Source organism: Eulemur rufifrons, chromosome 21 (assembly GCF_041146395.1).
Source record: "Eulemur rufifrons isolate Redbay chromosome 21, OSU_ERuf_1, whole genome shotgun sequence".
NCBI lineage: Eukaryota > Metazoa > Chordata > Mammalia > Primates > Lemuridae > Eulemur > Eulemur rufifrons.
The window spans coordinates 24,805,157-24,877,245 of NC_091003.1; the positions used below are offsets into that span (position 1 = coordinate 24,805,157).

Here is a 72,089-nt window from a genome sequence, read left to right on the forward strand (position 1 = left end):
GTAGAGCAGACAAAGACGGTCAGTTTCAGAAACTGGCTCTGTCCCCTTAGTCCTGGAACTTCAGCCCCCATCTGGTGACAGTGGGGTCTGGACTCACAGTTTAGCCCCCACAGCAAGCAGACAGGGCACCACATCGAAAAGCTACAAACTAAGAGTCTCATCCCTCACGTCCCCCAGTGACCTGGCTTCTTGCATACCTACGCTCTTCTAATTTTAATAGGCAATATACTTATGTGGCTCAAATTCAAAGCTCCTTCCTGCCACCTCCCTCCACAGGGTAATTAATCCTTTCTCAAGTCCCCCCCGAGATATTTTATGCATACACAAGCAAATATGTGTAACACCACGCCCAGCCCTGGCTTTTCCCCCAGCCCCAAATGGTAGCATATTCTACCTATGTTCTGCACCTTGCTTTGGTAACTTGAAAGTGTCCATCCGTACCTGAAGAGTCTCTGGCATTGTGTGGGACTAGCAGGATTCCAGCCCCTGTTCGTGGACATTTAAGGCTGTTCCCAGCCTCTGCCATGTGGAATCCTTCATGCGTGTAAGTGTGTCTGTAGGGTGAGGCCCAGAGGTAGAATCACTTGGGAATACAGCCATAGATCCCACTTAGAGAAGGGGACTATGGTGCCACCCAGCTGGGCATGGGAGGCCCTCCCAACCCAAGACCACTGTTAGGCTGTATGAGGGGGGAGGTGCTTTTCTCTCAAGCCAAAACGTTTTAATTCGTGTTTCCTTTACTCAGAAGCTGAGCACCTTTTCATATGCTGAATGGCCACTTCTTTCTCCTTTTCTGGGAACCAAATCAAATTCTCAAAGCCATTTTTTCTCCCACTGGATTTGTTTGTTTGTTTGTTTGTTTAAGAGTGCTTTCTACATTAGAGAAATTAGCACTTGGCCAGGAGCTGCAAATGTTTCTCCCACTTGCCTTCTGGCTTCTGACTTCGTGGGTGGGGTCCCGAGACACATGTCACCCTGTTTTTCAGGGTCTGTGTCGTCCTTAGGCTTCCTCTCCTCCACGATTCTCAAACTCTTTTCCCTGGTTCTTCCAGGGCTTAATGTGAGTTTGTTTTTCCACTTACATTCTTGCTGCGTCAGGCATGAGACATGACTCATCTTTTCTTGATGCCACCCACTCATCCCTCGCCATCTGTTAAATCACCCATCCGGCCCTATTCATGAAATGCCACTTGTATTCCAAATTCAGTCCCCTTTTATACCTGATCAGTCCACCCTGATGTCCTTCGTAACAGGCAGAGCTTGGCTGCAGGCTGCCCAGCCCCCCCGGCCCCTTGGTGCCACGCTGCATGTGGGAAGCTGGGAAGTGCGGGGAGTTAGCTACGCTCCCCGCAAAGAGGCTTTTTCTCTTCGGATCAGGTCTCTCAGGCAGGGGTCATCGCAAAGGATGAAAAAATAGTAGGAAACAGAAATAAAAATAAAATAATGATAGTAATGCACACAGCCAAAGATATAGTTTATAAAGCAAAGGTTTATGAAAATAGATGAAAGGAGGGTGTCCGGATGGATATATTTCTCTCCCGCAAAAAAATATATTCCCGACTGAAACTCCACACAGGTATTTTATAGGGTAGACGCAGGCTCCCGTTGCCAAGGGCAACAGGATTTTCATACTAACAGGCAGTTTGCTTTAGTGTCAAAGTCTCCTAAAAGGCTACTACAGATCGTTTAACTAACTCTATCTAGGGGAACAATGAGTTACAAAATCTTCTTGGGGCAAACTTCTAAGTTTTCTCATAAGGCTATTACTTTAGCAAAAAACAGAGACATCTTGGCTCCGGTGATTGTGTTCTTGGAGACAGAGAGGATCTCAGAAGTCAACATGAGCTGTGCTTTGTGTTAATTACTCAGGGTTGGGCATTAGCATATCTATTTGATCAGCTCTCATCTCCGGGGGTCTTTGTCGGTCAGCTCCAGCAACCTTTTCGTCCTAGGTGAGGCCTGTCTTGTCTTTCAAAACAGGTGAGAACCATAGGCCCAGTTTACAGCTGTCTCTTTGAAGTGCAGCTGTTACTGACCAACTAGACGCCCTCCTGAGGCGAGGCAGCTTTTGAACTAACACATTTATTTTTTCTTTAAGGCAAAGCCTTATTTGACTTCTGAAATCAAATCTTGTCTCCAGAAATACAGGGGGCATTTCTATAACTCAGTATTCTTAGGCTCAACAGGGAAGGTCTCCCCACACCTCTTTGGAGGCCTTGCCAGTCAGGCCTTGTCCTGATGCTGTCCCAGGCCCTCCCTCCCACCACCCCCTACTGCTCTCAGTTTCCCCCCTGCGCCTGCCTCCACACCTGCCAAATGCCCACCCTTCTAGTTCTGTCCTAAAGGCATTTTGCCAACTATGTGGACCCCGCAGCCTCCAAGGGCACAGGGGCCTCAGACATCGTACCATGTGGATGAAGCTCTCCCATCAATGTCATCAGCAGCAAATGCGGAGCTGCACCAAACTCCAAAGTTTTCTGCTTGGCTTATGAGTTCTCCTCCCTGAGAAGGTGGCCACACCCCCTCTCATACCAGTGGCTCTGCCGCAGAGGTGCTGTTATCTGCGGCTGTTCCTTTAACAGCCACGTGCCATCGCAAAGCTGGTATGAACGTCAGGATGCCTTGAACCTTCCTGAAGGTTCCTGGCCAGCCAAAAAAGCAATGTGAAATCAGGACCTCTGCACAGAAGAAACTTGGACCGCACTCCACCAGAGCCTCCCGGTATTGCTCCGGGAGAAAACTTGACTCCGCAGGTAGCTCAGGCTCCTGGTAGTTCGGAGGCTAATGCTCTGGATTATAAAATAAGCCCATTTCCTTCTTCAGGGAGAAACGAAAAGACTCTTTGGATTTAATGCCTTTTGACCATTTAAACTCTGGTGAAAACACAGATTTTAACTCCAGCATTGGGTGTGGCGGGAAGGGGGCAGGAAACAGACCCACCCGTTCTAGTGTGTCGGGAGAAGACTATGAATGAATCTGCCAGGGCAGAGCGTGCACTGATGATGCCCAGGTGACATTGCTTCTGACCCGGTTTGGGGAGCCGGACTGGAGAGCAAAAGCAAGAGGAAGCAGCCGGGCAAGAGGCGAAAGAGACTGACGGCTGACCCCGGCCCACTGGGACTAAGGGGTGAGCCCCACATGTCCACAGGGCTCCCTCCTGTCACAGCAAAACATGGTGAGAGCTGTGTGCTGAGCAGGGAGCCCTGTTTCCAAGAACGAGCCCCTGATTATACGACAGGGTGAGTCCTTAGGGAATTGTGCCAATCAAAACCAAAACACAGCTAGGAAGGAGAGGAAACAATTAGGCTTTCAGAGTCCCTCTACCGCCATATTACAGTGTCAACTCCGTGTTGACCGTAAGGACGCTGATGGCCATGAGGGATAAGAGAAGCCAAAGGAAGACATGAAGGGCATGAACTTTACACCTTTCACCTTGACACGCAGGTCAAGGAACTACAATAACCTATGTACCAGACAAGCAAGACAAAGTATATTTAGAAGACATGCATTGAGTCTTGATGCAGAAACAGACACGTCTCAGAATACGATATGACTTTACAGCCACCATAGGGAATATGACTTCATACAAAGAGGAAAAGAGGTGGCTGTGGGGACAGCGGGGGAGAGTAAAGGAAACAAGCCGATAGCTTAGAGAAAACAGGTTTCCCTGTGCCTAGGATTAAGTCCAGATGTGCAACACTCTGCAGAGAAAACGAACGCCCTGAAGGTCACTGGGGAACTAATAAAGGAAGAGACCACCACGTCCCTGGACTGGACGCAATATTGTGCTGGTGACAGTCCCCAGGCTGGTTTATGATTCAGCCCAGTCCTAATTGAAATTCCAATGGATTTTTCGATGGAATCTGATAGCCTAATTCTAACATTTATGTGAGGATCCAAATGACCAAGAAGAGCGAAAACATTTTCTCAAAGAAAAGGTAGGAGGGTCTATGGCCATACCACACTGAATGAGCCCAATCTTATATGATCTCAGAAGCTAAGCAGGGTTGGGCCTGGTTAGAAGTTGGATAGGAGAAAAGGTGGGAGAACTGGCTTTCCTGATGTCGAGATATGTTATCAAGCCAAGTAGAATCGACACATGGCAGACAACAGACCAATGGGAGAAAGAGAAATCTAGGAACAGACCTTTCCGCACACACCTGGACAAAATATATGATGGCGGCAGCATTGAAATCTACGTGCAAGGCACCACTGTTCAATTACGGGTACCAGGCATCTGCCTACCTACCATGTGGGGAAGAAGGTCAAACTGGACCCTTATTTCACACCCGCACAAAAATCAGTTCTGCATGGATTAAAGTTATAAAGACAAGACCATAAGTCTTAAAAGATCATATAGAAGATCATCTTCACAATTTCTCAGATAAGACGCAATCACATACTACCAAGGAAAATATTGACACATGGACTGTATATTAGTAGGACACCAAAAGAACGAAAAGATATGCTATTGTTTCTGCAACTCATATTATTGACAAAAAGCTCACATCCAGAACATACTAAAAACTTCAACAAATTGGTAAGACAACCCCATAACAAATGAACAAAGGACTTTAGAAGCCACTTCACATAACAGAATATTAGCATGGAAAATGTGTTCAACCTGAGCAGAAATCAGGGAAACACAATGAGTACCTCTGTCCCCCACCATGTTGGCTGTAATTAACATGCCCGAAATCTGCTCCTAGGTGTCGACAGCTTAGAGAAACTTGTATGTGGAAACAGCCCAACTGTCCATCGAGAATAGAATGGCTAAATAAACTGTGGCACGTTCAAGCACAGAATACTAAACAGCAGTGAAATGTACAAGCTACAGGTACAAATATCACCATGCGTAGATACTCACAGGCACAATATTGAACAAAAGCCACAAGATACACATAATACGATTCCATTTATTTAAAGTTTAAAAACAGGGAACCCTAAACTACTTTGTTCAGAGGTCCACACAGAGGTGGCAGAACTGTGACAGCCAGGAAACGGTTCCCCTCACGGTCAGGACTGCAGCCCCACTGGCTGGGGGGCGGGGCGCTTGGGCCGTGATGGGGTGCTGGAGAGGTTTTTTTCTCACCGTTCTTACAAGTGTCTGTTTTGTATTTGTTAAACTGTTATGCATTTTTCTGTGTGTATGTTATACTTCATGACACAAAAGATGACGTGCACGGACAGAACGAAGGGAAGAATACCACCACCAGGCTGACTGCTGCCCACCCCCGCCCCCATCCCTCTAAGACCTTGCTCCAACTCTTGGCCCACGCGGGAGCTGTCCCCACTTCGCTGTCCTTTCCCCAGCCCAGCCCCAGCCTCCCTGAGCTTCCCACCACAGTGTTCCTGCTGCAGGGCCCCTTCCTCATCTCCTTTCCCCATGAGGGGTCTTCATTCCTGAGAACCCCCCCCAGTCCTCCTCTGCACCCCGGAGCTGCTGGCTTGCCCCTCCTGGGCCCACTTTGCAGCGTGCTGCCTGCTCTGGCACATGCTGTGACCCCCACACCTGCCGTGGTCGCCCCAAGATTGGAATTGGAAGAAAGGGGTGTTTCATTTAAGCCCCCTCAAATCCAACGTTTTGTGCACTGGCTTCGAGCTTTGACTCATGAACCACATGAAGTCTGAGGCTTTGAGGATGTCCAGTGTGTACACGGGGGCTTCGAAGGGACCGTGCCAGCGTCTGGGGTTCCCCACAGTGCTTTGGTGCCACAAGCTGGTGCTTACGGTCCTGTGGTTGACTTTTAACTAGTGGCCCTGGCAGGAGGCTCCGCCCCACCAGTATAAGCAGAGTCCACATGGGGATGTGACCTCGGCACTCCAGGACAGTGCTTTGGGGGCGGTCACAAGCTCAGAGCCTTGTTCTTTAATAGGTGAGACTTTAGCAAGCCCGGGATGCTGGGGCTTGGCGGGCAGCGGGAGGCCTTGATCCCTGACAGGGGCAGTGCAGAGGAGGCCACAGAAGACTCAAGGCCTCGGCACGCGCGGCTGGGGCTGGGCAGGCCCAGGCTTGCTGCCCTGGCTGCGACCCCTGCCAGGTCTGTCGTCAGCACTTTGAACCGCAAAGGCAGCACGGGGCCGAGCGCACTGCTATGAGTCTTGCGCTGCCATGGAGGTGGTGTGGACCAGCTGTCTCCAAAGCCTGCTGCCGGCACAGGGGCTGGGGAGGGTCCCTCCTGAATCCACAAAGCCCTCAGAGTTAGGGCCCTGTGTGTGGCACTGCTTGGCTAACGAGTTTGTGCGTTACATAAATTCTGACCTGGAGTTGGGAGACTAAAGTGGGAGCTTTGCCTACAGAAGGGCGGGAGTTTGTTAACAGACAACAGCATTAAAAGGAATCAGGGCCCTTCAGAGAATTTGCTATTTTCTTGGGTTGAGATAGAGAACAACTCAGTGAAATCGATGCACACCCCGAAGCTGGCTAAGGCCATGTAGATGGCTTGTGCTGAGAGCCATTGTGTCCCAGGGAGTCAGGTTTAACTCGGAAGATCCAGAAAGAACTGGAATGGTTTGGAAAACATGCCAGTCTTACTCTCAGAACAGGAGCAGTGGGGAATGAGAAAGAGGGATCAGCCACGGAAAAGGAATTTACTTCTGAAAAGATGGGGTGTCAGGAGGCAGGCTGGGCAGAGAGGAGGATTCCTGGGACCCTGGAGTGGGCTAGGCCCGACAGAGCAACTTAGGGGGTCACGAAAGCTCCCTGATGAGGGGAGTGTGGGGTCCGGGGAAGGGGCAAGGCCACTGCAGGGAGCCAGGTGACCCAGAACACTCTTGAGGGGTGGCCGTTCAGCGCTGCAGTCAGGGACTCCGTAAGAATCAGAAGCCATCCCATGAGCCTGGGCAGCTCCCAGAGGCTGTAGGGAATTCGGGCAAACTCAAGGACGGAAGAGAAGCATCAAGCATTGAAAAGATTTTGGGGTAGCACAGTTACTGTGGGTGGATGTCTGGGGATTGCCCTAAGGGAACACGTTCTAAAAATGTATGGATTAGGTCTCAAGGAAGGCTCAGCTGAGTCCTCAGGGACAGCAGAGCCAGTCGGGAGAGAGGCCAGAGGCAGCCATCTCTTGGGTGGAGCCAGGAATGTTCCAGCAGTGGATGCTTGTGGACCGGAATTGACTGGTTTTGCTTTCTCCAGCCAGGGGAGACCCCAAGAGACAAAATCTAGAGGAATATGTCAGAAAAAGTAAACATCTGGGCCAGAAAGCAAAGCGCAAGTAAAAGGAGGGAAGGCCCTGGGGTCCAACAAGAACGGCGAGCCCTTCCTGTGATGAAGACCAGGGACCAGACCAGCGCCAGAGCAGCGCAGCTGCCGGGGGCTCAGCCAAACCCGGCTAGGGACACCTGAGGAAGCACAGTGATGCACGCATGTCCTCAATGGCAGACAACCGTGTCGCATAAATAAGGCCACTTGAGGCCAGGAACATCCCAGTGGACGATAGCTAGTGCCCTGAGGATCAGCAGGACGGAGCCACTGCTCCCTGGCCCTCAGCTCAGCAACCTGTTGGTCAGGACAGCAAGCCACCACTGGCTGAGAGTCTCTCAGGCCAAAAGACACCAAGCAGTGGGCACATGGGAAATGGACACGAGATTTCCAACATACTGGAAAGAACAAGGTGTGATAAACAAAGAGGCAATGGCTGGGCTGCCCCAGGGTAGGCAGTGACTGTGGCACCGAGTGCTCAGGGAGGGGAAGGAACACAGTGGAAGTTGCTGCCTGCCCCACCCAACATGGTCACGGGGCCAAGGCTAAGCCCCCGCTGGGCTGTGGCCTGGGGTCTGGGCTATGACTCTTCCCTGCCACGCTCCTTCCACCAGTGGCCAGGGCTTTCCTGCTGGGGTCTTGAGGCAGCAGGAAGAGGGGTCTGCACGGGCTGGGTGCTAGAATCTGGGGGCGTCCGGGGGCCTGCAGGCTGTTCTTGGGCTTTCCCTGTGGTGGGCGGGCGGGGTGCTAGGGCGGTCACCGTCTGCTGCAGCCTAGTAACTGTGGATCTTTTAAAAGTGGAGCATGTGACAGGCTAGCTAAGACGCTGAGGATGTGGAGAGAAGGACCCGCATTCCGGGAGCGCCCCAGAGCCTGTGCCTGCCTGGTGGGTGAGAAGCATAGAGCCTGGGAGGAAGGTAACACCCCTGGACCCTGGCAGACCGCTGGGCTCTCTTTGAATATGCTGCACTTTAATCCTCTGACTTTGTTTTCTTTGGACTTTAACCAAAAAGGGCAAGGGAATATAATTTTTTGACTTGAATTTCACCCGGGGAGATTTATGAGAGAGGGCATTTCTATAGTGACTTCTTCTTGGGGTATCTGTCATTTTATATGTTTGCAGAACCTCTGAGCCAAATGTGAACTTTGAGGATAGACCTAATTTAGGATGGGGAACAGTAAGGAGAGAATTCTTAGTTTGGGTCAAATATGCCCTTGTAATTAAATAACACTGGGTGCTGACCAAGGCCTAGGTCGGGGAGCCCCAAGGGGGAGTGCGTGGTATGGGGGTGGCCTCCCCTGAGGAGGCCCTGGGAAATAGTTGAAGCTGCCCCAGAGACCCTTTCACTCCCCAACTCTGCTCAGCAAGTGGCAGCGATATCGCTGACCCCTGAGTTCTGGAGAAGACACTGGGCAGGTTCAACTCAGCTCCTTTGGGTCCTCCCTTGGGATCTGGCCCACTTTGCCACGTGAGTACCCAGTGAGTGGTGCCCTCTCTAATTTGGGGTGAAGCAGAGCCAGCTCCCCAGCTTGCAAAGGTCTCTCCCCATCAGCCCATCTGCCTAGTGAGCTCCTAGAAGGCTGCTGAAGGCCAGCACTCCAAGGCAGCACCAGGTCGGGCCTCCTGCCCCTGTGGACCTAAGAAAATGCTGTCCCATGCGGCCCCCCCCCCTTGGGCTCCCTCCCTCCTTTTTGTCTCCAATGCTGCAGTCAGCTGTGACATCACTGCCCTGACTTCCTCAGGCCTGTCCCCAGAACCCCTGACACTCATTCTGTCTTCTGGAAATGAACCCCCAACTATCATGTCAGGTAACCTTTTATTTAAGGGCTCACCGCCCATGTTGGAAGAGGCAGACCATGTTCTGATAGCGGAGGCTGCAGGGAGCTAGCACCAGGCATCACCAAGCATCACCAGCCTGTCCATGCCACAGGGGCCTCTGGAGGCAGGTGGTGGCGATCCTGATCCCGGGGCCTAGAGACTGAAGTGAACCTTAGGCTTTGCAGTCCCCTGCTGAGTCCGACCCCTTGCTCATGCCTGCCCAGGGGACCCCCAGGGCTGTCCCGTCACTGCCCCTGCTGACCGTCCTCCTGCATGCACTTTCCTCCCCTGGGGGGCCCTTCTCCTGGTCCCTGGAGGGGCAGGCTGGGCTACCCCAGGCAGCAGAGCCTGGCAACTCCTCAGTCTTCCAGGCTCAGGCCCTGGGTACCCACCCACCAAGCACACAGTCTTCAACTCCTAAGCCAGTGCTCTCTCTGACAGCACCTGCCTTCATCAGGGCGCAGAGGTTGGCTTGAGTGGGGCTCTTCCACCCAAGGCAGGGTCAGCATTGAGTAAAGGCTGACCAATTCCCCAAACGGGCAAGGCCCAGGCCTGGGTCAGGGCCTCTGAGTACACTTTCCCCTTTGGCCAAAGGGAGGGTCCAGGAGGGTCACACTCACTGTGTGAGTGGCCTTTCCCAATTTCCTAAGCAATTTTCCCCGACGTTACCTCGTGTTATCCTCACAACCACCCTGCTTTAAAGGGGAAACTGAGGACCAGAGAGGTAAGGTAGGAGGCTTTCCCGAAAGTTACACACCAAGTGAACAACAGCGAGGACAATCTCCAGCGCAGAAGTGGGGAGACAGCCAGGACGTTCGGAGCAGGGTGCCCACCCCTCCTCACTTCCAAGCCACGGCCATTTCTCTTTTCTTCCAATTCTTCTTCTTCTTCTTCTACACTTTTTCTCTCCCGTTTCCCCTCCGCTGCTGACATGTATTTTTTATGCATATGGATGTCTTCTGCATGGGTTTTAAACAGTTCCTAACAACTGTCCTATAGGATAGGCAGTGTCAACGTGACAAGACATGGAGTCCTGAACTTTCTCAGGGTTCCCTAAGGCATGTCTAGGATCCAAATTGACTTTTCTGGCCCCCACTCCGCCCCCTTTAAAGAAAGTGCACCTGTGGCTCAAAGTCCAGCTTGATGGTCTGTGTGTGTGCAGGAGAGGACAGGGTGTCTTCGCCACGGAGAACCCTGCTCAGGCCAAAGACCCTTGTCCTGTTCAGAGGAGGGGCTTTGTGGGCACCAGTCCCAGCTCTACCAATGCTTTTGTCATGCACTTTTGGAAACTTTGCAGATCTAAGATATATTTACAAGTTGATTGAGGCCCCCTGTCTCTTTCCATTGCAAATTCCCTTTGTCACACATCTGTCCTGTGGAGTGGCTGCGGCTAAGGCAGAAGGTAAAATTGGGGGATCATTTTATATGGGTTTAGTGGGATAGATGTACGGGCTTCGAAGTCACTTCTGTGTCTACTTAAATTTCTATAGCTACCATGGTGCGTAAAAGGCTTCCCAGGGACACGCCTACTGCCACAGATGGAACAGATTCTCCCATTCTTCTCGCCATAGGAAATATTACAAAATCACTGTCACCCAAAAAGGTGATCAAAGAGTCTGAGGCCAAAGAATCTGGGGGGGAGGGAGTATTTTAAACGTGAAGGTGTGTCCAGCAATTTGTAAAACTGTCAGGATTTTTTTTTTTCCTGGCATTTGTGATGTTTGTGGTGTTTGCTGGCTTTTCAAAATGTATAATTTCTCCATCTAAATAATCACTTTACATATATAAATGAACTGCTTATCAGTGTTGACAATGGCCTGGTTTTCTGCTGGCTTCGCTTTCCAATCAACTCTTCATTTGAGTCAATGGCCCCCTAGCGCTTGCTGGCCAGCCTCTTAGCTATTAATGGGGTCACGGACGTTCTCCACGGCTCTGTTCTCACAACATGCTGACTGCTGCCCTCAGATCTGAACATCCCACTTAATGCAATTAAACTGTAATGTGCCCTAATAGCTTCCTTATCCCAAGCTTAGTGGTTCCTGCAGGAATCGTCATCCTCAAGTCACACATGAGGAAACTGAGGCCAAGGCCAATGCTAAGGCTGTACGAGGTGACAATGTTGAAGGTGACATGTAACATGAGAGATAAGGTCAAGCAATGCAATGGATGAGGTCAAGATAAGTGCTGTGTGCTTTGTTCCAAGGCCATTCCAGTTGGTGACAAAATAACTGTCTCTAACAGATTCCCAGCCAGGGCTCCTCCCCACAGCAGCTGCCTCGCTCTGGAGCCAGAAATGCCTTGGTTTATATGGTTTCATTCCCAGGCCGTCTTAGCTCTACTTAAGCAGGAAAGAGCGGAAATGACTTGCCCAAGATCACTCAGCTAGTAAGTGACAGACCCAGGTTTCAAATCCAGGTCCTGGCAGGGCCAGGGAGAATGAGGGCAAACAGACTGGCAGCTGTTCAAATTGATGCAGCCCTCCTGGCAAAGGGGGGAGTTGGGACAATGGGGCAGCAGCAAGAGGCCGTAGTGGCCTGAACAGGTTGCCCCCAGTCCCTTCTCTTGCCAGTGGCTCCCAAGGCCACATGGACTGGGGCTTCTTGCACTTGCAGACCCCACAGCCTTTAAAAGCACTTTTTAGTATCTCACGAGGTCTCTGTAACGACCCCAGGAGGGAACAGGGCAGCAATGATTTCACAGATGACAAAGCAGCCTCAAAAAACGTTGAGAGCTCAGTAACTTTCCCATTGGGATGTTCCCCACAGGAGGTGTTCACCTCATGTCACGGCACGTTCTGCATGGAGAAGACCGACAAAGTCCTTCCCAAGGGACATGGCCTCAGACCCCAAGGCGCCCCGGTAAAGGATGAACGAAGCATGACCATCCAGTTGGGGATGGGGTGTCAGACCCAAGAAGTAGGCCCCATGTGAAGTCTCCCTACTGACAAGGGTTTCTAAAGGTGGGGCCTTCTCCACACCCAGAAGCCCTGAAATGGGATTGGGGTGCTCCTGGCGTAGCCAGAGACATAGACTTTTCTTCTTCAAAGAAAAGAAAGAAAGAAAGAAAAGAAAGACACATCAGTGTCTTGCTGTCCCCAGGCTGGGCCCTCAGGGCGTCCTCTCCCTCACCTCCCACTGGCATGGGTCCCTCTTTCCCTCCTGCACCTGAAGGCAAATCTCTCCCAAAGGTAAAAGGAGGTCTCAGCGTGCTTGAGAGGGAGCAGTGGGCTGTGGTCAGGCTTCCAGTCCCGGGTGAACGCAACCTCCGAGGTCCCTTCCTGCCCCAGAGCTGGGCTCTCGATTCAGGTCAAATAGCTTTTCTTCTACTACCTGGCCCGACCCCGAGCCCTCTTATGCCTTCTTTCCCCGCCCCAATCTTGTACATAAAAAATATTGATCTTTCAAAAGCTAGCAGGGGTCACGTTGGCTTATGAGCCGGGACCGGTGCGTTGACCTATCTGTGCCCGGCGGCCCTCCCGCCCCCGCTTCTGCCCCCTCCACACCCCTCCTCCTCCTCCCGCCCGCCCTCTGGGATCGCGCACAGTCCCTCCACCCGGCACGGCCGAGACCCCAAGCTGCCCACGAAGGCTCAGGGGTGTCTCCTGCCCCGCCCCCCGCGCCGCCCTCAGCCCTCTGCCCTCAATCCGGAACAATCTGAAGGCCCCCCCGGCCCTTCCCTTCCCGCCTCTCCGCTCCCACTCCCGGGTAGTTTTCCCGCCCCTTCCCTCCAGCCCCCGAGGCCGCCTGGCAGAGACCCCGCGCCCTCAGAGGCCCAGGGCACAATGGCCGCTGGTCACCGCCTCCTAACGGACCAGTGCGCGCCGGGCGCCCGTAGCCCGCGCGACCAGTTGCCAAGGCAACCTGCCCACTAACCTCCCTCAAACCCCAGCATGCTCCGCGCGACGGGCGTAGCTCCAAGGGCTTGGGCGCGGCTCCAAGGGGTGGGGCGTGGCTCCAAGGGGTGGGGGGCGGCTCCAAGGGGTGGGGCGCGGCTCCAAGGGGTGGGGCGCGGCTCCAAGAGGTGGGGCGCGGCTCCAAGGGGTGGGGGGCGGCTCCAAGGGGTGGGGCGTGGCTCCAAGGGGTGGGGGGCGGCTCCAAGGGGTGGGGCGCGGCTCCAAGGGGTGGGGGGCGGCTCCAAGAGGTGGGGCGCGGCTCCAAGGGGTGGGGCGCGGCTCCAAGAGGTGGGGCGCGGCTCCAAGGGCTGGGGCGCGGCTCCAAGAGGTGGGGCGTGGCTCCAAGGGGTGGGGCGTGGCACCAAGGGATGGGGCGTGGCTCCAAGAGGTGGGGCGTGGCACCAAGGGGTGGGGCGGGGCCGGAGCTGGTGTCAGTCTGAGGGGCGAGTCCTGCTGCCACCAGGCGCCTACCCTGGCCGTCCTTGTGAAGTGAGAACAGTGAAGGCTGATAAAATGCTATGCCAAGTGACCGGCAGGAGACACGCATCCTAAAGAGTTATCTCGCTTAATTTTTATTTTTGTAATGACCTTTTGTTAAGCATGGTGGTTTTAGTGTCTTATCATAGTATAAAGGGTCATGTGCAAGTACTCGCGTATCCCCCACTGGGATCACACAGAAGCGAAACTCCCAGGAGCTTCTGCTTCATCCTCTATTGAGAAAACCACGTTCAGGAATCTGCTCTTTCCAGCTGTGTGTGTTTACAATACCTGTAGCTGGCTTCATGGTTTGCGTTTCCGTTGGGCACTTTGCCCGACAGTTCTTTGAGATGCTTCCACGCAGGCGTATGGGCTTAATTCACTGGTTCTTGCCCTGCGCGGGTTCCATTCTCTTGTTGTAGGCGTTTAAAGCATTTCCAATTTTTTGCTGTTATTACGATTGTAGTAGCATATTGAACATATTTTGATCATGCCAAGCTGATGGGTGTGGAATGGAATAGTCATTCCTTGTCATTTTACATCTCATTTCCCTGCCTTCAATGACTTTGAGCTTCTTTTTAGGTGATTATTGGCTACTCAGTTTTCACGTTCTGTGAATTATCTGTTTATATTTTTTGCCTATTTTTCTATTGTGTTGTGGTGTTTTCTTACTGATTGGTAGTTCTTTATAATTTTATGGATTCCAATCTTTTACCAGTTCAGTGCATTCCTGGCAGATATTTTCACCTAGTCTGCGGCTGGCTTCCCTTCCTACCCCCAATAGTGTATCTTTTGAAGCACAGATATAAAGTTGCAATGCAGGCAACTGCCAATCTCTTCCTTTATGATTTGGGCATTTTTGTGTCTTGTTTAAGAATTCAGACCTGGTCCCAAGGTCATAGAGAAATTCCCCTGTATTTTCTACTGATTTTTTCCCCCACGTTTAGGTCTTTAGTCCACCTTTAGTCCACATGAAAAGTAATGCACGCTATGAGATAGGGATCCAACTTTATCTGTATCACGTGGAGAAATATTGTTTCAGCATCATTTATTTCACAGTCCAGTCTTTCCCCACTGTTCTATCACATATCATATTTGACTCTGCTGTTTCATTGGTACATCTTGTGTAATGTTGAACCTGTGCAAATAGTCTTCAATTTTTTTTATATAAAAGCTTGATTTCTTTGACAATGAGTCTCACCATCTTAACGTTTGCTTTCAGAAGTATCTTGGCTTGCAGGGTATCCTTCTGACAGAAAAAAAAAAAAAAAGAAGAAGAAGAAGGAAAAAAAAGAAGTATCTTGACGACTCTGGATTGTGAATTTTAAAATTTGCTGATCCTCAATCGCAACCCAGAACCCACCGTTAAAACTAAAAGTAGAGGATCAGGAAGTGGAGTTTTTAATTGACACTGGTGCAACTTTCTCCACCGTCAATTCAGAGGGCTTATCTTTACCTGTCATCCCTGATTCTATTTAAGCTGTTGGAGTCTCTGGACAGCGTATTTCATTGCTCATTCCTCAGGTCACCTCAATATCCTCAGGCTCTTATCACCCATCATACCTTTCTAGTTTCTGATTCCTCACCAGCGAATCTTTAAATTTTTTTTTTTTAAAAGATGAGATGTCACTATATTGGCCAGGCTGCAGTGCAATGGCTATTCACAGGTGTGATCATAGTGCACTCGAGTCCCAGACTCCTGGGCTCAAGCCATCCTCCCGAGTAGCTGGGACTAGAGGCACCAGCACATCTTTTTGGTAGAGATTTGTTATGTAAGTTTAATGCCATGATACAATGTAATGAGAAAGGTTTTTTTTTTTTATTTCTCTGCCCCTCAGACCAAACCTCAAACTTCCTACTCTCCCTAATGGAGAACCATCTCAATTTAAAATCCTGTGAAGAGGATGCAACCTTACAATATGTCCCAGTGAGTCTCTAGGCCTCATATGCAAATACCGTTGGACTGCTACTGAGTGCAGAGCCCATGCACGACACCTGGAAAAGGAACGAACCTTTCCCAGCAGTGGCCCAGCACCCCCTCTAGTGAGATACAGAGTGATGAATTAAACCCAAAACATACTCTCTTTTATGGCAGGGTGCTCTTGTCTTTACTTCCACATCCTCCCATGCCCCAAACACCCTTTCTTGCCAGTAAAGAAAGAAGCAAAATTAGATTCAGATGCACTGTGTGAACAAAAGTTCTGTGAAAAGGAAATTGGAGAAAAGAGATTTTATTCCAGTGTCCAGTTTGCAAATCGGAAACACAGGCTTTGGTGTAAAATGAAGGTGCATTCCAGAGAACAAAGGAAGGGTGGGGTTTTTTCGAGGGCAGGGTGGCGGTTGAGACAGGGTCTCGCTTTGTCACCTAGGCTGGAGTTCACAGCTCACTGCAACCTTGAATTCCTCCACCCCCCAAGTACCTGAGACTACAGAGGTGCACATGCCCAGCTAATTTTTTTATTTCTGTAGAGAGAGGATCTCACTATGTTGCCCAGGCTGGTCTCAAACTCCTGGCCTCAAGTGATCCTCCCACCTTGGACTCCCAAAGTGTTGGGATTACAGGTGTGAGCCACTGCACCTCCTTTGGGTTTTATAATGAAAGTTCCTGCTGTTGATGAACCAACAAGGGAGGTTCAATGTTGTCTGCTGCACAGATGGGCAGCTCTTTAGGGACAGCCAAGGGGACAAGTAGAGCTGTTTGTAAGGCACAAACATGTTCTGGAGGAACAGTAATATGAACTTGTTAATTCTAAAAGGTTACTTGAGCCTGTAATTTAGAGAGAAGATCTCTACCCAGCAATGGGAGAGCACACTCAGGCATGTACAGAAAGTTTTGTGTGAGGAAAGAATTTTCAACACAGCACAATCTCGTGGCTGAAGAAAATGTTTTTGGAAGGTTTTTTAGATACCCCGGTTACCAGCACTGAATCTTTAGTAAAATTAGTCAATTTAAGCTTTAAAATGAGTAGGTTGTACCAGTATCAATCAGGAAATCAATCAGGTTTTTCTTTTTTCCACTTTTATGGTTATCGTGAGCTCCTGGTGGGAGATATTAGTTACTGGCTGTAATTCCCACAGATTTGGGGGAGCCCTAGGGACTTGTCATTTTACGTTTTCTGTATTTAGCCCCATCACTTGTGCAGTAGGTCCCCATCACTCTTTTGTCGTAACTGAGGACAATCTTTTTTTTTAATGACCGATCTCCTTGCTGTAGGTATATTGGTCTTTTATTAAGGGATTTTTGTGTATTTTTTTTTTCTTTTTCTGTCTTAATTTTTGGTAGAGACAGGGTCTCACTCTTGCTCAGGCTGGTTTTGAACTCTTGAGCTCAAACAATCCTCCCCCCTCGGCCTCCCTGAGTGCTAGGATTACAGGCGTGAGCCACCTCTCGCCTGGCCTATTAAGAGATTTTTAAAAAAATCTTTTTTCTCTGTGGGGCAGTGGTCCCTGTTGAGGAGATCTCCCTAGAATTTTTTGTCAGAACTGTTGTCAAAAGTTTTGCCTGTTGTTTTATTTTATATATCCTTTTCCCTTTTGTTTTTTTAAGTCTGTTTATAGTTTATAAAGAACTTATACACCATTTTCATGAAATGAGATGTGGGCAAAGTGAGAACCCTCTAACTTCTGTAACTTTTGCTGGATATTAGGCATGTTCTGGCCAACAAAGGTCACGTTAACTATCCTTGAACTATCAGGAATTTCTGGATCTATATTAGTGTATTTTTGATATGTTTTTATAATCTTTTTTAGGAAGGCTGATGGATTTTGATTTATTTTTGTCTTATTTCCTGAACCTCGTTTAGGCTTTTAGTTTTGGGGACCCCTTTCATAAGCCCAACCAGGATGCAGTCTCAAAAATGTTGCCTCTTACCTTCGTCTCCATTGTTTGGGTCCCAGCTGGGGCCATGCGTTGGGATGGCTACATGGGCTCGGTTATTTGGGGCTTCCGCATACACTCGGCCGGCTTCCTCTTGAGCCTTTTCCTTGACAACGTGATGCTCCTCAGAGGTTAGCAGTATGTTAGGCAGGCTCTGGGCATCTGTCCACGTGGGGCGATGTGTAGCGAAAATAGATTCAAACAGATCAGTTATATGCTTTGGATCACCCTGTAGCCAGGGTTATTCTGATTCTAATTGTACAAATCAGAAGTGGTAAATGAGTTATAAACCCACGTTAATCCAGCTGGTTGTCCATTCTCCTTTATTCCTCCTACAGGGACCTGTCTCAAAAAAAGTTGCCCTGCTGGGAAGGAGGGAGGACCCTGACCAAATTGTGTGCCCTGCCAGGTGTGTGAAGGTAAGATCATGTCTCCGTGCTGCCCCGGGCTACTCTCAGAGAAGGAAGAAAGTGAAGGGTAGATGCCTGGAGGAGTCAGTGAGGGTGAAGAGAGGGGTCCAGAGCCATAAGGGGGGCAGGAGAGCTAGGAGAGGGACCCCCAAAAGACATCAGAGCTGCAGCCAGAGCTGCCACCACAGCCACAGCTGCCACCAGCGCCTCAGCCACAGCCTGAGCCTGAGCTGCTGCAGCCACAGCTGGAGCTGCTGCCCCGGCTGCCCGAAGGTCTTCTTCAACATGGGCGTTTCCTTCTCATGGCAGTACGTTGTCCTTGGACCTGCTTTGTCATTCTCTGACCTTCTTGAAGGCTGCTGTCCTCTATATTAGAATCTCACATTGATTTGATTTGACTTGTGTCAATACAGAAGCACAAATGACTGCGCATAAGGGATTCCATCCCAGTTCCCAACACGGCGACAAAGCAAATCTAACTAGAGAACAGCTTTATAGCTCAATGAGCTATTAAGGGGCCACATCTCCCCCGACCCAACCAGTGTTACACAAATACGCCATCTTTCTCTTCTTGGTAGGCCCATGACTGTATTCAGAGCAGTTTTGAACAATACAACCCGAGGGCTACGTTCAGGAATTGAATTCTTATTTCCCGTAGTCACACACACACACACACACACACACGCTGCAGTTCCAACAAATAAGCCTAAGGACTGCCAGCCACACACCGTCAGAGGTCCTGCTCTCCCAGACGGCTGCGGCTCTCAGCCCAGACGGGAATTTCGGAGGCTCTCCCCACGTGAGAGAGGAGCTGCTCCGCTGTGCGGCACCTTCAGACAGCACTCACCTGTTCAGACACAAATCCAAGGGTCGAAGGTCCATTCTCCGCTGACAATCAGGGATGCCTTTGGAGCTGTTGAGCGCAAAGCCAGTGGGAGAAACCAAAACCGTCTCCGGCAGACACTCAGCCAGGCTGTGACTAGGGAGGCTTTAGTCTCTCCTTGTCCCGGATCGTCTAGCGGTGAAAAATTAAAAAAGTAGAAATAAAAAATATGAGAAAAAAAATAATAAAGTCGCTCCCTGTTCCATGGTCACCAAGCCATGAGCAACAGATCCTGGACGAGCCCCCAAATCACTGACGAACCCACAAGGAGGGTTCAACGCTGCTCATTGTGCAGAAAGCCAATTACGAAGACGGCGAAGACTGTCCAGGAAGAAAGGGTTTATTACCGTGGGTGCATCTGCCGGGAGTGGGAGACATGGACCGCCTGAATCCACCTCCCCGACCAACAGGGTCAGGGTTTTTCTGGAGCTGCAATGAATAATGCAGGAGGGGAGCGAGCATCACTGCGTGTTTGGGTAGCACGCAGGGCACGCAAGTGCAGTGAGAAATCATGCTAACACACATGTATCCTGTGATCAAAAAATGGTGGGTAAGTCATTCCCAGGGTGGGGATTTTAGTATTATAATGACCTAGGGGTTAATACGGGTCATTCTTTCAGCCTTGTGCACAGGCTCAGTGGGACTTAGGCTCAGTGGGACTTTGGGTACGATCTGAGGTGGAGTGTCACTTATCTTGTCTTCTCCAGACAAACAGGTGACGTGAGACTTTGTAGTTATCTGGGGGCTGCATGGAGGTTCTGTGATTTCTGGGAAAAACTGAAAAGAAAATGCATCAGTGCAACAGAAATTACAAAGTTCTGGTCAGCAGGTCACACTGAGAGCTCTCCGTCTATTTTCTGCCTAATTTGAGACTGCAGCTGCTAAGCTCCCAGGGCCGAGATAAAAGTCACTGTCAAAGTCGCTTAGAGCAGCCAGCCCTAGCCATACTGTGAACTCATTTGAAATATGAGGGAACTAAAAACACTATTGAGAAAACATTTTCTTGCTTATGGAGCTGGTTACAACAGTGATAGAGAAACTCCTCTGTGAATTCACAGAGATTGAGAGATAACTCAGTACACAGTAATATATAATATGAAGAAAATGTAGTTTGATAAGTATATTGTAAGAGAAATATGGCTTTTTATGCCTAAATATCTGTTAATGCTGTCTTTTATCTAATCCTGAACAAAGTTTACTTATTGGTTCTAGAAATATTTGATGACTCAGGAGTGGCAGAAATGTCTGGGGATGGTATTTCAAACCAAGAACGGAACCTCTGTGTGTTCTTAACATGTCAGTTTTGTTCCTCTTCAATTTGAAATCCTCGCTATTGACTACATTTGGGGGTGCACCGCCCCCTCCTGTAACTTGTTTTAAGAAACAGAGAATAATGATATGCTGGTTTGGGATTCAGTTTCTAAAATAAAATACTTAATCTTCAATGACATTTTTATATGTGTAAAGGCACACTTGTTTACACCGCAGCAGTTGGACCTCACAATGTGGATTGTGCATTCACTCTGCAAGTTCTATGATGCTCCGTCACCATGGTTACATGACTATATATGGCCACCAGCTCTAGCTGCCACTGTCCTTAACATGGGCAACAAGTGTTCTTCTCGTGCTAAAGGTATGTTCATATTGAATTGTTGAATGCTGTTCTCCTTCAAAGGGATAGTTAGTATTTCTCAAAATATTTGATTTTGAGACTATCCTCTGCATTTTTCCATAGGCAGTTACAAATGTGTTTTGTGATTTTGTTTTATTCCTCAATTTATATATTTAATTCTTCTGTCAAGCCTTTGAACTTCTTCTTTAAACATTTAAAAATGAGTTATTTTCTAGTACGTCCTGCACCCCTCAAACTTCCCCCAATTAGGTACCCCCTTGGGGAAAATATGGCAAAGTCTATTTTAATGCTGTTTTTACCTAATTAAGAACCTATTAAAATTATTAATTTCCAAAATTTGGAGGAAATCCAGAATAGTACAGATGATTTTGAGGTTTTCACACAAAAATGGATATTTTTAACATGTTTCCCTCTTCCTTTTCATGGAGTCTGTATTTAGCTCAATAAATTTTGAGTATGTCATTTCTATTCATATATTAATTTACAAACATAATAAAAATGTGTCTTGTCCATGCATCAGTGTATGGAAAAAACACACATTTATATTTATGCATTTGACGTTGTACAAAATTATAGAGATATCCATTATAGTTGATCACCCAACCTACGTACCTTTCCAGGGGTAAATATGGTCAAGTAGAGTCATTTTCTCCTCGGTTACCCAGTGGTTAGCCACTATTTCAATAGGCAAAGGTCAGTATAATGAATTAGTAGAGACTGTTAACCAAGAACATAGAGGTTTATTTATACTCAGCAACAAGTAGATCTTATACATACATATGGAAATAAATACAAGTTATACTAAGAGATACTTGTATAAATTTAAATACAGCACTGTACCTTTGAGAAACTGTTTCTCTGTTAATGCTATTTTGATGTATTATGTGATTTAGTTCTTCTGACCCATCATCCAGAGCTCTTTCCAAAGGCTAAGCTATAGTTCGTTCCATGACTTGGAAACCAGGTAAGGGTAGAGGCATTTATATTTCTTAACGATAAATAAGGAACACATTTTTTCATGATTTCAGGATACCAAACTTGTTAATAGGTAAACTGTTCCACCCAGCGCACGGGTGTTCATCTCATTGGTCATCTCACCAGTTGACCATGAGTCAGACGACTGGACCATTCTGGAGGACAATGGTGGAGTGCCCACTGAGCGCACATCAGGCAGACACAGACAGCAATGTTAAACACCTTATCTGATTCTTGAAAAGTGGGTCTGGATTAGAATAAAGTATGCATTTTTAGGCCAAGCAGGTGCGTGTCATAATAAGAACAATGGCTTGGGAATTCGGAATCCTGGGCTTGAATGAGTCTCTGAGCCTTGTTAGGTTCTGAAATAGAAAGCAGGACATTCCACTGATAAGCTTCATGAGCATTTTTACTGCACACGTTACATGCGTGGAATTATTCAACAGTCACCACAGACTTACCTCTGCTCAGTCATTTTTAACCTCATAGTGTGATACTAAGAAGTAGGCCCTATCACAGTTTTAACACGACAGTGCAGAGAACCGAGGGCAGAGGGATCACATGACCTTCTCAGGTCCACGTGGCTCTAAGTGGGGCTGGGACCCGTCCCTCACTCTGCTCCAGCGCCGCTGCTCCCGGTCCCCCTGCTCTGCCGCCTTTCTGTACCGACGCCTCTGCAGGAAGGCGCGGCCCCCACAGTCCACCTGACAGGTGTGTTACTCGCTCCCCGAACTCCGTGATCCCCCTGAAACCCAACTCTGACTCAGACGGGTCTGCTCAGAAGCCAGTGAACAAGGGGATCAAAACTTTATGCTTAGAACCAGTCGTCACTAATTCCTCTTTGGTCCTCTGTCAGCAAGTCGCCTACAGCCCCACCTGCTGTGAATGCACTAACCGTGTTCTCTGATAGCGACCCCTACGAAGGGAATTAGGATCCAGGTGAAGCCTGCGGAGGTACTGTGACAATTAAGGTCATTCACGAATAATTGTGTCTTACTCGGTGTCCCACATGTAAGAGAAACCTACGAAGAGGTTAAGTCATATTTTTAATGTATCAAAACTTACATTTACCTAGTCAGTAAGTACTGCTGCCAACACAGAATTAAATATGCATTTTAAGAGTCAATATTTGTTCCCATTCAAAGGTAGACAGTGTTTCAAGCCAACCTGATTACTGAACATTAGCATAACAAGATCTCCCTGGGCCAGGTATGGCGGCTCTTGCCTTAATCCTAGCACTTTGGGAGGTCAGGACATTCGCTTGAGCCCAGGAATTGAGGTTGCAATGAGCTATGATGATGCCACTCTAGCACTCTAGCTCGGGTGACAGAGCAAGACCCTGTCTCAAAAGAAAAATTGCCCATAACATTGGTGCTAGGTTATTATTTTTAATTAATATACATTTTTATCTAGAAGAGTTTGGGATTGACATAAAAATGGAGCATATTATACACAAAGTTCTTTTATCATTCCATCCTTTCTCCTCCACACCTCATAATTCAAACTGCTATTAACATCCTACATTACTGGGATACGTGAGCTAAAATTATTGAACAAATATTGATACATTATTACCTAAAGTTAAACGTTTACATTAAGGTTCACTCTGTTGTACATTTCTGGAAATATTCAATGTTATGTTTACCATTAAGCTCTCATACAGTATACTTCCACTGCCCCCAAAATGCCCTATTCTTCACTTACAGATCTCTGTTCTCTTTCTCCAGACACCCTGGCAACTATTGATATTTTTACTGTCTCTATAGTTTTTCCTTTTCCAGAATGCCATAGAGTATGAACCACATATTTTGTTGATTCAAGGGCAGCGGATATTCGGAGAAAGGAGGTGTTGGGAGCACCAAATGTGCACACGGATATGGAGAGCAACCTTCTGACCTGTATGAAATTTGGCTCTGAGAACCCAATGCTGAGTATAAAGAGGCTCCAGAAACCTCAAGTCCTTCATGTTCTAAAAGAGCTGCAAACAGCTGGGAGGCAGGGGCCCCCTCAGTGCTTAGGAAGTGACCCCCTGGCTCTGCTGCCCCCGCTGTCACCCCAGGTCTCCCCGCCCAGACCCGCAAAAGCTGGCTTCTGTGTGCCGGTCTTGATTTTAAAGGGACTATGCCTAAGGCGCCTCTCTTTAAAACAGACATTTTTTCCTAGTTGTTTCTTGCTTTGTTATTTGTTTGTTTGAATAAATATTATTTTTTGAGTAAGAATGTCTAGTTCTTTTCTTTTTTTATTTCAGCATATTATGGGGGTACAAAGTCTAGGTTATGTATATTGCCCTTGCTCCCCGTCCCCCAGTCAGAGCTTCAAGCGTGTCCATCCCCTAGACGGTGCGCATCACACTCATTATGTATGTGTACACCCAACCCCTCCCCCACCCACATCTGCCCGACACCTGATTAATGTTATTCCTAAATGTGCTCTTAGGTGATGATCAGTGAAACCAATCTGATGGTGAGTACATGTGGTGCTTGTTTTTCCATTCTTGGGATACTTCACTTAGTAGAATGGGTTCCAGCTGTATCCAGGAAAATACAAGAGGTGCTATACCACCATTGTTTCTTATAGCTGAGTAGTACTCCATGGTATACATATACCATATTTTATTAATCCACTCATGTACTGATGGGCACTTGGGTGTTTCCACATCTTTGAAATTGTGAATTGTGCTGCTATAAACATTTGAGTGCAGATGTCTTTTTTATAGAATGTCTATTGTTCTTTTGGGTAGATGCCCAATAATGGGATTGCTGGATCAAATGGTAGGTCTACTTGTATCTGTTTAAGGTATCTCCATATTGCTTTCCACAGAGGTTGCACTAGTTTGCAGTCCCACCAGCAGTGTATAAGTGTTCCTATCTCTCCGCATCCATGCCAACATTTATTGTTATGGGACTTTTTTTTTTTTTTTTTTTTTGTTGAGACAGAGTCTCACTTTGTTGCCCAGGCTAGAGTGAGTGCCGTGGCGTCAGCTTAGCTCACAGCAACCTCAGACTCCTCGGCTTAAGCGATCCTACTGCCTCAGCCTCCCGAGTAGCTGGGACTACAGGCATGCGCCACTATGCCCGGCTAATTTTTTCTATATAGATTTTTAGTTGTCCATATAATGTCTTTCTATTTTTAGTAGAGACGGGGTCTCGCTCAGGCTGGTCTCGAACTCCTGACCTTGAGCAATCCACCCGCCTCGGCCTCCCAGAGTGCTAGGATTACAGGCGTGAGCCACCGCGCCCGGCCTGTTATGGGACTTTTTGATAAAGGCCATTCTCACTGGAGCTAAGTGATATCTCATTGTGGTTTTGATTTGAATTTCCCTGATGATTAGGGATCCTGATCAAATTAAAAAGCTTCTGCACAGTCAAAGAAACTGTCACGGGAGCAAACAGACCAACCTACAGAATGGGAAAAAATTTTCGCATGCTACTCATCCAATAAAGGGCTGATAACCAGAATCTATTAAGAACTCAAGAAAATCAGCAACAAAAAATCAAACAACCCTATCAAAAAGTGGGCAAAGGACATGAATAGAAACTTTTCAAAAGAAGACAGAAGAGTGGCCAACAAACATATGAAAAAATGCTCAATATCTAGTTATTTTCTTAATTTAGAAATTGCTTTTATCATAAATGAGGGTTACTATTTTGAAGTAAGCTTCTTATCAAAGTTTAACGTACATGCAGAAAGAGGAGCATAACAGATGTACCAGTCCATGAACTTGCCCGAGGAGAGCACATTCATGTAACCAGCACCAAGATCAAGAAACACAATGTTGCTGCATCCTACAAATGGCCTCATTGCCCCGCCAGTCAAACCCCATCCTCAAGGGAAGCCACTGGCCCAACTTCTAACCCCATAGAAATTCTAATGCACTGGTAAATGTAAATAAAGAAATACAAAATGCTGAAATACACACACCACTCATCGAGGACTAAATGAATCACTAGCACCTACAGGGTTACTCAGGTAGCACATATATACATCCGACTGTCCATGATGAATAGGTCTTTACATCCACGCAGCCTTTCTTTCCTTCCTTCAGGGATTTATCACAGCAAACAGGAGAGATGGCAAGTGCTGTCGTGGAGCTTGCGTTCTGCTGGAGAGGATACACCGTAAACAAACATGTCAGTTTGTCAGTCATGGCATGAGCCTTAGAACCGCGACATCATGATAATGGTCAGTGGTCCTGACCACCGAGGAGTCCTTGGGCTTCAGGTATTTGGCATCAAGACTTCCTCTTGATCAGCTGCAGAGTTGATCAGCTTTTCGTGCTGACACTTGAAGGTAAAAGGATGTTCACATCAATCAAAAAGGACTGCAAGCTTTTGGCGGGTAATTAATTCAAGCCCGCACAGCACAAGGCATTCTTTTAATATAATGTTTGTGGTCATCAAAACAGACCAGTGGTCCCAAGAAGTGTCCTACCTTGTTTCCTCTAAAACACGTGAACTACTTCTTAACTTTAGCACTGGCTTCATGAGAAGCTGCTCCTATTCGTAAGATTTAGTGGTGCTGAGCTCAAGAGAGCAGGCTTTGTGTTCTCAGGGGAAACACTTTCTTGGGTCTGTGGGAGACAGTTTTCTGTACATCTCTGAAAATGTCTGCCTAATTCTGAGAGTTTCTATGTTCTATTCAAACTAGTTGGTTTCACCTAATATGACCACAGAGTCCTGTTGGAGCTTGGGTATAGCTCAATCAAATTATATCTAAGTACTTGTTTTTGATTAGAAACCTTTTGGTGTTTCCAATATTATTTGGTGTTCTTTAGCAATTTTTTTTCCCAAAATTTAATGTTGATTTACATAAGGTTGGAGTCAATTTTCCACACTCATCAGTTATCTAAATTTTCATGCTAATGTGAAACCAAATTGTAATTATTTTTTTGCAAATCTCCATGTCATTTTGTTTTATATATGTTGGGCTATAAATTATCTTGTGTTTCCTTTTTTTTTTTTTTTACTGGACTTTAAATTCCTGGTGAGTAAAAACTGTTAGATTTTATCTGAGTCTTCATTGCAGAGTGTAGCATAGTGGCTTAGGTAGAGTAGATATTAAGTGATTCAGTGGAAACACAAGTACATTTCTTAGAGAAGTGTGTAGATTGGTTTAAAACATTAAGGAAATGTGATTTTTTTTTCAAATTCAAAATTCAATGTTAACTTTTCTCTAAGGATGTACCAGTCATTTTTATTCCATCTTCATTGGTACGGGCTCCTGATAAGCTTCGTTAACATGATACCGCTACGTAGGCCCCATTGGCATTTCCAAAACACACCACAGGGAACCGAGGGCACAGGAGTTAAGTCACTTTCTCATGTTCATGTGGCTCCTGAGTGAGATCCAACCCCAGGCCACCAGGCACCTGCCCCTTGCTCCCAGTCCCTGTGCTCTGCTGCCTTTCTGTATTGAGTCCTCTCAGTAATGTCCCCACGAGATCAGCCCATCTGATATGTTCACACCACCCTGCAGCGTCCCTTTTCCTAAGCCCAACTTCCATTCAGTTGCTCCTCCAGGCAGATGGTGACCGGAAGTGTGACCTGGGGAAAGATTATTCACAATTTCCCAGGGTCTTTTGCCAACAACTTGCCAATAGGTGTCTCTATTTCAAATGTATTTTGCAAGATCACACCTCAAAGATACAAGAAGAAAAGGTCAGAAAGGATTCAAATAGAGGATACACCAGAACAGTGTCTGCATTCAAGGAAACCTTAACTGCCCTTCCCCAAGGGTGGACCAGCAGCCTTGTGTAACCGGCTCTATAAGAAAAAATACATTTTTTATAGTATTTGTTATATTTTAAGTTTTTAGGCCAGTATGATCTGTTGACCAGAACTTTGTAAAAGTTCTTAAAAATGAATAATATTAACTAAAAAATATAATATTCTACAAAATGACCAATATTAGCCCCTAACTCATTATAATACTAAAATCCCCATGCTGGGAGGGACTTATTTGCCATTTTTTGATCACAGGACCTATGTACCAGCATGATTTCTCACTGGGCTTGCGTGCCCTCCACTCCACCTCAAATATGTGATGATGCTCACTGGCCTCCTGTGTTATTCATTTTGCCTCCATAACCACCCCCCTCCCCCTCCCAGTTGACACGTCCACTAAAATAAATCCTTTCTTGACAATCCTTGCTGTCTCAGTAATTGGCTTTCTGTGCAGCTAGCCACATTGAACCCCCCTTGTGGGTTCCTTAACAATTGACATCCCCCTCTGGCCCCCACAAGAGGGTAGAGCCACCAATACCATCCCCTGCCAACTCTCCATGGAAAGGACTGTGGACATGAAGCCCTTAGGTAGACGGCAGAGTGAGGACTGCAGTTTGTACAGCAGGGACTGAGCTTTGGTGGGGAAGGACGTGGGCAGGAAGGTGACACTCAGAGCTGGTGCAGCCACTGCCCCTTCTCAGAAAGGCTGCTCTGACAGTTGGCAGAACTGGAATTGGAGGAACACTGGGAGTTTGGTAGCTTTATTCATTGGCCCACCTAAGCACCAGCCCAACAGGCCGGTTTTTCAGTTAAATGGTCGTAACTGCTCATCTTCCCAGTTTGGCCAGTTGAAGGCACAGCTTGTGTTTTGTGCAACTGTCATGTGGGCAGTTGGTTCAGAATGTCCTGGGTTCTGCGTCAGTTGGGAGTGGAGGAGACACGAGTCAATCAGGGAAGTCACCTTTTCACAGGGAAGTCTCACCACAAGGCAGCTTATAGGGTCAAGTGCTGGGGAGATGGACACAAAATTGGGTGCTCCTGGTCCCTCAGGAGGGCCGCATTTGGGGGAAAGCAGTGCCTTTGGGGTCAAGGATTGAAATGTCAAGCCAGGAGTTGAGACAAGATTTGGGGCATTCTCTTGGGCCAGGCCCCTCCCCCAGGGCATCACCTGTCTCTCTGCAGCATCCTTGGGGGAAGGAGGATTTGGGAAAGGGAGTGAGGAGGGTTCCAGGTTCTGTATCCAGGGAGTGACCTAGTGGTCTCAGGTGTTCAGGGATCTCCAGGGAACCAACTACATTCTCTGCCTTAGAGTCATCAGTCATCAGTGTCGTGACTCTGAGAAAGTCACTTAACCTCTATAAATTTCACTGCCCTGAACCATAAAATAGGAGTCATAGTCCCTACTCTGCCCACCCTACATCATGAGAGAGAGATTTTTTTCCATGAGCTATAAAGACTCAGACCCTGCCCATGGGTAGAGTGAGGCTCCATCCTTCCCTGAGCTGTCACCTCCCATGTTGCCTCTCTGGAGGTCACCAGTGCTGCATGTCTTGCTTATTCTTCCAAAAATTGAACACTTATGTAGGTAACGCTTATAGAGTACCAGTCATTTTCTTCAGGTTTTGTCTGTATTTGCTTATTTTTAGCCCCCTCACATAATGGGAACAAGCAGGCCCTATTCACATTTCCACACCCCAGAACAGGGGACTGAGGACAGAGGGGCTAAGGGACATTCCCAGGGACATGTGGCTTTGATCTCAAGCCATCAGGCACCAGCACCCACACTCTCAGTCACTGTGTTGTGCTGACTTGCTACATTGTATCATCTAAATAAAATTATACCAACACTTTCTACATTGTATCATAAAATAAAGTGATTAGTTCCACACCATCAGCCTGTGGGGTACTTTTAATACACACCGAACTGCAAGGCCTTCCCAAGCCCTACTTCGGTTCAGGTGACCCCTCCAGATGTGTTTCCAGTACTTTGCTGCAAGAACACAAAACAGAAAAGCAAAAGCTAATAATGGATTCAAACGAAGGCTGCACATTGATCCTCGGTGAAGAGAACGTGCTGCCTGTCCCAGGAGTCATTCAGCAGCATTGCAATGAGCATGTGGCCCAATGACAGGGCTGAGTCTCAGATGCCATCCCATACACCCCGCTCCACTGGAGCCACTGTGGGAATTCTTTCTCTAAGCCGAGTGGAGAATAGGCTTCTGTTAGCCAGTTGTTCGCCCCAGCTGTTACCCATCACCTCAAGCAGCAACAAAGTTACACAATTGTCTGTGATTGTTTTTTGACATTTGTGCCCAGGGAAAGGCTTTTTGCTCTGGGAAAGCTCCAAATCAGGGTAAATACAGACAGTCTAGCAAGTGGGGTCTTATAGGGTCCAGCAGACAGGTTGATGAGTGACGACTCTCTGAAAGAAAGAGGCTTTGAGGGCGCTCCAGCCCCATTCTGCTCTGCCCACTGGCTGCCACGTTGCTGGTTGTCACCAGGAATGTGGGCTTTGAGTTTTCTGAGCTACTTTGGGACTACAGGACAAGGGGTAAGACTAGGACAAGTTAAAACAGCACAAAACTCATGGTTCTTACAAAAATTCAGGTCTGCTTTCTTTCTTTCTTTCTTTCTTTCTTTTTTTTTTTTTTTGAATCGACTTTCTCCTGATTGCTACAAGTTATAGTGAAGTTCCAGAGATCTGAAAATGTTGATGGTGACGATTTTTGCCAGTTTTCTCACTTCTTTATTGGAAGAGAGAAGTTTCTACAGGTCTTTAACCTGCCATTTCTGCTAAAGTCATTCACTAAATTATATTCTTTGGAATATCCTCAGGCCATAGTCTGTGACTAATTATTTTGGGGAATTTGTATTAGTAATACTCACAATGCAGTGAAATTGTATCTGAGATGAAAATTTCTCTTCTGGTAGCGTGCCTATTATTAGGTCAAATACATGAAATTGAATTTAAATATAGAAGAGTCTAATATTAAGGGGATGTTCTTAAAATAGCATTTAAAAAAATACTGACTAAAATGACCTGGTACTTGTGGCTAATAGTGGCAGTATCTTTTTTTTTTTTTTTTTTTTTGAGACAGAGTCTCACTTTGTTTCCACGGCTAGAGTGAGTGCTGTGTTGTCAGCCTAGCTCACAGCAACCTCAAACTCCTGGGCTCAAGTGATCCTCCTGCCTCAGCCTCCCAAGTAGCTGGGACTACAGGCATGCGACACCGTGCCCGGCTAATTTTTTCTATATATATTTTTAGTTGTCTAGATAATTTGTTTCTATTTTTAGTAGAGACGGGGGTCTCGCTCTTACTCAGGCTGGTCTCGAACTCCTGACCTCAAGCGATCCACCTGCCTCGGCCTCCCAGAGTGCTAGGATTACAGGCGTGAGCCACTGAGCCTGGCTGGCAGTATCTTAAAGTTAAATTTATATTGTTAGATAAGATTTCTTTTTCTTTTCCTTCCTCCAATTTAAAAAAAAATTTCTTCTATATAACAATTTGCAGTTGTGGAGTTTGGATATTTAATTTATATATAATTTCTTGCCCTTATAAACTAGTTCATCTTCACAGTCAAAAAGAAAGTCATTTTGAAATGAAATCAAATAATAATTTTTGGTCATGTATATTTTTTTAAATATTATCTGTGATATATAAAAATACTACACATTCTGACCAATAAGTCTTGACCTCTAAAATGCCATAGTGGGTTAAAATTGGGAATCCAATAAACATTTCATATATATATATATATATATATATATATATATATTCAATGAATATAATTCACCTCTCTTAAGACATCAAAACAGAAAGCAATTAATATTATCCCAATGAATCAATAAATACAGGAAAAAGAAAAGAATGGCATAGCATTAGACGTAACTTTGTAAGACAACTATTCTTAGTCCCTTTAAATAACTTAGAGTAAACATTGTAGTTAATGTTGCTGTAAGGGCATAATTCTATTTCTGGTCAAAGCCCGGAAAAGAACATGCATGATACCAATGTACTTTTAATATGTATGTTGAGGTATGGTACCTGTCATAAGATTCATCCATTAAAAGTGTGTTAAAAGTTCAATCCTTTTAGTAAATAGATAGACCATCATCACAACCCAGTTTAATAACATTTCTATAACTCAACAACTCCTTTATGGACTTTTAAGTCATTCATTTAGTGTAATGTTTTCGAACTTCATCCACATTGTGATATTTATGTATAGAGCTTTTTTCTTCCTTTTTATGACTGTGTGTTACTCCACTGCATGGATATACTACATTGGTTTACCCATTCACCGGCTGATAGACACTTACATTCCTTCCACTTTGGGATACCATGAATAACACTTCTGGGAATATTCATGTACCAGTCTTTTTGAGAAAACACCATTTAATTTCTTCCGGGAAAATTCCCAGGGGTGGAATTGCTAGGCCGAATGGCAAGTTTATGTTAAGCTCTTGAAAAGCTGAGGAACTCTCTCCACATTGGCTGCACCACTTTGCATTCCCACCAGGATGCACATCAGCAGCTCTACACAGCAGTGACTTGCAGGTTACAGCCAGTATCTATTAATATGTTCTCACACTGTGTGTGTGTGTGTGTGTGTGTGTGTGTGTGTGTAGGCACACGAAGACTGGAGAGAAATAACATTCTCATTAATTACTATTGTTAGTATCCAAGTCAGAAGCACAAAAGAATCTTAGAATTAACATATATTTGACAAGGTAGCTGAAACTAGAATTAGAACATCATGTAAGAGTCAGTTACATGCTTTTTATTACCGACAATCAGTGAGGAACTTTACTTGGAAAATAACTCTTTCAATAACAACAAAATGTTAAGAATTTTAAGAATAAACGTGAAATCTTTCAAGCCACCTTTGACAATTTCACTGACTGTGCAGGGTACTACAGGCAAACGAGAGTCCACAGAGCATTTCAGCAGGGGAGTGCCCAGACCCAATCGGAGTTTCAGAAAGATCTCTGGGCTTACTGTGTGCAACTTCATGGCAGGGGCACAGACCCCAGGTGAGGAAGACGCTTAGGCACGTGTGGGATGCTGAAGGTGTGGCAGCTTCTCTTGGGTAAGGGCAGTGAGGGTGGGTCCCATCATTAGAAGACACAGTCCTGCTGTGACATGGAGATGCACAGAGGCTGAAGTCACAACAGATGACAGTATTAAGTCATCCACTGAGGGTACCATCCTACTCTGATAAGGGGGGACCAGTAATAAGTGTCTCAGAGGAAACCGATCTGTACTGGTGACCAACCCTGCCAGGGTGCTCACTTGCACCTAGGACTCAGCCATCTCTTTATCAGAGATGCCCAGGTGATTCCGCTCTGCTCTCAGGGGGGAGGACTGCAGACACAGGAGGGACATGGACAAGCAAAATGCCGAAATTCAAATAATTCCCAATTTTCATGGACAACCACCTGCAAGGTCAGTTACCCCTGAGTTCTTAGCGAGGAAGGGAAGAAGGAGGACAGGGTCTTCACTTGGAACTTCAGCATCCTTGGGCTCATCTGGAGAGTGAGAAGGGCCCCCAGAGCTGGGGCTCCAGAGCCTTGATCTTAGCAACCAACTTCCCCACCGTCAAGTGACCAGACACAATTCTTCCCAAGGACCAAAAGGATAGAGGATCTCCCCACAGGGGTCCTTATGCAGGAAACTGACACAGCGGAGGCAGCAGATGTGTCCACGTCTCAAGGACGTGGGTGCTTGGGGTTTTTTTGACAGCAACCACAACCAATTCTCCAACTGGGTGCCCAACAATTCGATTCCAACATTCCCTATATGCCCCGTCGGGGCCGCCACCTGCCATGTGTTCACCTACCCTGAAGCTCCCCCAGTGAGCTCTGCCGGAGCTTTTACAATGCAATCTACTGCTCCCTCCCCTCCCTCATGTCCCAACCCTCTAATGAAGGTTTGGTCCACCTTGAGGCTGTCTAGGGTTCCACCGTAACTCACCTCATTAGCATAAGCTCAGGTGTGATCCAGAAGGGCTCTATATGAATAAAAGACACTCCCATCACTGAGGACATCCCATGGGTTTTAGGAGCTCTGTACCCAAACCCTGGGACAAAGAATAAATATACTTTTTTATTACACCATAAAGGGTTTCTCAAGAAAAGGCCACATAGGTAGAACACCTGCTTGCTTCTTGGAAGTGTTCAACCATAGCCATTGCGTGGTAGGAAGACAACTGAACAGGTTAATGGGATCATCTGTGATCTAAGTGTTATTGTTTCCTGAAAGCCATTCACCCTTAAGGTGAAAATATTTCATGTGCCCTAATTAAATGGCATTTCAGTGCCAAGCAATGAACATGCAAAATAAAGGGCACGTGGTCCAAACCTAGAGAGGTTTGAAATGAGAATTGGAATGAAAGCCTAGAGTCAGCACGGGGCTTTGAGCTGAGGTGGAGGAAGGATCCAAACTTATTAGGGTCTCCAGCTCCCAGACTCTCCAGCTCAGCATTAGCCCAGAGGAGGGCATTGAAGGGGAAACAATTTTCATCTTCTAGGTTAGTGCCTGGCAATAAAAATATAATGTAAGGTATATATGTAATGTAGAATTTTCTAGTAAACACATCAGAAAAAAGAAAAAAAGATGAAGTAAACACTAAAAATCTATATTTAATACAACATACCCAAAATATTAGCATTCCTACACGTGGTTCCAGCAGCCAATAGAACTATTTGCTACCATATTGGGCTGCACAGATATAGGTCTTTTCCATTACAGATACGTATTAATATAAGTGCTATTCAAGGTATCTCAAGTTATCTCTGATTTATCAAAATAATGAAATAATCCACTCCTCAGGCTGGGTATTAAGAAATCCCATCTATGCCTAGTATTCCAAACCATGGTCAGTGTGGGATGAAATGACATGCATATGGCTGGGAATGTTTAACTATCCATGTCTCATTTCTCCACCTTGCTATCACCTAGTCACCCTCTTTAAATGTGAGAAAATTTTTAAAGAAGTAAATCTATTTAGGACTCACATCTCCTCCCTTTGAATCCTCTACTGGCCTCCAGGTAGTGACACAGTGAGTCCAGGTGTGGTGGGACTTTATTGAAGAGTTTCTCTCCTCTCACCTTCTTTGCACGCTGTCCCGCCTCTGTAATCCAGTATCATTCACGCAGCTGGTCCTCTGTAGGTGTAGACTCCGCATCAGTGGATTCAACCAACCACAGATCAAAAATATTCAAGAAAAGAAAAAACAGGCCAGGTGCAGTGGCTCACGCCTGTAATCCTAGCACGCTGGGAGGTTGAGGCAGGTGGATCCTTTGAGCTCAGGAGTTCGAGACCAGCCTGAGTGAGAGCGAGACCCTGTCTCTACTAAAAATAGAAAGAAATTATATGGACAACTAAAAATATATACAGAAAAAATTAGATGGGCATGGTGTCGCATGCCTGTAGTCCCAGCTACTTGGGAGGCTGAGGCAGGAGAATCACTTGAGCCCAGGAGTTTGAGGTTGCTGTGAGCTAGGCTGACGCCACGGCACTCTAGTCTGGGCAACAGAGCGAGACTCTGTCTCAAAAAAAAAAAAAAAAAAAAAAAAGATAAGAAAAAAAAAATCAAAAGGAAGAGAAAATAGATTTACTATTCCTTAAGTAGAAGTGGATCATCATAAAAATCTTGATCTTTGTCATCTTCAAGTTGAGTAGGCTGAGGACGAGGAGGAGGAGGAGGGGTTGGTCTTGCTGTCTCGAGGGGAGCAGAGGCAGAAGAAAATCCACATTATCAGTGGACCTCGTGCAGTTCAAAGGTCAACTGCACTCAAACAGGAAATTTCTGAAAATACAATGCATTTTGAAATTTTGGTTAAATGTTGAGTTAAAACATTTGAACAAGTTTGTGGTAACCTCTCTATCATTAGTAAAATTCTTGTTTCTGCAAGAATTAAATCAAAATATAGTCAGATTAAAGAGGTGAGGCCAGGTGTGAAGAGGTGGGGGGAGATTCCTTGTATAGATATTAAAAAAAAACCCTTGTAGGTCAGTCTCACTTCGCAACTGAGCCACCTTCGGGAGGTGAGGAGAGGGGAGGTGAGCCCAATCTTATTTTGTTTTTACTTCTTAGATTTCTGCAAAAGTTAAATATAGGAGGGCAAGGTCTCGAGAATTGAATAATGTATTAACGCAGCAAGTGCCATCTGAGACCCCCTCAGTGCCAGGCACAGTGGGTGCACTTAGGGCCACAGGGTCCTCTGCTCCAGGAGCTGCAGGCAGGACCAGATTCTCCAGACCCAGGCTGGAGATGTGACATGTTCCTTCTTGTCTCAACCAAATCACAGCTTTGGCTACTCTAGGAGATGATGAGTTGAGTTTCCCCCAGTGACTTAACTCAAGCTGGCAGCTGCTGCTGTGGGTCTGTGTCACGGCCAGGGTGGCCCAGCCGGGGAGTGGGAGGGGCTCTGAGTCTAGACCAGAGCTGTCCAGTAGAAATATAATGTGACCCACCTATGAGATTAGAAATTTTCTAGTGGCCACATTAAACCAAGTAAAACAAACAAATCAAAATGATTTTAATTGTTACCTTTTTTTTATCATTTCAACAGGGGTTAACATTGACGATGATACAAACATTTTTCTTTTCTTTTTTTTTTTTCAATGACCTGTGAATTTTTTATTGGTATAAGGGCACTCCGGTCCTACTGCCTCAATGCCTCAGAACTTTGGTGTCCACTATCCTTGGGGTCATGGTCTTTTGCGTGGTTTGCATGGAGTTGCTGCTGTCCAGGGCATCACCAAGATCGAAGTCTTCCCTGTCTTGCAGCAGACGGCGGTAGGTGGCAATCTGAGCCCCCAACTTGACCTTGATGTTCAGCAGGGCCTCGTACTCCTGGGCCTGGCGCTGCCCCTCTGCCCAGGTCTGTGCCAGCTCCAACCCCAGGTGCAGCAGGACCCCACTGAGCTGCTCCGTCTGCGTGGCGCAGTGGGCCTCCCCCTCCCTCGGGCTGTTCCATAAGTTGCCCTTCCCATGTCTCATGGAGTCCAGGTCGATCTCCAAGGACTGGACTGTACGTCTCAGCTCCGTGAGTGTCATCTCGGCAGCGTCGACCTCGGGGGACTGTGAGGTGACCACTGTGGTTCTCTCCTCAATCTGCTGGGACAGGTACTTGTCCAGCTCCTCTCGGTTCTTCCGAGCCAGCTCGTCATACTGGGCCCGGATGTCCGCCGTGATCTTGCTGAGGTCCTGGGATTTGGCGGCGTCTACCTCCACGGTCAACCCAGAGCCGGCAATCTGGGCTTGTAGGCCTTCTACTTCCTCGTCCTGGTTCTTCTTCATGAAGACCAGCTCCTCCTCGAGAGCCTCGATCTCCGTCTCCAGCTGCGGCCCAGTGACATTGGTGTCATCAGTGACCTTGCGGAGCCCATGGATGTCACTCTCCACAGACTGCGCGTGGCCAGCTCTGTCTCATACCTGACTCTAGAGCCAGCAGCAGCAAGACGGGCATTGTCAACCTGCAGAACGATGTGGGCATTGTCCACAGAATTGGCAAACATCTGAGCCCTCGGGTCCTCGATGACTTTGAGGTAATGCGCCCAGTCTCTGACCTGGGGCCCCTTCTTCTCCAGGTGTTCCCGGATTTTGCTTTCCAGCCTCCGATTGTCGATCTCCGGGCTCCTCACCCTGTCCAGGTAGGAGGCCAGGCGGTCGTTGAGCTCTTGCATGGTCTCCTTCTCGGTCTGGATGCCCCCCATTCCTGCCAGACCCCCGACCATCCCCGTGGCCAGGCCCCCGGACCCCCAGTTGCTCCGGATGCTGGCGGAGCGGGACACGGAGATCCGGGAGCCCGAGCCCCCGGCGCCTGCGTAGATGCTGGCTGCGCTGCTGACAGGCCGGACGCTACGGCTGGGCACCTGGACGGAGCCCAGGGACCGGTAGTTGGTGGAGAAGGTGGTGGAGCGAGCGGTGAAACTCATGCTGTCCGCGGAAGAAAGCGAGAGGACAGGACTCAGGGTCGGTGGGGCCGATACAAACATTTTTCAAAGAGTTTTTTTTTTTTTTTTTTTTTGGCTCACGCCTGTAATCCCAGCACTTTGGGAGACTGAGGTAGGAGGAGCTGTTGAGCTCAGGAGTTTGAGACCAGCCTGGACAACAAGCAGAGCAAGACCCCGTCTGTACAAAAAACAAAATTAACCAGGTATGCTGGTGTCCACAACTGTAGCCAGCTATTCAGGAGGATGAGGCAGGAGGATCACTTGAGCCCAGAATTTCAAGGTTACAGTGACTTATGATCACACTACTGCACTTCAGCCTGGGCAACAGAGCAAGACCCTGTTACTAAGCAACAAAAAGTTTTTTGTTGTTGTTGTTGTTGTTTTTTGAGACAGAGTTTCTGTAAGTTGCTCAGGCTTGTCTTGGACTCCTGGGCTCAAGGAATCCTCCTCTTTCAGCGTCCCCCTAGCTAGGAATACAAGCACACACCATCACACTGGCAGTTGGCAGTTTTAGGGTTTTTTAAACCAAACTTATAAACATGAATCTTCACAATCTTGAATAAAAAGTCCTCTTAATAAAATGACTGGTCTAATGAGTGTGGCTTTAGGAAACACCTCTGAGTAAGTCTGACTAATTTCCTTGATCAAAATATGAGATTTTATTTCCATGATCGAAAACTATTTGAAACTAGCTCCATTCGTAGATTAATTTCAATGCCCAGTATTTCATTTCAAAAGTTTCAGTTCTATCCCAAATCTTATCAACACCTGTAATATACAAGACCTAAAGTAGAATGATAATATGTCAATATTTTCCATATTAATATAAAAAACCCTTAAGTCAAAATCATATCCTGTGATTGTGGAAATCTGTTTACAATTTCAGTAACAATCCAGTTTCTGGCATGATTAAATCACAACCTGACTGAGTTAAGGAAGATAAGCAGGGTGTGACTAGGGTGGGAGGAGGGACCCTCTCTATGAAAACCCCTGGTAAGTGGAGCTCACTCCACAACTGAGCTGTCGGTGGAAACAGGTGGAGGCCAGAGGTGAACCCAGCGGAGGAGACATGAGTCCGATCGTACGTGATTTCTTTCTTTACTTACTAGATTACTACAAGGGACAGATATTAGAGAGCAAGGTCTGGAGAATGTGTGGTTATTAATTCAGCAAGTGTTATTTGAGGCCAACTCAGTGCCAGGCACTTAGGAATATGGGGTCCTCTCCTAGGAGCAGAGATTAGATTTTCAGTACCCAGGCTGGAGAAATTAACTGTCTTCAATTTCCTTTAAATTAAAAAGGTACAAAAAGATGTGTATTAAATCTGGGTTTTCTCCCTTCCCTCTTGTGCAACCTACCGGGTTCTGCCTCTACAAGTAACAACTGTGAAAGTGTCTGCACATCCTCCCAGATGTATTAAATGAGTAATTATATAGCACTGGCACTGCCAGGAAGCCTTCTAAGGGCTTTGCCTACATTTACTCATTTATTGTTCATCTACTGTGCACACTCAGGAGGCAGCAGGAAGGAAAGTCCCTTGTTCAGTCAACCAGTTGTCTATGAATGGCAGTCTGAACTGCTCTTGGTTTCTGCCTTTAACATGCTGTTACTCTGATCAGATGGTTTCTCATTTATTAATACGTTCCCTAATTCTTTTTCACTTTCTCCCTCAATCTGGCAGTCCAGGATCTCTCTCTTATACATAATATCTATCTATCTATCTATACAAACACCTGTGTTATGTGTGTGCATGTGTACATATATGTATATATATGTAGATGTCAAACACTCACACATATACACTCGTTTTTCTATCCAGCTGGGGACCATTAAAAGTCCTCCGTTTAGAACAATGTAAGACCACCTGTTCCTTCCCACACCCTCTCAACCATCCCCTCAACTGGATAATCCCTAGAGAAAATCTAGCAACATCTGTATTAATGCAGTTTTTATACCTCATCGACTTATTTGATTTATTAGTTCTAGAAACTTGGGAAGAACCGGCAGTGATGGAGGTTTGTACTTCAGAGTCTCATATCTTGAAGGGCAACTACTTTGTTTGAAAGAAGGCAACGTTTCATTTTTATCTTAATAATTTCCCTTGTTCGTTGGTTTGGGGGCTTTTCCATCCCTTCCTGTACCCAGTATTCTTGACCAAATCATAAGAACGGGTGTGACCGGTGGTTGACTTATGAGCCCGAACATGTGTTCAATCCCAGGGCTTGAGGCTATCCAAAACTCTCCATTCAGAAAATTATTAATTATATATTTTCCACCAACCAAAGGGTGAATGTATGACAATCCTTTTTTAAAAAAATTACTCAGTGGTCAGGCAGTCCTTGCCATATGCAATGACAAAGAAATTGCTCAATGAGCTCACAGAGCTTGTTAACTGTGAGTACATAGTCTTAGTTGCACAGAGCAAAGGAAATATACACAGGTGATAAGGGAAGGATTTATATCATTTGACAACTAATGTGCCTTACAGAGGCACAATGAATTTTTAAAATCTGTTTTTTTATTTACTGGCACAATTTTTAAATCACTAGATTGAGAAATGTCTGGTGAGTCAGATATGCTATAAATGGATGGGGATGGTATTTTCAATCAAGAATGAACTTATTTTTATTTTTAACATGTTAGCTTTGTCCTTCACCCTGAAATTTTCACTATCAATTGTATTTTGGGGGGGGGCTGGTCACTTTTGCTCATGTGTTTTCATAAACAGAGGATAATAATGTGTGAGTCTGAGATTGAGTTTTTGACAAAAAAGTCATATACTCTTAAATGACACCCTTGTACATGTAAAGTTACCCTTGTTAGAGAGCAGCAGTTGGACCCCATTGGGTGGCCTTTGTTCACTGTGGAAGTTCTGTGATGACCTGTCGCCACGGTAATGTGGTGATGTATATCTCCCTGACATCTCAACTGTTAGTCTCAGCTGAGAAGTTGATACTTCACAGCAGTCCTACTGATCTTTCCTTGTTCATTGGTCCAGAGTCCTTCAACATGGGAAACGTGAATTCCTGTTGGACAGGTGTGCTGACATTGACCTTCTGGTTGTCCTTTCTTCAAACGGGCCAGTTATTTATTTTCACTTCCCTTACTCTACTTTGTGTACAGATGTATAGATGTGTGGTAGAGCTTTGGCTTATTTCTCAATTTATAGTGTTGATTCTTCTATCGAGTTAGTTGCTTTAAATAGTTTCCTAAATTTAGGAAACTGTCCTATTTCCTAACGCCAGTTTTGTACACAGTCTTCCGGAGAATAGGCACGGAAAGGGAAACACCCACACGACCTCCATCAGATTTGGAGAATCCTGACACCAAATACAGCAAGAGACACTACAGGGAAGGGGAATTAAGGCCACGCTCTTCTGAATGTAGATGTCAAAATCCAAAACCAAATTTTGTTACACTTTGAAACCAGAGATTTTCAAAAGAAAAGAAACTGAGCTTTCATGGGGAGGTATCTAAGGGGTGGAGAAAACAGGGTCGTTGGCTGTTTGGGTGCTGCCAGGAAGAGTGATGACAAGGGACAGTGCCAAGGGGTTAGTGGAAAGGACATTTGGTAAAAAGGGAAGGAGGGCTTATGTGGTCCTCAGGGAGGGCCCTGGGGTGGGGTTCTCCAGTTCGTATCCATGGCCAGGTCCCTGTAAGAGGAGATGGGCCTCTGCCCCTACCCCTGCAAGGTGGAGGGAGGGATGGGGAGTTTGTGAAGAATTAGTCTGGTGGGGAAGGGTGTGAGCAGGGAGGTGCACGCTCTGTGCTGGGGCAGCCACTGCTCCTCAACCAAGGCTGCTCAGGCAGTGGCTCAGGTAAGAGGTCAGCGAGACAGTGGGGGGTCACACTTCATTCATGAAACCACTGAGGCGCCGCCCAGATGGCCACACTCCCAGTTAATTCCCATGGGCTGCTCCTGCAGGCTTGGCCAGCGGAAGGGAAGTTCATTCCTGGCGTAGCCATCATGTGGCAGTCGGTTTGGAACATCCAGGATTCTGAGCCAGCTTGGGAGCCAAGGTGACCACTGGTCACACAGAGTGGTCAACTGGCGATGGCGAGGCTCATGCCAAGGCAGCTGGTGGTGTGAAAATGCTGGGGGAGGAAGCCATACACTGGGACTTGCCTTTCAGACAGGCTTTGTTTGCAGGAAACTCTTGCATTTTAGGTCAGGGTAGAATCCTAGAGGGAAGAGGCCGAGTCATGTTTTGAGCCCTTCTCTTGACTCAGCCACCTCCTCCAGGGCTTCAGCCTCTCTGAAGAAACCTTGAGGCAGGACGGGAGAAAGCGCGTGAGAACAGCCCTTGCTTCTCATTCCAGGGCATGGTGTAGAGGTCGCAGGTGTTCGGAGATCTCTATAACCCGAAAATCAACTACGCTCTTGTCCCAGATCCACCACTCATCAGTGCTGTGACTCTGGGAATGTCACTTACAAATCTCTAAATTTCACTTTCCTAAACTGTAAATTATGGGTTGTAGCCCCTGCTCTACCTGTCCCTCAGGGCTGATGTTGGGTGTCACGGAAAATCCCAGATAGTCTCCGTGAGCTGGAAAGCATCACAGCCGTGGGAAGGATGAAGTGAACTTCCAGCCCACACTGCCCCGCAGCCATCCAAGCTCCCTCCCTGTGTTCGGCCACCCCCAAGTGTCTGGCTTATCCTTGCACACATTTGATGATTGAATATTTCCGGGCGCTTGTGAAGCACCTGTCGTCTTAGGGCTTTACATGCATTTAACCATTTTTAGACACATTAACATGTCCACATGTCACAACAGGGAACCTAGGAACAGAGGGATCTCTCTAACTTTCCCAGGTGCATGCAGATTGTAAAGGGAATTCGAACCCAGGCCATTAGGCACCAGCCCTGTGTTCTTGGTCACTCTGCTCTGCTGCTCTCCTACATTGCTGGGTCCACAGAAAGGGATTTGCCTACACAATTAGTCTGTTGAGTTTTCAGTGCAACCCACACGACAAGATCATCCTAAAGCCCAACTCTGGGTCAGGTGACTTTGCCAAGCAGATGCAGAAAAATGGGATCAAATGTTCAATCTGTGAATAAATTATCCTAATTTTCTATAGTCTTCTGCCAGCAAGATGTCCACAGCTGTCTTTATTGTAATACATTCCCAGGATCTCACCTCCAGAATATAAAAAGTCTCTCTCTTCTAGGGACAAGAAAATCTGCTGGCTCCAGAAAGTGGGTCAAACGAATCCAAAAGTGGCCATTGAAGAGAGTACACCCAAGAAACAAAGCAAATGAAGGTACTGTTTAAATGGAATTATTAAGTCCATTCAAGAATAGTAATTAAGTTTATTCAGTGCCCCATATTTAAGATAAATTCTAAATGTGTGACACTATATATTTTATTTGCTGTGTGCAAATTTATATTTATGAAAACAATCATTAGTGATACAGCTACAGTGGTAAAGATATATTTACAATGTAAGCTTTTGCACACTTTTAATAAAAAACAGCATCCCATCTCAACCTAATATTCAGAAATTTGGCTGATTTTTAAACATGAGCTGAAATGAATTTTTTCCTGCAACCGTGTTGCCAGATGTTTAAATATTAATAGACATTCTGTAGAAGGGTTTTAGATTAATGTACAAATTGAACAGAGTGTATGGAAAGTTGTCGTGATCCTCCCCCCATGGCTTTCTTTTCTTAATCATGTCCTTGATTGATGTGGCCCATGTGTTATTTTTATTATTAGTTTTGTTTTTTGACACAGAGTCTCACTCTGTTGCCCAGACCAGAGTGCCGTGGCGTCAGCCTAGCTCACAGCAACCTCAAACTCCTGGGCTCAAGTGATCCTCCTGCCTCAGCCTCCCAAGTAGGTGGGACTACAGGCATGCGCCACCATGCCCAGCTAATTTTTTCTGTATATATTTTTAGCTGTCCATATAATTTCTTTCTATTTTTAGTAGAGACAGGGTCTCACTCTTTCTCAGGCTGGTCTCGAACTCCTGAGCTCAAACGATCCACTTGCCTTGGCCTCCCAGAGTGCTAGGATTACAGGCATGAGCCACCGTGTCCGGCCTATGTGTTATTATTAATAATATAATGACTGAGCCTATATTGGTACTGAGGACTGAAATAAAAGTCCCAAACCCCTTGAGCAGACTAACGGACCCTCCTTTGGCTAAAATATCCAAATTTTAGAGCTCCCGGCCATGGCAGGATGGAAAGATGGTCATGTTCCATTTGTCCACCCCCTCCCCTTACTAATCATCACCAGATTTGACTAAAGGCCAGTGTGAGAGACCAGAAGGCTGGAAGACCCCTCTGCTTATGTAATCTAACCCTGGCACACTCTTCCCATTTTTATGTGTCCAACATGACATCCATTTTAAACCACAAAGAGTTTCTTCTTAATAAGCAGCTGCAGGTTGTGGAGTGGCTCTGGCTGGTCTCCTGAAGGTGTGAAGTTCATGGACTCTTACTGTACACTTGACCCTTTTATGCATAGGATCTAATTATAATGCATTTCAGTGTTAAATCTCCATCCCAAAGTGATCACGAGATGTATGTTGATACATGTAAACCTAATACGCATGTGCTCGGGTCTCTGTCATTATCATCAACAATATTCATAGCTCCTCCTGCAACCTGCTCCATATGTACACCTGACCGGCTTGTTCAGCATAAACTCCTGTCTTACCCTCCCTCCCTCCAAGTGCCTGTCACCTGGCTTCTGCTGAGGCTGCACTGCCCAACTTTCATGATGACCCGCCTGCAGGTTGTGAACCTTTCTAAGAAGAAAAGACTCCTTTCTACATTTATAGACTGTGACTTTTTCAGTTAACCACATATTATTACTATTGGCTAAAGTCCAGACTTTGGGTTAAGGTTCACTCTGTGTTGTACAGTCTAATGATTTTGACAAACTCATAATGTCCTTCATCACCATTACACAATAGTGTCATGCCCTAAACATGACCCATGCCTTACTTATTAATCCCTCTCCCCTTTTGCCAGAACTGCTGGCAACCAGTGATCTTTTTACTGTCTCTTTAGTTTTTTATTTTTCAGAACTGTATATAGTTAGAATCACAGAGGATGAAGTATTTCAGACAGACTTATAACATAGCAATATACACTGAAGATTTTTTTATATGTGTTTGTATCTTGTTATGTCAGTGGGTTTTAACACTAAGTAATATTCCATTGGATCAATGAAACAAAGTTTGGTGGAACATTCACCTCTTGTAGGATGTCATGGTTGACTCTACATAGGGCAGTTATGAATAAAGCTGCCATAACTTCCTGGTACTTTTTGTGTGTGTGGACATTGTTTTTCAATTTACTTGGGTAAATACTTAAGATTATGATAACCAACTTGTATAATAAGACTGTGTTTTCCTCTGTAGAATTTGATAGAATTCACAAGTGAAACCATCTGAGACAGTTGTTGTTTTGTTATTGTCATTGTTTTTACAAAGTACTAGTTATTAATTCAATTTCTAAAATACATACAGGCCTATTTAGTTATCTATTTCTCCTTAAGTGAGTTTTGGAAGTTTCACTCATTGAAGGAATCGGTCCACTTTATCTAAACCATGCAGTTGGTGGGCATGGATATTCACAAATAGTCCATCATTGTCTTCTTAATGCCCGTGGGATCAGTAGTGATGATTCCTCTTTTATTTACATTATTAGTACATTGTGTCTTCTTTTCTTTGTGGTTACTGTGACTAGGACCTTTTCAATTTTATCGATTCTTTTGAAGAATCAGTTTTAGGTTTTGAGAATTCTCTCTGTTGTTTTCCCATTTTTCCATTCGATTGAATTCTGCAATCTTTGGTTTTTTTTTTTTTTTTTTACTTCTCTTTGCTTTACATTCACACATCTCTTTTTATCTCTAGTTTCCTAATGTGAAAGCTTATCTTATTACATTAAATTCTTTCTTATTCTCCACACAGATTTACAAATGTAAATAATGCCACTGACGTGTATATTTAATAACTAAAATAACAACGTGCATATTTCACCACAATATTTTGTTGGCAATCCAGCAGAAGTGATGATAACTGCAGTAGCAGCACATGCAGCTGCACAGAAGCTAAATGACCTTGTAACGTGTCACGAACTAAGTGTGTATTGCCTGGGTTTCCAAATGAGCCAGAGGAGTGCAGAGGTCTGGTCTTTGAATAATGACGTGGATTTTCATATTGGCCTGTGTGTAGAATGACCATTTCACCTTGCTTAGGTAGCCCTAGAAGGAAAGCGAAGGCTCTGTTTCACCTTTCCCACTCCTCTCCTTTGCCTCCCTTCACCGTCAAGGACAGCCCAGCCGCAGCCCAGTCTGTGCCGTTAACCACACACCTGCACACACTGCAGCCCCGTGTCCACACCACGCCAGGCCCCCTAAGTGAGTCTTCAGCAACACCCATGTGCTGACAGTTCCTCTGTGTTTCCCCAGCGTCCCCGGAGGTCGTGGTGGACGAAGTGGGCAGTGAAAACTCAGAAGAGGCCCTGTCTTTTGAGGAGGTAAGGTTGTCTTTCCTTGTGAGGAACAGAAATGCTTTTTCTTGGTTTCTTTCTTTTTCTCTTGAATTAATATATTAAAGTCTGACCATGTCCATTATAAATTATAGATAGAATTTCTTGGTGGGGGGAATGTCTAGTGAGAGTTTATTATCAGCTGAACCTGATTGAAGATGGCATTTATAAATGACAACATCAGTTACAAACTGCATGGTAGCGAGCATTTTCCTTGGTAGTAATTTTTCTTCTTGAAAAAGAATTTTGCATTTACCAAAATGGACTTAAGAAATCCTTCCTAAAAACCTTCTGCTTTTGCACCAGCATCTTCTGTGCTTTATTCTGGGGCCATTGCCTCAATCACTGTTTCCCATCTGGTTTTCTGATGTTAGCAAGCGAGCAAAAGACTTCCGCAAGCAGAAGACAGCAAGGCCTGATCCTCATAGTGTTTTCCTTTCTCTACTTGCAGGTGGACTCCAGGGCAAATATTAACAGTACGTATTCTGGGGTCAATCTCTGGCTGTGGAAAAATCTAAGTGATGAGAAAAGTGGGACTAGCTTGCTATTGTCTGTAGATCCACCTCAACCTGGCTTCCTGCTGGAGACAAGGACTGGGGATGTGGGGCAGGAAACTCACGGTCCAGGAAAGAACTGTGACCATCAACTAGAGTCTCTATGACACCTGAGTTATTAGCTGGCATGGGCACATGTGCATGAGGGTTGGGAGGCACCGAGGGATGAGCTTATGTGCAGTGATTACTAGTGTGGTTGTGAGTGTGTGTATTGCCCAAGATTTGCACCTCCATGCACAGCACAGTGCAAGGGTCACTTTTCTTAAAAAAAAAAAAAAAATGCCAACATGCCCTCCCACTTTACATGACTCTACTCAGTCATCCCTCATCAAAGACGCATTCAAAAGTTGGTTTCACATTGTCCCCCCTTCAGTGGAGATGGTGCAGACATGCATGGCTCACGATCTTAACCTAAGCAGAGGCCAGTGTGAACTCAGTTCTAGGTCACACTGTTGATGCTCTGGGTCACTGAACTGAAGTCAACACTCACCTGTAGGGTCCACTTCCTTACCTACATGGCAGGGAATTCCAAGTGCACACCTGGAAGTGTTATAGTCTACAAACTCCCAAACACTGTCCATCAATACAAGGTGGCCTCGGTGGTCACATCACTCAGGGCAGCAACAGGTGCGTTTTACAGCGAACTCGGGTGTGACTAGCAGTGTGAAGCACACGTGGAAAGCTCTCAGGATTCTGATCAGCTGGCAGATTCTGAGCCGTGGGAGACACCACATGGCAATGCTGAGGTCACTCCTCAACACGTGGGCAAAAGCAGAGAAGCAGCAGGGAGATACTGTTTGGTATTGAATAACACCATCATCGCAAGACTTAGAAATGCTCAAATCCAGCAGTGCACAAACTCCAAGGACACTTCCAAATAAGAATTCAAAGGACGACGTGGTTGTCAGCCTGGTGCCCAGATGAGATTTCCTAGTTGTGAATGTCCTACAGAACCAGGCCAGAGAGGGTCCGCACTCCCCACATGCTGACCCCGCGCTGCACCGTCCCACTGCCAGAGGCTCCTGTGAGCATGAGCAGCAGCTGATCCATGGACACACACGATATATTGAACAGGAATCCAGAAAGGAAAACAGAGTAGTGGTTATCTCTAAATTATAGGGGAGTTCTATATTTTCAAATCTTTTTCATTTAATTATCCTTGTAACAAAAGATAAGCAAATACACATCATGGAATGTTTTGCCTAGAATTGCATCCAGTCACCCAATACAGATTGCTTGTAGCAAGTGTAAAGTCTGCTAGAGGAGATGGTCTAGATAATAGCAGCACGGGTGGATCCTGGGGGAAGACAGGATCTTGGAAGGTATCAATAAAGTAGTGGCATTTACCTCGGCTTCCCAATGGGCAAGAGGAGCCCTGAGACTCTGTCACTAACAAACAGATAGCTTATTGCCCGTTGGTCAGGTGGCCTTCAGCTGGACAACCACATGCTCTGTTTCTCGAGTCTGTCCTGTTCCATGCATTTGCCTTTTCTCTCACCCCGAGTCCACGTCAAGCAATGTCCCCCTAATAATCCATGACCAATACCTGCAAGGTACTGACGTTCACTCTGTCTCCTAGTTCCATCTGAGGACCCACAGATCGAGCTCGCTGGCACCAGAGCAGACATAATTCCATCTATGTCCAAGGTCAGGCCACCTGTCTTTGTCTGAAATGAAAATGTTCCTTTCTTGGTTTCTTTTTTTTCCAATTGAAAAAAATATATGACAACCTGAAGAGGGATATTTGAGATATCTTATGTGTTTTCCTTGGTGGGTGAAATTTGGCTGAGAGTGTATTGCCCACTGAGACCTGATTCAAAGATTCAAGATGTCGTTAAAATATGACGGCATCAGTTACAGACTCTATTCTAGTGAGATTTTTCCTCAGCAGCATTTTTATCTCTTTGGAAAAAGTTTTTGTAATTGCCAATCAAAATGGCCTTGAGGGATACATCCTCCACAGAAGGCTGTGACTTTAGGCATGAGCAAGTTTGCTCTGTTCTTGCTTTTGGGGTCCCTTGCCTTCTTGCCCACTGTCTCCCGTCTGGTTTTCTACTGTCACCAAGTGCACAAAAGCCCTGTGCGAACAGGACACGGAATGGTCTCATGCTCATGCTAATTCATTTTCTGTAATTACAGGTGGCCTCCGGAGTCAAGAGAGAGAGTACGTATTCTAGAATCCCCCGTTTGCTAAAGAATGACTAGATGGTGGGAAAGGTGGCGCTACCCTGTCGGCCTTCCTATGGGGAGGCCCCGATTCCAGCTGTCTGCTGTAGAGGAGGATTGGGGCTGTGATGATAGAAACTGATTTTCCAAAGAACCATGGCCACTGTCAGTAGTCCTGGAAGCAGCTGTGTTTCCTCTAGGTGGTGCAGGGCTGTGTGCATGGGGTGGACTGTGTCTGCGTGTGAATCCAGTGGTTGGATTTTGATAGTGTGTGAGTGTGTATTTCTGCATGTTTTAGTGTTTCTCCAGATATATGTTATCCTATTACCAGTGTCTACATTTTTAATGGAAAAATACAATTATCACTATAGCACAATGATAAGCATTTAAAAAAATTCATAAATTTCAAGTTTTACATGTTTGCAGTTCATTGCATTTAACCTTTAAAATGAATCCAATCTACACCTGGAAATTGTTCGTTAGTTTCTGAAAGGATTCACTTTGGGAATCCCTGCTCGTGTCAGTTACAGCTTCATTCATTTAATAATCTCACTTCTTTATAGGCCTTTCTGTTTCCTCATGAGATGTGAGTGATCATGACACTTCACTGTTGCCATGTCCCTCCTTCACAAGCCTTTTCTAGGAGCGACCTCAAAATTAACCTTCCAGAACCATCTTCAGCACAAAGAGTGGGGCAGGCTCCTGCCTTTGCAGTTAGACCTGGTACAGCCACGTGCTGGATCCAGTTCTTTCAGGAAACTGCAAAGGAGCAGCCCGCAGGCAGAGTGGGGGAAAATCACTCCAACTTTCTCCACTGGGGTCTAACATGAGTCTTCAGATATTGTTGCCCAGAATAGGAAATGCCACGTTCACGTGGAAACTCAGTCTCCCAACACCGAGCCTCCTCCCACGCGTGGGCCATGGCCGGTCACTGCAAGGGCAGGGACTGGATCCTCCTCATCTCTCCCCCTTCCAGAGCTCAGCCCTGGGAAGCCGGTTGGGCCCCAGGAGCAGCTGAGAGATGCACCCCTGGGCTGGGAACGAGCTCAGGTGGGGAAAGGCTCCCTCCTCAGCGTGTCCTGCCTGTTGGCCCCACAGTAGTCCAGGTGCCTTCCCAGGTTCCAGTCAGGCTCAGGAGAGATGAGGGTGGGCTCCTGAGGACAGTGAGGTATCCCCCTACCCTCTGTGCTGCCTGCTCTGATCCTGCCCCGGGAGTGTCTGCAGGGCCATGCTCCTCCTCTCTGTTTGATACAGCACCTCTGCAGGAAACCCCTCTGATCCTGCACGCTGTCCTCACTGTCACAGTGTCCCAGGGCCACAGAGTGCCTGGCCCTGACACTGTGCCCAGGAAGTGCACATCAGTGAATGACTGGATTAGAGCAGCCAACTGTTCTGCAAGGACACGCCAGGGAGGGGAGTCCCGTTTGCATGATCTTTGGATCCTAGAGCTGCACTACCCAGTGTGGTCATCAGTAGACAGATGTGCCTGTTCACGTCTTAATTCATTAAAATAAGTAAACTTAAAAATTCACCACTTCATTATACGAGCCCCATTATACGTGCCCAATAATAGAGTGTCTATACCCCAGAGAGCAGTTCCATCGTTCCAACATGTTCTCCTGGGCAGCCTGGCCCAGGGTCTGCTCATTGAACTCACCTAACTCACAGCGTGTGCGGGAGTTAGAGTTTCAGGTTAAGGAGAGTGGACTTAAGAGCTGTGATGCTGCAGTGGAAATGGGGAAGTGAGATGAGGAAGGGGGATCCTCTCACCTGATGGCCTGCAACTGTGAGCAGAGCCTTGTTGAAGCCCTCTGACTCCACTGGGCCCAGGGAAGGTCTGAGATCCCAGAGGAAAGAGCAGGCTGATCCTGCGTCATCCAGGTGGCCTCACCTGGAGTAGGAGGCATGGGCGTGGCAGTCCCTTGGACAACATCCTTGCTCATGTTTGTGTCTCTGCAGAGTGGACATACAACATCCAGTATCCCTCCAGTGATGAGGAAGAAGACTCCGCAGGTAGGGAACCGCCTTTGAGCCAGGTCCCAAGGAGAGGGATTCCTGGGGGGCGCTGGCTTCCTCCAGCTGCTCGGGATACTGAGGCAGGGGACATGAAATACTGAGAAAAGAGAAATATGTGCTCTTTTCCTACCATGCTGACATGCGAATAGGAGCTGTTATGTCTATGGGCATTGAGCATACCATTTGTAGCCTCTTTTTTGCTTTGCTGATTGATGATAATCTTTCCTAAAAGACCTATTTTTTCTTGTTTCTGCCTCTGCCAAACATGAGAGCCTTTAGCTTTCATTGGTCAGCAACTCTTGGGAGATGAGCATAGACATGGTTTGAATGTTGACTGTTGACCCACACTGGGAAAATCTGACAGGAAACACCTTCCCCACCAGCACTATGGGAACCTCCCGGTGTGACAGGTGCAGGCAAGAAGTCCACCCTCTCCCTGTGCACCTTCAGGACTTGCAGTAGCACCTTTATGTTCTGTCCCATCTACTCCTGAGTGAAAAGACACTCCCAGGATGGGAGAGGTAAAGAATTCTTGCTCTGCAATTACTACCTATGCCCCGGCTTCCTGGAGACATGAGGAAGAACACGATCTTGAGCAGATTTCTGGCCTCCGCTCCTCATCCAAATGCCAACTCCTGGTCTGGGAATATAATCTGGATTTGCTGCCATTGGAGAGAACCGTGTCCCGCTGCCCGTTGAGACCCTCCAAGGCCAGGGGGACTCCAGAGGCTGCGTGAGGGGCTGCTGGGCTTGCTGCCCTCACCGGCCCTCACAGTCCCAGTGACCTAATTCCTGGAGTAGACCAGGACCAGGACAGAGCCTCAGGGCAGCAGGGACAGAAAAGCCACTGCTCCTCTGAGACCCACTGCTCCAACCAGACAGCGCTGCCCTGGTCCCCACCCTCCAGTCAGACCCCACTGTTCCCTGTCCTCAGGCCTGCCAGGTCCCCTCCCTCCCAGCCCTCCCTTGGCTCAGTGCAAACCCTGGCAGGTCCCCTTTATCAATGTGGCAACAACTGCTTGTCTCACTTGCAGACTACGGGAATTTAGACACCCTATTTTTTAAAAAAATGTGTTCCTCCCCTCCTATAGCTTAGGGAAGGTATGGGGTTGTTGTGAAGATCAAGTGCTTCCAAAGTTCCTAAGGTCATCTCAGGTCAAGAAACCTTGCTTGACATAATATGTTGGTCGTACTTCTCTCCCACAGGACCCAGTGCAATCCTAGGCTTATGACAGGTGGCCCCCAGATTTGGGTTGATCGATAATTGATCAATTGATTGATTAGGGTGGGTGGCAGGGGTGCCTGGATCTTTCCACCAGTGTTCCCATGTGAGAGAAAAATATGATGATGGAGGGAAATGAGAGTGGGAAGGCAGTGCCATGCACAGAAGGCCATGGGGACAGTGACTGTCTTTGGCAGGGACAGGATGACACAGGCATCCCTTCCTGGCTACAGTTATAGAATTTAAGCTGGGTAAGGGGCCCTGGAGAGCCACAACCCATTACTCCCTGCGGAGGTGAAGGAATGAGGTTCTGGAACATGTTTGCAGAGATGAGGAAGAATTGGGTTCTCTGATTGGGAGATAAAACATGAGGAGCAGCAGGGCCCAAGCTCTTACCTGAAATCTAACTCTGTCCTTTCTTTCCCCAAGGCCACCTTATAACCATCATAGCTCTGGTGCATGCGGAGGCAGGGTTCTCAGATGAAGAGTAGACCATCAGCTGACATGTAATTTATTTCCTATTTGCATTGCTGTTTTCTTCTATTTGCTATCCATCAACTCCTCTTTGTGGCTCTTCCCCATGCCCTCTTTCCCTCTTTCCATGACTCTCTCTCTGGAGGGTCTGGTCTCAGCAGGCAGTTGATATACTTGCATCTTTAATGTGTATAAAATCTCCCTCCATGCTGGGTCCTGCGCACCCACCGCAGAGAGCCCTGCTCCCCGTCTCTGTGCCTCCCCAGTGGTCCCTGCACCTGTGTCTGTGCTGCACAGTCCTGTGCTGACACCTGGGCAGGCCGTGATGTGCAGGTGTCAGCCTGGGCCCCAGGGGACCTGCAGCTGGCACAGGGTTGGGAAGCTTGAATCAGACACGAGGCCACAGAACAGGGGCCGGCTCACTGTTGTCCTCCCCAAGTCAGCTCACGTAGCTCCAGCTATTTCATTTATGAATTGTATGTATTTAGAACTATCTTTAGTGATGTTTTATATTTCATGCTCAATTTTGTTTCATTAAACAATATGTATCTATTACAGTTTTTTAAAACCTTTTCATAAGAAATAAAATTGATATGTAGAAAAGCACCCAAACATAGAAGGATCTTAATAATTTATTATAAGGCAATCACCCTAGTGACCACCAGAAAGATCCCACCCTCTCTTATCGCACTCATTTAGACTTCATTGTGCAAATAACCAGAAATTTAGTACTTGTGATGCATCTTATGTTTATGTCTTTCTAGGCATTTTTTTTGTCTGAAGTTTCTTCATTCCTCTGGAAGGAATCATGGAGATAATATTACTTAAGGTCTTCCATGACAATGTGGCATTGTGGGGTCTTTTTCACCTGAATGTCAGTTTTGCTGAATGTGAGATTCACAGCTCACAGTTTCTCTTCTTGAATACCTCATATGCACTATTGCATTGCTTTTAGGCACAAAGTATTGCTCTCAAAAAGGTAGATGAGATTCTCATTTGCTTTTCCTTATATGTCACTTATACTTATTTGTCAATAAGAGCTCCATGTTCCTAAGCTTATGAACTTGGAAGACTAGAAGTAACTATTTTTTTTTTTTTTTGGATTGGTATGGGCCAGTGTTACCATACAATTGATCCATTTTTGTATCATTTATGATTATTTATTGAGTACCTACTAGGTGCCAGCCATTGCACTCGGGCTAGGGAATATTTAGTAAAACACACACACGATTTTTTTTTTATTTCTTGGAGCTAAGGTCTAGTCTCCTGAGATAGAAAACAAGCCACATGCATATTAAACAGGTAATGAGACAGGACCTGGGGAGGTTGCCATTGCTGTGGTGACAGAAACACAGCAGGGACAGGGCTCAGGACAGCCCAGGTGGTCCCGTGTCTTAGGCCCATCGAGGATTGGCTAATGCTCCTGTGGCTTTTCTCCTTCCTGACACATGGCAGCATTTTCAACAACAAGGGAATGCGACCCACAATTTACACATCCATCCACCTCTCTCCACACGGTGTCCTAGGAGGCCAAGGTGCGTGAGCGGACAGACAGAGGGAACTGGAGGATGAAACAGCCACAGTGTTTAAAATCCCTCAGCTTTCCCCACCCATGACGTGCAGCAGAACCACCCATGATGCTGTGTCCTCTCCGGTTCTCTACGTCTAAAGGATGACAAGACCCCGTGCCCAGAGGAAGATATGGCAGCACCATTTCCCTTCTACAAAGAGCAGGGTCCAGCAGATACTCTCTGCATTTATATTTAAGACTAAAATTCTGTACCAGATCATTCTCAGATCACCAGAACACACACAGGGAACTCTACTTGTTGATGTATAAGTAGATTAGGTTCATCAATGTTCCAGATGACACTTTTACATTGGAGTGACTCTGGTTTCATTTCTATCTATGCCTCATGGGTCATGGTGTCTGGCCACTACCCAGCGCTTGCACCTTCCTCTGCCCCAGGACTGGGATGCCCGATGCTTCTGGTCATGTTGGCCTCTCACGATGCCCCTGACCTCCATCCTCAACAGCACCAGCACCGTCTTTTCTAAGCTTCTATGCCATGAACTTGAAGCAGCTTCAGAGGGATAGGGAGAGTGAGCTCCTGATAGCTGGACGGTGATTCTAAATCTTGGCAATTGAGAATAGCTCTGCAATAAACAGAGGAGTGCAGATACCTTCTCTGTATCATGAATTCCCCTCTTCTTGGCTTTATACCCAGCAGTGGGATTGCTGGGTCAAATGGTAGTCGTGTTTTTAGTTTTTTGAAAAATCTCCACACCGTTCTCCATAGTGGTTGCACTAACTTACATTCCCACCAACAGTGCGTGAGGGGTTCCCCTTTCTCCACATCCTCACCGGCATTGTTATTGCCTTTTTTTTTTTTTTTGAACATTTATTATTTATTTTACAGAAATAAGAGGATATAGGTCTCTATGTGATGTGGGGATGGGATTTTTCACTAACATTAGTTCATTGCCACAGCTATTCTGGGAGGAAGAAAGACTATGGCGGGGTTGCCTGTCTTTTTGATGAATGAATTTTAACTAGTGTCATCTCAGTGTAGTTTTGATTTGCATTTCTCTGATGCTGAATGATGTTGAATGTTGTTTCATGCACCTGTTGCCCATTTGTGTGTCTTCTTTTGAGAAATGTCTACTCAGATCCTCTGCCCATTTTTAAATTGGATTATTTGATTTTTTTTTTCTTATTGCATTTTTGGAGCTTCTTGTCTGTTCTAGTTGTTAATCTCTTGTCACATGGGGAGTTGGCAAACATTTTCTCCCATTCTGTGGGTTGTCACTTCCCTTTGTTGATTGTTTACTTTGCTACAAAGAAGGTTTTTCAGTTGCTGTGATCCCCTTTGTCCAATTTTCTGTGGATGCCTGTGCTTGGGGGCATTACCCAAGAACTCCTTGCCCAGACCAGTGTCCTGAAGCGTTTCCTCAATGTTTTCTTTCAGTAGTTTCATAGATTCAGACCTTAGATTTAAGGCTTTAATTCATTTTGATTTGATTTCTGTATATGGTGAGAGATAAGGGTCTAGAATTATTTTTCTGCATGCGGATATTCAGTTTTCCCAGCACCGTCTGTTGAAGAGATCACCATCATCTCCCTGCTGTATGTTCTTGGCATCTTTACCAAAGATAAGTTCACTATAGAGGTGTGGATTTATTCCTGGGTTCTCCATTCTGTTCCAGTAATCTGTGTGTCTGTTCTTATGCTATATGATTATGCTGTTTTGGTTATTATAGATCTGTAGTATAATTTGAAGTCAGGTAATTGATTTCTCCCAGTTTTGTTCTTTTTGCTCAGGATAGCTGTGGCTATTCTGCATCTTTTGTGGCTCCATGTAAATTTCAGGATTATTTTTTATATCTCTGTGAAGAATGTCATTGGTATTTTGATGGAGATTGCATTGAATCTGTAGGTTGCTTTGGGTTGCACAGACATTTTAACAGTATTAATTCTTCCAATCCATGACCCTGGAATATCTTTCTATTTTTTTGTCTGTCATCATTAATTTCTTTCATAGATGTCTAGAATTTTCATCATAGATATATTTCACATCTTTGGTTAAGTTTATTCCTAGGCTTTTTATTTTATTTGTAGCTATTGTAAATGGAATTACTTTCTTGGATTCTTTTTCAGATCATTTCCTGATGGCATTTAGAAATGCTTTTTTGTATGTTGATTTTATAATCTGCAACTTTACTGAATTTGTTTATCACTTCTAATAGTTTTTTGAGGAGTCTTTAGATATTCTAGATATAAGATAATATCCTCTGTAAAAAGAAAGGATAATTTGACTTTTTCCATTCCAGTTTGGATACCCTTTATTTCTTTCTCTTGTCAGATTGTTTTAGCTAGAATCTCCAGTACTGTGTTCAATAACAGTGGTGAGGTGGGCATCCTTGTCCTCTCCTAGATCTTAGAGGAAAGGCTTTCAGTTTTTCCCCATTAAGTGTGATACGTGCTGTGGTTCTGTCATGTATGCCGTTTTATCATATTGAGGTAAGTTCCTTCTATACTCAGTTTTTTGAGAGTTTTTGTCACAATTGGATATTGAATTTTATCGAATACTGTTTGAGCATTAATTAAAATCTCAAATGGTTTTGGTCCAACTAACTTTTCATTTTGTTTATCTTTTGTATTTGGTTTTATTTCGATTTCTTTTATTTATGCTCTGATTTTATTATTTCTTTTGTTCTACTAATTTTTCTTTTGGTTTGCTCTTGTTGTAGGTTTTTGAGATGCATCATTTGGTTGCTTATTTGAAGCTTTTCTATTTTTTTGATACAGGCTCTTATTGCTATGAACTTTCCTCTTATTATTGCTTTTGCTGATCCCATAGATTTTGATATGTTGTGCTTTCATGTTCATTTGTTTTGCAAAATGTTTTAAATTCCTTTTAATTCCCTTCATTGGCCCACTGGTCATTCAGGAACATATTTAGTTTCCATGTGTTCATACAATTTCCAGTGTTCCTCTTGTTATTGAATTCCTGTTTTATTCCGTTATGGCCAGAAAAAATACTTGGTATGATTTTATGAGTTTTTATGAGGTTTTTAAGACTTGTTTTGTGGCCTAACATATGGTCTATCCCTAAGAATGATCCATGAGGTGAGAAGAAAAATGTGTGTTCTGCAGCTATTGGATGAAACGTTCTGTAAATATCCATGAGGTCCATTTGGTCTCTAGTGCAGATTAAGTCCAGTGTTTCTTTGTTTATTTCCAGTCCGAATGTTATGTCCAGTGCTGAAAGTGGAGTGTTGAGGTCTACAACAATTATTGTATCAGAGTCTTTGTTTCTGTAGCTCTGGTAATATTTACTTTATACATCCAGGTTTTCCAGTGTCGGGTGCATGTATATATTTACTGCTGAATTGACCTCTTTATCATTATATACAGATGTTCTTTCTCTCTTTTATATGTTTTGTCTTGAAATCTATTTTGTCTGATAGGAGTATAGCTACCCCTGCTCTTTTGTGGGTTCCATTTACATTGAATATCTTCTTTCATCCCATTGTTTTTGTCTTTGTGTGTCCTTATACGTGAAGTGGATTTCTTGTAGTCAATAGATCATTGGCTCTTGTTTTTCGTTCATCCAGCCACTCTATGTCTTTTGATTACAGTGTTTAGTTTATTCACTTTCAATGTTACCAGCAATAGGTAAGGATGATATTACTTACCATGTTGTTCTTTGATTCCTTGTGGTTTTGTGGTCCTATCTTTCCTTCTTACCTCCTTCTTATACAAAGTCTTTCTTTCTAATTTTAAATGGCCTTGTAATAGTGTACAGAGTGGCTCCCCCTTCTAGTTACTCCTCCTCCCCATTTCATTGCAGCCATACTGGCCTTCTTGGCATTCCTTTAACACATCATGCTGATTTCTGCCTCAGGGCCTTTGCATTGCCTCATTCTTTAATTTCTAAAGCATTTTCTTGGTTCTTTCATTGCCCAATGGGAGAGAACTTGGAAGAAATTTCTGAGCCGTGGTCAATGGTTTCTCTGGATGGTCAGGGACTTGGAAGGGACATGGTCGGAGACTGGTGACAAGGACGTCTGGAGAAGTGGTATAAGGGAGGAGTCTCTCTAAATGGACAAAAACCAAGAAGATATTTGTTTGTGATGTGAATGTTCACATCGAAAAAATATACTCATGGAGTTAGGATGTCCTTTTATACTCATGGAGTTAGGATGTCCCTTTCAGTGTGCACCTGTCAGCATCTTTCCCCAGACAGTCCAGTCATTGCCTAAATGTTCATGGCACAGTGGCCACAGTGATGGGGATGGAGGTGACACAGGCACCATGAATTGTACCTCACTTGGAAGCAAGGAGTCAGGATCAATCACAGCCCATGCTCCCCAGGAAGGAGTCAGCAGCACCAAAGCACTGAGAGTCAGGGCTCCATTTTGCTGCGGCCAGTGGGAAGCTGACCACACCCTGGCCTTGTGCTCACTCCACAGGGGGATCCAGGACCACAGGATGATGAAATAAGCCCAAAAGTCTCATACCTTCTAAAATGCTCAAATACAATAAAAATAATCACACATTATAGCAAGATCCAGAAAAATCACCAGTTGAATGAGAAGAGACAATCAGTAGACACCAACACTGAGATACTGGAGTTACTGGAGTTCTGTATCACACATTTTAGGGAGGAAATCATAAAATCACTAAGATGAGCAATAATAGACACTTTTTCGCAAATGGAAAATGAGAAAATCTCAGAAATGAAATATAAGTTACTCACACACAAAATAGAAATTAGAGGGCTGAATATCATGATAGAGAAAGTAAAATCTCACTGTGTGGACTCAGGGACAGGTAACACCTAAATATTATTCCAGAGATGTGGGAAGCTATTTAACACAACCAGAGAACAATAATTACTAACAAGAATTAGCTAAAGACATAAAAAACAGTGAAGCTGCTTTGACCGGGCAAGCGATGTAGAAATGTCCAATAGATTAATCAACATTTATTTATTAGAAGATAAAGGCGACTTTCAGTCTGCGCAGCCCTCACCACCATCAGCACTCTCTGGAGGGTGTCACCAGGGTGCCACAGGTGTGCTGATGGGTGAGCAAGGCCAGAAGCAAGTTCAAGTTCAATGGGCCCTGGGTCCCTGCTCACTGGCCTGAGTCAGAGGTCACAGCAGCTTCCTGCCCAGGGAAACACTCAGAACTCACACTCACCAGAGCCTCCTGACACTGGAGCTACAACTTGGCCTGGGGACACAGGACAGTGTGGCTGCGGGTGGGAAAGGGCTCAGACTGGAATAAAGCACCACCCAGAAAGAAACTCTTCCCCTGGGGAACTGAGGGGAGATAAAAGGCCACCACAGAGGCAGCACCAGCTGTGGGGCCAGAGTGTCCTTGGCACGTCCCCGTCAAGGCCTGGGCTCCTCTCCTGCTGCTCCTCCTCACTCTCCTCAGATTCATTAGAGTTCAAACCAGCATGGGGGGGTGATCCTCTGTCCTCCTTCCTCACTCGTGACATGTGCTTGTTTTTGTTTCAGGGTCCAGCTCTCAGGCTGTGAGGACTCAGGAGCCCTCGCTGATTCTGTTCCAGGAGGGAACAGTCACTCCCACCTGTGACTAATCTCTAATATGCACAGTTACTAAAGTTGTATTTTATTTTTTGCAATTAAAATGTAGTTGTTTCATGTTTTTAACCAACTCTGTTTTCTATGCAATTATTATTATTATTATTATTGCCTTAGCATTTATACTTCATGGTCTTTAGGCCACATTTCTGGTTTTAAAAATTTTAGAGCATTATTTTAGGTAAATATTAAAGATAGAAATATATCATAGATTCCAGAATGGACATTAAAGTCATTAGTTCTATTAAATATTGAAGAAACCTCCTAGAAGAAGTGGTGGAAGTAACAATTTTAAAAATCCTATTCAGACGAGATCGGGTGTGTTCAGGGTGGTATGGCCATAGACAGTTTTGGATTTTCTCTTGTTTAGATGGAGCTCCCTATCCTCCCCCCCCATCATACGGTGCTGTTTGTAGCTTATGTTGGGTAAGAACCTTTGGCTTCGTTTGTGTGCTCTGATGGCAATCTATGTTCCTGACAGATGCCTTAGTTATGGATAATCCTTAGTGTAATGGTTTTCTCAGGTGCTAGTTGCTTGTATGCTCTAGCAGTGCTGAGCTGTGGGTGTGGACAGATTCCCTGTCTCTGTTTCATGAGAGAGGATGGAGGCCTTGGAAACCCTTGCTCTTTCCCCAGCCCTGTGTTCTAACCAACAGTGTGAATCCTACTGGCTCAACAAGTTTAATCCCTGAGACAGTAGGGGGTGTTTGTGTATGAGAATCAATCTCATCCTGTAGGACTGAGTCAGTAAATGTCATAAAGGGCTGTGCAAGGTGACCTCCCTGTCAGTAGATGGCGGTTGCCAGAAGGAACAGGCTGCGTGTTGTTTTTGTGACTGGCCCTGCTCCCTCTGGAGAAGCACCCAATGCCCCAGGTGGTGGGTGGGGCCCTGGGACTCCCAGGCTTGTCCTTATTATTCTCTGCCTCAGTAGATGGGGGTGGGGGAGTCAGGCTGGGCGGGGCTGGGTTGGGTGGGCTTGCCCTCAGGCTCCACAAAAGCTGGTAAGGTAACTGTTTTGGCAGTGCTCAAAGGTCTGCCCCCAGCTTCTGGGGAAAGCTGCCCGGGAGGGGCTGAAGAGACCCTGCTCAGCAGGAAAGTCTGCTTGTGGAGATGGGGCCCTCTGAGATTCACAGTCTGACTGTCCAGCTCTCACGCTCCCCCTGGCCTGCATCCTGCCCCGCTTGGGTGCCTCCCTATGAAACACCGGCGGGCAGGGCACTCCAAAATTGGGCACCCCGGGTCCACTATAAGCCCACAAAGGAAGAGGCGTGGACCCTACTCTCTGTGGATGACTCAGCCTGGAGTACGCACCCAGTGGGGAGAGGGGGCTGCTCCCCAAATTCTTGGCATGAACTGCTCTCCTGGTTGGAATGGGTGGGAGAGGGGCTGCTGCTCCCGGTCTGCCCCAGGGCCTGAATAAGATGTGTCTGGTTTCCATGGCTCCCAGAGGTGGGCTCCCCCTCACTGCAGAACCCGCCCAACTCAAACACAGTGGTTTTCCTGTGTGTGTGTGGGGGGGGGGGGGCGTTCTCTCAGCTCCTCACCTCCCAGAACCCCACAGTATACTGCTGTCAGTTCTGTCCACGCAGGCTTCCTCACCACCCGAGTCCAACCCACACACCTCCCCACTGTGTGTCCAGCAACCAGCTCGAGTCCAGGGGGCAGGGAGTCCGGCCTGCTTGTCTAACCCACTGGCATGTGACTCCCCAAAACATCTCTGGGCAGGGAATTCCCGAATCAGGCACCCCAGATCTACTGCAGGCCCCAGAGGGAGAGGTGTGGGTCCCACTTTCCACAGAAGCCTCAGTCTGTTGCACGCGCCTGCTGAGGGGAGGCAGCCGCTTGCCTACTTCTTGGCACCAGCTGCTCTCCTGACTGGAACGGGTGGGAGAGAATGGGTGGGAGAGAATGCGTGGGAGGCCCCAGTGTCTGAATGAACCATGCCCGGTTGCTATGGCACCCGGGGCTGTGTTCTTCCTCTGGTAGAACCCACCCAAATCAAACAAAGCGGTTTTCCTATGGGGAGGGTGGGCAGTCTCCCGGCTTGCCATGTCTGAGAGCCCACAGTGTTCTACTGTCAGACCTGTCCACGTGGGCTTCCTCACCACCCGAGTCCAACTCACAGGCCTCCCCCCTTTGTCTCTGGCAACCCACGCGAGTCCTGCAGGCGTGGGGTCTGGCCTGCTTGTCTGACCCACTGGCGTGCCACTCTGTGAAACACTGTCGGGCAGGGAACCCCCAAATCAGGCACCCCGGATCCACTGCGGGCCCCAGAGGGAAAGGCGTGGGTCCCACTTTCCATGGAAGCCTCAGCCTGTAGCACGTGCCCGCTGTTGGGGGAGGCCGCTCTCCACATTCTCAGCCCAAACTGCTTTCCTGGTTGTGGTGGGTGAGGGAGGGGCGGGGAAGGAAGTGTCTGAATGGAGGGAAGCCAGCTCTCTGGCCTCTCATGACACTCTCTTTGGAGCGGAGCCCCACACAGCGTGTCCAAGCTCTGGGTCACACAAGTTCTCCCCACTATACCACGTTTGGTGCTGTGCCTAGGCTTGTGAGAGTGGGAAAGCCCCCAAGAGACTTGGTAGCCTGCCGGCCACCAAATGCTTGTGGAGGGTGAGAGGGATCCCCCTTACCCTGTCACTGGGCTCGGAGCCTCTCTGGGTTGGAGCACTGCTGATATCTTTCTTTCTTTATCTTCTACCTTCTCCGCTTTGGAGTTTTCTTCCATGAGATCCCTGGTGGCCTCTGGCACCTCTCTCTGTGGTTCACACCTGCTCTGTATCTCTCCTCTCCGCTTTATCAAAATTCCTGTCTTCCCTCCAGGGTGGCCTGGCAAGCAATGTCTCTAGTCACCCATCTTGTCCCCCCTCAAGAAAGTTTAACAAATTAAAATCATATCAAGCATCTTCTCAGATTACAGTTGAATAAACCAAGAAATCAATACCAACAGGAACTTTGGAAACTTTACCAATACATGGAAATTAAACAACATTCTCATGAATGAGTATTAGGTCAATGAAGAAATTAAGATAGAAATTTCAAAAATTGGAAACAAATGATAATACAAACACAATATACTAAAACTTGTGGGATGGCACAAATGCAGTGCTATGAGCAAAGCTTATAGCATAAAAGCCTACATGAAAAACGTAGAAAGTTTACAAATTAACAAAATGATGACAAACCTCAAGAAACTAGAAAAGCAAGAACAAATCAACTCCAAAGTTATCAGAAGAAACAAATAATAAAGATCAGTGTAGAACTAAATAGAACAGAGAGTAAAAAATAAAAACAATTAACAAAATGAAAAGTTGGTTTTTTGAAAGATAAACAAAATAGATAAGCTGCTAGTGAGAATAACCAAGAAAACAGGAGATAAGTCCCAAGTAAACAAAATTGGAAATGAAAAAGGAGACATTACAACAGATACCACAGAAATATAAAATGTCATCAGAGATTATCATAAAGAACTATATAATTACAAAATAGATAGAAAAAGGAAATAGGCAAATTCCTGGAAACATACAACCTACCAAGTTTGAACCAGGAAGAAGTAGAAACCCTGAACAGAACAATAATGAGATTGAATCAGTAATAAAGTCTCCCAACAAAGAAAATCCCAGGACCGGATAGATTTACAGCCAAATTCTACCAAATGTGTGAATAAAAACTAATACCACTCTTCCTGAAAACTATTCCCAAAAAAATCAAGTTCCTTCTCAGTCTATGTCATTTTGTTATAGCAGCCTGAGCATTTTTTGGACTACACAGGGACTGGAGTTTTCTTATATTATCACCTTCTCAGGGTGATCGCCTTAGTTGGCTCAGGCTGCTATAACAAAATGACATAGACTGAGTGATTTAAACAACAGAAACTTTGTTCACAGTTCTAGAAATTAGGAATCCCAGACCAAAGTGCCTGCAGATTTGGTTCCTGGTGAGGACTCTCTTTCTAGTTTGCAGATGGCCGTCTTCTTTTTTTTTTTTTTTCTTTTGAGACAGAGTCTCACTTTGTTGCCCAGGCTAGAGTGAGTGCTGTGGCGTCAGCCTAGCTCACAGCAACCTCAGACTCCTTGGCTTAAGCGATCCTACTGCCTCAGCCTCCCGAGTAGCTGGGACTACAGGCATGCACCACTATGCCCGGCTAATTTTTCCATATATATATTTTTAGTTGTCCATATAATTTCTTTCTATTTTTAGTAGAGACGGGGTCTCGCTCTTGCTCAGGCTGGTCTCCAACTCCTGACCTTGAGTGATCCACCAGCCTCGGCCTCCCAGAGTGCTAGGATTACAGGTGTGAGCCACCGCGCCCGGATGGCCGTCTTCTTGTTAGTCCTCACATGAAGAGAAGAGAAAAAACTCTGGTGTCTCTTCTTCTTATAAGGGCACTAATCTTATCATGGGGGGTTCACCCTCATGACCTTATCTAAATCTAATCACCTCCCAAAGTCCCCACCTCCAAATGCCATCATGTTGGAGATTAGAGCTTCAGGCCTTGAAACTGCCTTTGACAGTTCTCTCCAGTTTGAAGACCTGGTAGCTTCAGCTCCAGCCTCTTCTCCCTGACCTCTTCTCCAGGTCACCCAGCCTGGGGCAGCACAACACACTCAGCTTTAGGGGGTTTGTTACCCACAAATGCCACCTTGAGCACCCATGCCAGCACCCAGCCAGCCTTTGCTGGCACCAAAACTGTATTTTTCCCCTGACTCATGCACTGCCTCTGGCTTCGCAGTTGCCACCTACACACCCAGCCCTGCAACCAATATTTATCAAATATTTGGCATCTCTGCTCAATACTGGGCAGCACAAGTCCACCCCCCTTGAGACTCGTGCTTTCAGCAACCCCAGTGGGCTTTGGGAGCAGAGAGGCAGCCCTAGATCTGAGCTGTGCCTTCGGAGCACTCAGCACTACAGCAGAAAGAAGAGGGGCCCCAAGCACCACACAAGCTATGGGGGAAGCCTGGGCTTGAAGAGCTGGAACTCTCCTGGCCAGGGCACCCCCATGGTGAGTGTGGGAACCAGCAGGATGAATATCTCTGTGTTTGGAGGTGCTGTTGCCCCTACTTTTAGCCACATCCTCAGGGGTCTGCCCAAGAAGAAACTCCTAATTTGAAGTCAAGGGCCCAGCACCACTGCAAGCAAGGCTGCCTCTAGGTGCACGTCCAGGCCAGCCTCTGACCCTAGCAAGCCTACTTCTTGCATGGGCCCTGTGAGGAGGAACCTTGTATTTGGGGCACCCTTGTCACCTGCCTGGGTTTCTGCTGGACACAGAACTGCTGAGCCATGTACCAGGTCATCCTCCTCCAGGTGTGGCTCAACTCCCTTGGCATCCAAGAAGTGAATGCTGCACTCAAAGGAGAGCTTCCCGGAGCAGTGGCCAGTGTCTATGATCCCACCAGGATTCTCATGATTCATGAGCACGGATGGGGTCTTTTTCCATTTCTGTGTCCTCTTCAGTTTCTTTCATCAGTGTTCTGTAGTTTTTCTTGTGGAGATCTTTCACCTTCTTGGTTAAATTTATTCCTAGGTATTTTTTTTGTAGCTATTGTAAATGGGATTGCCTTCTTGATTTCTTTCTCAGCCAGATCATTATTGATATATAGAAATGCTATGGATTTTTGTACATTGATTTTGTATCTCACAACTTTAATTCATTTATCAAATCTAAGAGTTTTCTGGTGAGGTCTTTTGGTTTTTTAAAATATAAGATCATATCATCAGCAAACAGGGATACCATGATTTTCTCTTTTCCAAAATGGATGACTTTTATTTCTTTCTTTGCCAGATTGCTCTGGCTGGGACTTCCTGTACTACGCTGAATGAGAGTGGCGAAAGTGAGCATGCTTGTCTTGTTCCAGTTCTTAGAGGAAACACTTTCCACTTTTCCCCATCAGTATAATGTTAGCTGTAGGTTTGTCATATATAAGCTTTATTATTTTTAGGAATGTTCCTTTCTTTATCATGAAAAGATGTTAAATTTTCTTGCTGGTAAGATTTCAGTTGAGAAATCTGGCGTAATTCTGATGGGCTTTCCTTTGTATGTTACTTGTTTCTTTCTCCTTACAGCTCGAAGAAGGGTCTCTTTAGTGGATATTTTGGTCAATCTGATGACTGCATGACGTGGTGTCTTCCTATTTGCTATGAATCTCCCGGGGGTTCTTTGAGCTTCTTGAACCTGTATACGTAGAGTTTTAGCAAGGCCTGGGGAATTTTCCTCAATTATGTCTTCAAATAGCTTATCCAGCCCTTGCATATTATCTTCTTCACCTTCAGGAATACTGATAACTATCACATTAGTCTTTTTCACATAATCCCACATTTCTTGTAGACTCTGGTCTTTTCTCTTATTTCTTTGCTCTATCTCTGTGACTGACTTATTTAATTGGAAAGTGTTATCTTCAATTTCTGAGATTCTTTCTTCTGTTTGATCTACCCTGCTCTTGAGACTTTCCACTGTGTTTTGTAGCTCCCTGAATAGATTCTTCATTCCCAGGAGTTCAGTCTGATTTTCCTTCAATATTTCGATTTCTTTAGTGAATTTTTCTTCCAAATCCTGGATTTTTTTGTGGTTTCTTTGTGTTGGTTATCCATTTTTTCTTGTATATTATTCAGCTTGTTTATAATCCATATTTGAAATTCTTCCTGTGACATGTTGGATTTTTGAATCTGGTTTGTGTCAATTGGTAGAGAGCCGGTATTCCTCTTTGAGGGGAAGATTTCCGTTTGATTCTTTATACTCCCCGTGTTCTTTCACTGAGCCCTTCCCATCCGGATCAATCGTTAGATCTCTTCTTACAGCTTTAGTCTGGCTAGCAGCACGCCTTGTACTCTGTTCTTAGGCTGTGAAGCAGTATAGCTGTGTTGCTTCCTTTATCACTAGGGGGAGCCTGTTGTGTATTGTTTAGAGTTTTTCTCCCTCAGTTGGGGGGCTGCTCCTGATGGGTCCAGCCCCAGAGGATGGATTTGACCTAAGACCGGTTTGACGAGTTAAGTCATTGTGCTGTCCACTTTCAGTTAGCAGCCAGGATTCACACTAGCTGCAGGCAAAAAGTCTCTCTCTCTTTTTTTTTTTTGGCTCTTCCTCTCAAGGAGTGGTTTCTGCCTCTTTCCGTGTGAAAGACAGTGGCTAGGGGGAGAGGGCGGTGCCCTCACTTGCCCAGTGCCCCAGCTGCTGCGGGTCCCTCGGGCAATGGTCTGCCCCGCCCCCAATGTCCTCAAGGTCCACGCTCCACACTCTGGCGACTGGGGAAGCACTCAGGGTTCACACAAGGGCGGGGCTCCTAGAGACGGTCCATAGGCTAGGGGAGGGAGCAACCCAGGGAGCCGGCCGGGCACCCTATGGCTCTGCAGCAGCTAGGCTGTGGACCCCAACATGGCGACTGCCTGCCCGCAGTTGAAAGCATTCCCCCTATGAACTGGGACAAGACAAGCATGCCCACTTTTGCCACTCTTATTCAACATAGTACTGCAAGTCCTCACCCTAGAGCAATCAGGCATTAGAAAATAGTGAAAGACATCCAAATTGGAAAAGGAGAAGTCAAATTACTCTTGCCTGCTGAAGTTATGATTTTATATCTGTTTTCATCTTTTTTTCCCCTTTTACCACTATACTAATGAGGAGATATGATCTTACATCTGGAAAACTCTAAAGACTCCACCAGAAAACTCTTTGATTTGATAAATGAATTCAGTAAAGTTTCAGGATACAAAATCAATGTACAGGCCGGGCGCGGTGGCTCACGCCTGTAATCCTAGCACTCTGGGAGGCCGAGGCGGGTGGATCGCTCGAGGTCAGGAGTTCGAGACCAGCCTGAGCAAGAGTGAGACCCCGTCTCTACTAAAAATAGAAAGAAATTATATGGACAACTAAAATATATATATACAAAAAATTAGCCGGGCATGGTGGCGCATGCCTGTAGTCCCAGCTACTCGGGAGGCTGAGGCAGTAGGATTGCTTAAGCCCAGGAGTTTGAGGTTGCTGTGAGCTAGACTGACGCCACGGCACTCACTCTAGCCCGGGCAACAGAGTGAGACTCTGTCTCAAAAAAAAAAAAAAAAAAAAAAAAATCAATGTACAGAAATCAGTAGCATTCCTATACCAATAATGGTCTTGCTGAGAAACAAATCAAGAGGACAATCCCATTTACAATAGTCTCAAAAAAAACCGCACAAAAAACAAAAACAAAAACAAAAAACCACAAAAAAACCCAAAAACAACTTAGGAATATATTTAACCAAGGAAGTGAAAGAGCTCTACAAGGAAAACTACAAAACAATGATGAAAGAAATTTTGGATGACACAGACAAATGGAAAAAACACCCCTAATTAACAAGAATTAATATTGTTAAAATTACCATACTGCCTAAAGCAATTTACAGGTTCAATGCAATCCCTATCAAAATAACAACATCATTTTTTAACAGAATTAGAAAAAACAATTATAAAGTTCACCTGGAACCAAAAAAGAGCCTGAATAGCCATAGCAATCTTGAGCAAAAAGAACAAACCTGGAGGTACCACATTGCCTGACTTCAAATTATATAGTACTACAAGGCTATAGTAACCAAAACAGCATGGCACAGGCATAAAAATAGACACATAGATCAATGGAACAGAATAGAGAACCCAGAAATGAAGCCACATACTTACGGCCCACTGATCTTTGATGAAGTCAACAAGAATATACACGGGGGAAAGGACACCCCTTTCAATAAATGCTGCTGGTAAAATTGAATTGCCATATGCAGAAAAATGAAACTGGACTCCTATTTCTCACCATATAAAAAAATCAACGCCAGACGGTTTGAGGACTTGAATGTAAAACCTGAAACTATGAAACAACTAGAAGAAAACCTGGGGAAGATTTTTCTGGACATTTTCATCGGGGTGGGGAACCTGCAGCCTTGGGGCCACATGTGACCTTCTGGATCCTTGAGTGCAGCCTTTTGACTGAATCCAAATTTTACAGAACAAATCCTTTTAGTAAAGGGGTTTGAAGTTTGGATTCGGTCAAGGGATCTGGAGGGCCATATGTGGCCTTGAGGAATGAAGTAAAATTGTTCCCCCATTTCCTCATGCAGAAATAATATAGCAAGGAAGAAGTCAGGTAGACATTTCAATGACGGGAATTATAGAAATGTTTGGACAGTGTGGCCATGTAGACCTGGGAAGCAGCAGAAAAGAGCAGACAGACTGAACAGGAACAAGTCTCATGATTTCCAACCCTTGGGCACAGCACACACTGTCTTCACTTACCAAAACCCATGAGAATTAAAGACTCAATCAACATGATGATGGTCTGGAGGGTGTCTGTGTAAATCACTGAGGCCAAGCCCCCTGTTGAGAGAGGAGGAAAAAAGAACCAGGGCATTTTATGCATGTGTACTCATGCATTTGCCTTCATCTCTGGTGGGTTCCCCTCCACCCAAATGCCGGAAATGACTCAACAGAAAACATCAAAAACTCTGGGCTGAGCCACAAACTTGTTTTGGCATCATAATCTCCTTAGTATTTGTGTCTTTCATTGGTTCTCCTATTTCTCTTGCCTTTCCCTGATTCAAAGTTTCAGAATTCCATCATTATGTGAGTTTTTGAATATTAGGTAGCGAAAAGGCAAAAATTTAATACTAGTAAAGTTTCCTTAACAATCTCTCACGTCACTCCCATTTAGAGCAATATCCCTGCTCTAAAAAGCCAGCAAAACCTTTTCCACTTTAGTGTTGGAACATATCATTGTTTCATCAATTAAAGATGAGGTATAGTAATTGATTTGCGTTCTGCTGCAATATTGTACAAGAAACCCCCAGCTTCTCTTTCAATCCTAGACTTACTAGACTCTCAGTTGACAAGATATTTCCTTTATGAGAGTGTCTTGAGGAAATAAGGCTGATGTTGAAAACAGGACTGTCATGCACCTATGCCTGTTACAAAGAATTATTCCAACTGGAACTTTCCAGTTAAGCCACTTCTATGAAGACCATCTCCTATCAACACCCAGTACCACCAATGAACACGTGCCACTGACTGTAGTAAGCCCCTGTAACCGATGGTCTCTGTTTCAAAACAGCTTATGTGGACTCTCCCTCTTTGTCTTTAGAAGTTTCTTCTTGCCCCAACCCCCTTGGATGTGCTCATGGTCCACCATAGCATGCTTATCCTAGATTGCACCCCCTTGCTGTTCCTGAATCAACTCTTAGTTTTAGAGAGTCGGTCTCTCTGTCATTTATTTTAGGTTTACTGTTTGATGTATGAAAATGGTTCCAGAACTGTCTTGATTTTTCTAGCTATTATTCTTTATGTTTCCCAACTTAGCTGGTACAGTTTCATAAGTTAGTATGCATGAGACACTGCACGGACACACCTAGTTCATCAGAGCCTGCTTGGACTATTGCCACACACCTTCTCCCCACCTCCAACCCACTGCTCCAGTTCTCCTCCCCCGACTGCACCATGCACCGCCCAAGGCCACTCCACGGCACCCTGTCTTCATTTGAACTTTAACTTGCATTTGCCAGTCTCATGTCTGAGCTGCTATTTCATCCAGCCTTCCATGTAGATGATATGCTGAATTCTAAATGCCAATCTGGGCACCAAACACAGCGTTGAACCAAACCACCCGTTCCCCATCCCATCCACCACATTATTTTCCTCCATCAAGGTGCTCATATCTGATAAGGAGGATTCTGTTTTATTTGCTCTAGCTGTGTTTCCCGTGCTGTGCCTGACTCTCACAGTGGGAATGAAACGGTGTCCTTACCTCGGCAGTGACAAGGCTAACACTGAGGTTGATAATTGTAGGTGGGGATAAGATTAGCAGAAGGCAGCAATGACTGGGCAAAATATGCAAAAGACTCACCAGTGATGAAATAAAGAGCAGTAACTGCCAAGAGGATGAAAATTGCCAGGTAAAGGTCTAATCCCAAGGCCACCTTGATAAATATGGCTCCAGAAAATATGTCTGCCTAAAAAGGGAACAGTCCAGGTGGGAAAAATAATGGACTTCAGGCTGCTGGTTTCTCTTCTCCAGTGTCCACTCTCCCCTCTCCTCCCACCCCTTCTTTTCCTGGTAGACTCCGACTTGTCCTTTAAGACACCACTTGGATGTCCCTACTGCAGTATCTTACATACAGCCTCAACCGTGATTTTCATTCTCTCTTCTATATCCTATAGGCAATAAAATACCCCTTAAAGATGGATTGTAATTGGAGGTACTAGCGTGAACTCATAATTTCTAAAATATCTGTATGTAGGTGTATAGCTGCACCATAATGTATATGTATGGATGTGTGTATATATATATGTATATTTATATGTGTGTATATGTGCATATTTCCTAATTCTCTCTGTTGAAAAAGCCAAGAAGCAAAGACAATCCAATGAGCACACTTAGCCTCCAGACTTGGGTCCCTAATACCCTTCTACATTTAAAGGAGCCAGGGTGCTCCTAGAAACATGGGTGATTTCAAGACCAGAACAAGGTTGGTACAAGATGAGTCTAGAACATTTTGTTATGCCAGAATTTAAGGAATTGCTCAAAAAAAGGATGAGAGCATTTCACATTCTTTACACAGGAGCTAGTTTGAGGAGTTCTCACTGGCTAAATCTGGTATAATATGAGCATCAAAATAATTACATATAATAATCGTTTGTAAACCAATAATGAGTAGGAATTTAGGAGTCCACATCAATGGCAGATAGATAGACAGGTAGAGAAGAAGGGAGAGCTTTTGCCCTCAGCAGCATGCTGAATGGTAACGGCAAATGTGGAGGGAGTGCAAGAGTTGGAAAATTGTCATTTGGCAACCATTATAGTAAAGACTGGATCAGGTACGTCTACAAATGCTAAATCTAGTGGGACATTTTGAAGAGAGACAGGATATTTAAAAGATTCTGAGTATCTCATCACAGACTGCTTATTAGTTACAGGGGGAAAATAAAACAGTAAATCTACAGTGAAGACATTGGACAAAACCTTGACCAGAGCATCAAAATTAACATCACCATTGAGGTGCCTCCAGATAGGATACTTTTCAGTAGAATACGACATTGCTGATGTAGTATTCCAGCCAAGAATGCATAGTCTGAGCCCAACCATGAGGAAATATCAGACAAATCCAAAATGAAGATTGTTATATTAAGGAGAGTGGGGTGGGGTGCTATTCTTCAAAAATGTTAATGTTATCAAAGACAACAAAAGGGTATGGGAATGTTCTAGAAGAAAAGAGTCTAAAGACATGTGCTAACTAAATGTAATACCTGACACTAGACTGCATCCTGTACTGGACACGAACAGATGCAAAAAAGGATATTGCTGGGTCAATTGGCAAAAGTGTCATTTAAATGGTAGATTAGATAAAATTATTGCACCAGTGTTACATGTACCAAAGTTGATAATGCTATTGGGGTTTTACAAGAAGTCATCCCTCTTCCTAGGAATAGGATTATAAAGGGAGTGCTTGATTCAGAAAACCATGGTTTTGCAACTGCCATAGTAAAGATTGGATCAGGTAAAAAAATCATTGGATCAGGTAGAATCATCAATGAATGTTAAATCTAGGTGGAAATTTACATTGAATTCTTTGGGGTTAAAGGGCAGTGATGCATGTAAGAATTTCAGCTGTTTAAAAACCTGAGAGAGAGATAGAAAGAAAGGGAGAGAGAAAGAGAGAGAGAGAACGATGAGGAGGAGAAAGAGAAAGAGAGGGAAGGGGAGGAGAGAGAAGAGTTGAGGAGAGGAGAGGAGGGAGGAAGGAAAAGAAAGAAGAAAGAAGAGAGGCTACAATAGTAGAATTTACTCTTGCCCTTGGGATAGGGAAAGATTTCTTCCATGAAAAGAACCAGCCATTAAAGAAAAGATTGCTAGATTTGACAGCATCAAAATTAGGGACTTCTGTTCATCCAAAGAGAAACCATGGAGCTATTATCTCCTCTGATAACAGTGCCTTGTTCTGGAATACCACCTGAAGGGTCCGTCTGAAGCTCTTTTTGAGGAGGTGTCATTCTTTTCAGAAATATATCCATAGTGGTTTGCTTGGTTTCTTCCTCCCTCCCTCCCTCTCTCCCTCCCTCCCTCCCTCTCTCCCTCCCTCCCTTCCTTCTTTCTCTCTTTCTCTCTCTTTCTTTCTCTTCTTTCTTTCCTTTCTTCTTCTCTCTCTCTCCCCCTCCCTCCCTCCTT

The 72,089-nt window shown here is 45.6% G+C and overlaps 1 pseudogene; it reads right to left on the reverse strand.

Annotated features, from left to right (window-relative positions):
* Positions 1–35,573: 35,573 nt before the first annotated feature.
* LOC138401658 (keratin, type I cytoskeletal 18 pseudogene) lies at positions 35,574–36,841 on the reverse strand (annotated as a pseudogene).
* Between the last annotated feature and the right edge of the window lie 35,248 nt (positions 36,842–72,089).